We start from the raw sequence: 54,057 nt of genomic DNA, 5'->3' as shown, positions 1-54,057 counted from the left end.
GAGGCATAGCCAAGGATGTAGATGATTTAATCCATTGTTATGAAAGGGGTTTTACAGTGAGCAATTAAGATGCGGTTAAAGCATTAATCACTAATGAATCATTAACTCTGTCCACTATTGTACAGTTAACAAGCTGAGACCAAATTATTAGAGCCAATCCCCAATTAAGAGGAAGACACTGGCTACAAAACACACCGCGAGCCTCTGGCAGGGTGGTGCGCGTCCCTAGGCGCTGCGGGGCCTGGCCTTTCCCAGGCGGGTTAGAACGCACCTAGGGCTTGTACGGAGGAAACAGGAATCGCGACTTTTGATGATTATCTCACCTGAAAATCTTTCCCAGTCCACCTCCTTGAGGTCTGGATTCCATTCCTGTAGTAAGAATCTGCTGGTGAAAAGGAGCGCTTGGAATGGAGCCAGATAAACGGGCGGGGCCAGGGTGCAGGAGGGGAGGCGCAGGGGTGGGTTGCACCGGGAAAGCTTGACATCAAAAGCTAAGCCCCGGGGGCTCTGGGGTTCGTACTCTGGGCGTCCTTACTGTACACCGCCTGTTGGAGGGACGCGGGCTCTCGGGAGGCTGAGTCAGGAAACGCGTGCTGTCCCGCTTAGTTCTAGTGGGCTCCGGCAGTTTCCCCAGAAATTGTCAATTCACCGATTCATTTGAGCAAGCGAGGGAGGGACTGGCATTCCCTCCTTCCGCCAGAGGGGTTGGGGACCGGCGGAGATTATCTCTCCAGCTGGACATTTCCCATCTCCCTAAACATTAAATACATGTTCAAAATAAATAGAGCGGAGCTGTCCCAGTTCGGTTGCTGATCTCCAACCGACGCCTGCCCCACCGGTTTCTCGGTGCAGACGCCCCGTCCCTCCCACCCAGCCCAGCCGGGATCGGATCGCCCCGCGCCTCCCCGTTCCCAGGTGGCTCAGGTGGGAGCTCAGACATACCGAGCAGAGCTGGGAGAGGTGGAAACCGACGAGTGACCAGCAACCCGGTCCCGCAGCACAGAACCCTAGGACACCGCGCTAGGGGGCCTTCGTAGTTCGGCGACTGCTCTCCGGACCCCACGGAGCCCAAAATCAACTACCGTGTGAGACGGTGCCCTCGGTCCCCGGCGTTTTGACAGGTGAGAAATGGGATGGCGAGCTTCTCCAACCGAAGTCGACAGCCACTGAACGCTGTGTGGACACATCGCCCTACTGTGCAGGAAGAGGCTTCTTCAGAAAGGGAAAAACCCCAAAGCTGGAATGCTCCCACCGGCAAGGGTGGCTGAGGGCCGCGGGGGCTTGAGTGGCCCATTCCACGCGGGCTCGGGCTCTGCGAGTCAGCCCAGCAAGCCCCGCAGCTCCAGCCGCTGCGGCACCCCGCCTGACTCCGCCCTCCTCAGGGTGCGGTCTAATCCGACGTGTAGTAGCCCCGCCCCCCTGCTCCGAGAGCCCCGCCCTGGGCCCCACCCAACCTTGCTTCCCCGCAGTTCTGAAGATCCACCTGTTTCTCCTGATTGCCAGCCAAAGTGGACTTTGGCTGGGCGGCGGCGAGGTGGGGGGAAGGGCGTGTCTCCAAGGCTCTTGGAGCGAGATGGTCCAAATTAAGGCCTCTCTCAATCTCGTCTCTTGTGCTTGAAACAGCACTGTAGCTTTCCTCCCTTGCACCATTAAACGACCATTCCCAACTGATTCACGCTTCCCTTTGGTGGATACTAATGGCATAATCTGAGCCAAACCTGCAGTATCTTTATGGAAGATTCAAGAACTAGTGGATGTGAATTTTGGAAAAGTGAATGTAGGCTTGCAGAACAGTGAGGGGGTGGGAGAGGTCTTACCCTTGGGATTCCTGAAAGACTTATATCCGTCCCAAGCCGGAGCTAGCAGTCGGGTTTTGGAAGCCTTGCCGCACGTTGGCCAGAACCTCTGCGAAGTGTATTCAGTGGTCATGATGCTCAGCAGCGGGACCGTGAGCTTCAGGGTCACCCAGAGCTTTAATGCTTTTTAGCAAGCGGCTCTCACCTCCAGTCTAAGTAATGGATTCCAGCCCCACTACTGGGCCTGACAGTGAATCTCCCACCTTAGAACTGCTTGGCCAGACAAGGGAAGAAGGTTATCTAAATCTCCCCAGAAAAGCACTTAACAGCTAGCGCCCACTCCTCAGGATCTCAGTTCCCAATATAGCCTAATGAGTTCTTCTTAGGAATCGAAATAAGGAGAACCCAGGGCCTCGCATTGTTTTTCTATTCATCTTTCCATATGCAGTTTTTCTATTACTTCCCTTCCCTCTTCTATAATTTAGTTACATCTGAGAATGGATGCTCTTCTAAATCATCGCTCTAGGTATTAACAGTGAGCCACATTCGGATTGCAGAGCCAAATCCTTGGGAAATAATCATAAAAACACTAATAGCTAAGACCATTGAAGCCTTGCTATGTTCTAGCGCTTTTCCAAGAAGTTTACATCTACTCAGATAAGCCCACAACAACCTCATCTGGAAGACACAATTGACCTCAGAGGCACAGAGAGATTGCCTGGAATAACAGGAAGTGCCAGCCAGTTCATGATCATACTGTGTGTTCAGGAGACACTGCTGAATAAACTCTTCTTATTTCAGAGGGAGTGCAAAAGGATAGAAAAAAAAAAAGGAGGAGAAGACGAGGGGAGGAGCAATGGAGAGGAGACAAAATGGATAATCACATAAATGATCTAAAGAAAGTGATGCTGGGGAGCTGGGGTTGTGGCTCAGTGACAGAGCACTTGCCTTGAATATGTGAGGCACTGGGTTTGATCCTCAGCACCACATAAAAATAAACAAAATAAAGATATTGTGCCCATGTACAACTAAAATTAAAATCTTTTTTTTTTTAAAAAAAGTGATGTTGATGGGATGGGCAAAGTCACAGTCACAGGTACCCAGGACTGTGGAAAGGAGGAGGACAGAGCAAATATATTCACCTGGGACCAGTGAAGTTGGGAGTTCTCAGAATAAATCATCAGATCACCCCTATTAAAAGCGGGACATTAAAGGATGAAGAAGAAGGTAGGCCAAACTGAAAGAACTTTACATACACATGCATAGTGTTTGTGCTTTTCTTTTTCCTTGCTAAGAACTAATGTCACTTGGTCCACCCCATCCATTTCCCCCACACAGATCCTTGTAAAGGAAAACTGCAGGTATTACTTCCTGCCTCTTGGGGGAATTATTGTATTCAAATTCTTACTGACAAGCCTACTATATGCAAGGCAATAGATGAAGGTCCAGGTTACCCATTCCTGGCTATGTAATAGCCTCTCATAACCCGCCAGAACAGGGACTGGGTCCTGCTGTGACACTCCCATAATACCCAGCCCCAGGATACTCATCCATCTCCTAACTCGTTTCAGGAACTGGTGAGCAGTACAGAAATATTGTGAAGCCCTGAGAACCGCTATCACCCCATGTATTATTGCCTTATGTCGGGCACTTGGTTGAAGTCTTCACGGGGGATACTTATTCCATCTTTTTCACACACACCCCCCCCCGCGAGTTAGTGCCCATATAAATGGGAAAAAGGGGGCTGTGGCGCTTCACTAATATGCTGAGGACCTACAGGTAGTAGTTGGTTTGCAGCTAAGGCTCTGGCCACATTGTCCTGGGTGCTCAAACCAGGCGGGGGCAGAAGGACTCCTGCAGCAGGAATCCAGGTTACCGCAGGCAGTAGCCCTGCTTCCGAGGTTAACCGCTTGGGTCAGAGTCCTGGCCACTGTTCGCCCTGAACTTCACGAGACTGCAGGAACTTCTCAAGACCGCGGGGACTCCGAGATTTCTTCCCTGCCCCTGAGTCTGGTGCCAAAGAATTAAGATTACTGCTCCCTACGCTCTCTGAGGTAGAGCCCACCGAGCAGCGGCACAGAGCGCTCCAGGAAACTCTCCACTCTCGGAGCGCAGCAATTAATCCCACTCGCGGTTAACAACTCTGGGTTGGTTGGTGTTTGGGCAGACAAGAGAGGCGTGGAGCTCAAAAAGAGAATTAATTCAATCCTCGGAGAATTAATTTCATTAACTCTTGGTGGCAAGGATGGCACCAGCCCTGAGATCGGCACAGTGATCTGAGAGCGGCCTTCCCCGCAACGCAGACGGGAAAGGGGGCGGGGAAGGGCAGGGACCTCTGGAGCTTCGGGGACGCTCAGATTTCGCCCCGGAAGGTGTGGTAGGCGCTGCTTATTGGGATGGAAGTAGCACCCCGCGATCAGCTATTGGACTATGGAGGAACTGGGGACACGTAGCATCAGAGTCTTAGGCCCCTACACCTGCAACCCACCGCACGAACGCACCGGGGAAGAGCGTCTCTGGTCGAGAGCCGCTGCACACCGGATGGCGACGATTCTGCGTTGTAGTAAAGTATGCCCAAATTAGCACCGAAGGAACCCCGAGCTCCAGCGCACTCCTCTGCGTTCTCTGATCCACCTAGTTCATCACCGTTCACTCCTCAGGTACCCCCAAATTCACTCCCCCTTTCTCAGCGCGTTCAATCAGAATCAAATCCAAACAAGCAAATCTTTAATTCTCTTTCCAAACACCTTGAAACTACGCATACAGTTTCTCAAACTATATTTTTCTGACTTATTCCTTCCCCTTCCGGAAACCAAGGTTAGGAGCAGTGGACCCTTGAATATCGAGGATCCGGCGCTGGCAGGGAAAAGAGCAGGGTGCCCAGCGGAGCCACCCTCCAGCATCAGAACCTGGGGACGGAGGTTGTCAATGGAAGTGCCCAGAGGGCCACCTCCGGCCTGACGGCTGGTCCTTCCCTATGAGTCGGGAGCAGGCGCGCGACCCTAACCCAAGCCCGGCAGGCGGCTTGCAGGAGGGACGGGGAAAGAGTGGCCCAATGAGGGGTCCAGGAGAGAAAGGGTTCTGGACCGTGCACTCGGTTCGCAGTCAACACGCAGCAGGCTCCTCAGTCCCCCTTAGAGGGTCTGCCACGGCTTCCCGATGGCCTGGATGTGCTCCTTGGCTTTCAGACGCAGCGCAGCGATGCTGCTGTTGCGCGGGTCCGCCTCGTCCAGCGGAAACTTGTCCCCGAAGCCGGGCCCGCATGGGTAGGCGGGCGGCGGCGGCCCGAGAGGCTGCAGGCCGGGACCCAGCGGCGGGGAGTTCAGGAAGGGCGGCGGCGGCGGCGGAGTGTAGCTGGCGGGCAAGCTCTGGGCCGGCGGCCCGAAGCCGGGCAAGCTCTGCAGCGCTGTGGCGCCCCCTCCGGGCAGCGGCGGCCCGAGCCACGACTCCAGTGGCAGGGCGCCCCCTGGTGGCCCGCCGCCGCTGCCGGGGCCGGCCCCGAGGGGAGCCAGACCCGCCGAGGGCGGGGAGCGGCTGAAAGAGAGGAGGGGAGAGTCCTGCAGCTTCATGGACGACACTTCCAGCTTCTCCTGCCGTCGCCACTTGGCCCGTCGGTTCTGGAACCACACCTGCAAGACAAAGCACAGCGGACGTCGAGGTCGTAGGCTATGACTCCTGCCCGACTCCTGCGCCAAAGGCCGACTGGCTAGTTTGACCCCCCCCCCCCCAGCTCCAAATAAAATTAGTACTGACTATTTTGCACCTGCGGAGAGGGGCTTGGGCCTTGGTTTCTTTCATCCCCTACGACTCCCTTCATCCCCACCTTTCCTTCCATCCGATTTCTTTATTTTCTTTTTCATTGTTTTTTTTTTCTTTTTGTCTTTTCCCTCCGGTGAATCTCTTTGTCCCATCTTAGTCCTCTGAGGCATCCACACCCTTTCCCCTGTTGACCGCACCCATAGCTCTCATTGTGCTTGCATCTGATTCTAATTCCTGACATGGAGCAGATGCTCAGAAAGAAAAAATAAATAAATAAAAGTGAGTGTCACTTTGCTCTGGACCATAGGCCCTTGAAACCAGATCTCTGTGACCTGCTGGATGGCAGCCTGTCTTGATACTTGAGTTAAGATTTTGCTTTTTCCCAGTATGGTATAATTCTCAATTACTATGTGTTTGTCTCATACCTTGTTATATTTGCCTTTTCGTCTCTATTATAAACGTGGGTATAAATAAATACTGGCAACATCAGAGTTGAATACAGCTATTTCCATGGATTATTAGTTATCATATAGATAGAAGCAAATGGGCTTATTTTACCATATGCACATTTCAATTATTGCTTTAATAAGGTTTTCATTTTATTTCATTGATAGTTGTTTAGTGTTTCTGAAGTTTCTTATGGATTACTTTCACAGGTTACAATGTTCAAGTTTATTGTACCTACTTTTACTTTCTGGTTGACATTATCCTAAGATATTAGCTCAGTAAGTATTCAAGGTTTTTTCCCTTCTTGCTATTCATATAGTCCTGGCCAAGCTTTCATTGGTTTCTTGAAGTGAATCCTCCACTACTGACAAAAGCACCAGAATGGAATGTAATTAACATTTCACCACCAAGTTCCACTCTTGCAAACAGAACAGAGAGAATTGGTTTAGTTTAGGGGAGAATACGGAAGAACTTTGGCCAAACAGATGGCTTCAGTATTGTGCTTATGAAGGGAAGGGAGCAAATAGTTGCAACCTTAAAAGGGAGAAAGCAGATTTATGTTGGACAGGAAGGTGAGGGCAACCTAGGAGAGCTAAGAAAACAATAGTCCAGCACTGAGTAGGGCATGGTAAATGTGTGCAAGGTTGGAATTTGGGAAAAAAGAGGAAAGAAGAAAAATGTAAGCATCCCTGTCCCCTTCCCATAAAGATTTATCTGCATACCCAAGGCCCTGAACCACCAGGAAATATTAGATGTTTGACTACATTAGAGAAAAGAGAAACAGGTTGGGGTGAGGGTTCCCTTCCCACTACCACTGGGGCTTCCACTTATTGCCAGAAACTGCGCTCTAGCTCTCTGATACAGTATCCAAGTTCATATAGCTGAAGCCTGGGAGAGTTCGCTATCATACTGTTCTCCTGATGCCTCCAATGCTAGAGGAGATGCTGGCTAGTTCTCCTACACCATCTGAATACACCCCACGCAGATGTTAAGAACGGCTATATGCTGAGCACTCTGCTGGCCCTGTAGTCACAGAGAAGTCACGCTGTTTTCAAGATTCTCACAACTCAGAGAAGCCAAAACCCCTGAACAAGTAAAGTGGGACAACCGAAAAAAGGTGGGGTCAGGTGCAAAGAGTAGTGCAAAGGTGGGCTTCAAGCTGCCTTACCTGCATGATGTAGGGCACTGAAAGCCTTGGCCTCTCCTCTTTCTTCATCTTTGGCTTGTATTCTCCCCCTCTCTACCAAACCCTCCCTCTAATGGAAAGCAGGTGCTAAAATTTCCACCCCTTCAATGAAATGATTGCCGCTTTACTGCCCCAAATTAAGAGAAATTGAACTGTCCTTGCTAGTTAATCCTGAGTCACATTAGTGAACTTTTTAAAAACCACGACTTTTACTCATTACTTTAAACCCCTAACCTAAGCAAAAGAGACAAAAGGCAAGAGCTTGTTCCCTTTTACTTTAAAGACACAGCTAAAAGCACCAGACACCTGAGTATCCTTACTTCCTGGAAATCTAATTTCATAGACACACTCAGGAATCCCATCTCAGTTCCACTGCCTTTCAGATGCACTGAAATTTGTTCCCAGTGTCTCTCTTTCAGGCCTCTCTAAACTCTCCCAATTTGGAAATCCTCCCAGATTTTTCACAGATGACTAGCAAATATTTAAGGCTTTCAAATATTTTAATGATCAGGGATTAAAGATAATTCAGCTTTAATTAAAGCGAAAACCCCTTTACAATAAAAAGAAAAGGCCTCTGCAGCGCTAAATTTCGGTTGGACGTGCACCAGAGAAGGAAAAGTCACTTTCTTAAATCCACTTTCTTAAGTTTCAACTGCGGTCTGGCGCAAGGAGACAGTGTTTTCCTTTTCAACACGATGTGCGCGGCAAGGGTGGTATTTGGGATCTCAATCCAGCGACCCTATGGTCTCTGCCTACATTCCCTTTCCGCGCAGCACCGTCCCCCCAACCCCATCCCGGCTTTTATCTCAAAAGTCTTTCTCAATTCCTCCTTTTAGTTTAGAAGAGGGAGATCCACCCCAAAAGGGGGATCGTCCTATAAACTCGGACATTCTGCCAGAAGACGGGTGCGTGGGAGAACCTCTGGGCTTGCCAAGCCGAAGAAACACGATAATAAATGCGTGGATGCCCGGGAATCCAGAGAAGCACTGGCTGCAGTTTAGGCCTGGGCCCTCCCGGATCCCAATCCCTTAACTCGGGCGTTTTACCTGGACGCGGACCTCGGGTAGGTTGACCTTGCCCGCCAGCTCCTCCCGGCTGTACACGTCAGGGTAGTGGGACTTTTCGAACGCTCGCTCCAGCTCGTGCAGCTGGTACGTGGTGAAAGTCGTGCGGTTCCGCCGGTGCTTCTTCTTGGGCTGCTCCTCCTCCGACAGCTTCGCGTCGCCAGCGGCTGGCCCGACAGGCAACCCTGGACTCGGCCGTGCCTCCCCCGGCTCCTTGGGACAGTAGGGGCGAGAGGCTGGGGCGACGAGGCCCCTGAGGGTCAGAGACACTCCCGGGAGCATCCCTGGGCCTACCATGCCTCCTCGTAGTGTCTGGCCAGCCCAGCTATCGCAAAGAGTTGGCCCTCGAGAGGTCGTGGGTGGGTGGTCGTGCAAGGGGTTCCTAAGCATCCTCTGGACGCAAGTTGGAAGCTCCCGTCGTGGACAGTACCCCCACCCCCGCGCCCAGTCGCCTCAAAAGTTAAGGAAGGGACGCTCTCCTCTTGCAGAGTGCCTCGAGGGCCCCGCAGCAGCCTGTAGTTGACACTCACCTTCGTACTCCGGGACCGGCGCGGGTGCTGGTGGCGGGGAGGGCTCCGCGCCTCCCCCAGGCGCCTTGGGACAGGCGGGCCGCGCGCCCAGCCTTCGCTCCCGCTCCTTCGCTACCCGGGCGCCCCGTTCCGCCGGAAAGGTACCGAGGATCCCGTCATCCTTGGTAAAGCCCAGGATGGCCTCGATGCTGTGCAACCGCGAGGTGCTCCCGCCTGGACTGCGGAGCAGGTGACCCGCGAGCGAAAAGCTCCCGTTGGCCATGGCGGGCGCGCAGCCCGGCAGGTGCATGGGGAGCGCCTGGAGGAAGGCTGGCGCTTTGGAGATAGAAGAGGTTCCAAGCGGACTCTTTCCAACTGTACAGGTCAGGGTAGTGGGACTTCTGGAACGCGCGCAACCGCACGGGTTCTACCCACGGTCAAGCTCGGCTTGCAACCCCGCCCAGGCCGCCTGCGCTAGAGATGGGCGAGCGCTCGACCGTCCGCCGCCTGAGTCGCTGCAGAAGTTGGAAGTTCGGCGGCGGAGCAACTGGGGCTCCGGAAGCTAAAGCTGGGAGCGGGCTAGTCCGGGGCTCCTCCTCTCACGCCCGGACCGGGCCCCTTCTCTCAGCCCCTCCCCCCTCAGAGGGGCGGGTCCTTCTCCTGCCCAGCCTCGGGGTCCTAGCCCTGCCACTCCAAGGCCAGCACTAGGAAGGTCCCCCCCGCCGACTCCCCTGCACCTCGTGGTCATCCTTTTTCAAATACCACCAACACTCTCTGGGGTGTAGAGGTGGGATGTTTGACGGGCTTGGGGGCTCCCGTCGGCTAGCCTGATTTCCCCTGCTTCCCTGCCCCAGTCCTGCCTCAAAGGCCCTGACCTCCTTGGGTTCCCCTCTTCCGCTCGCTACTTTCACCTCCCCACTGCGGTTCACCTCCCCTGTAGGGCTGCACACCCAGGCTTGGCGACCGGGCACCCCTTGAAAGAGCCAAGATCCGGGCCCAAGGCTTTGCAGCTCTGAGGGGTAGGGAGGTCAGTGCACACTCCCAGTTTGAATCATCTCTCGTCCTGTTTTGTAACCCCACCCGCCCAGTGGTCCGAAGTCCCAGACATCGGGTTTCTTTAGTCTTTGTCTGTTTTAACTACCCCCTAAGACGTGCAGGAGGGCAGCCTCTCTCACTCTCTTGCCCGCTAAAGCAGCGGGTGGGGCCATCTGCAGGTCCGGTGACCTCAAGAGCTAGGAGGCCGAGAGAGCCACAAGCTGCTGAGCTGATACCGGGCAGCACACCCGCAAGGGTTCCTCGCTATCTCTGCCCTGGGGGAAGGACAGGGCCCTTTACTGACAGGCACCTTTCTTCTAGCTCCCGACACTTCTCCATGCCAAGGAGAAGACCCAAAGCTGATGGGGAAGAATCTTCGCCCACGAGACAGCCCGCGCTTCCCTGAGGTTTACCGGCATAATCCGCTTGCGTTTCTTCCCCCTATGGGGCCCCTTGACCCAGAGCTACTCAAAGGCTAAGCAGAAGGATGATTTGTGAGGGCGAGTGTGTTTTCACGTCCCGCGGTGCTGATGGACAATGGCACTGGGAACATTGCAACCTTCCAAGTGGAGCAGGAGCCCAGCCTTCCTGGACTATTAACTGGGAGCATGAATTAAAATACTCCCCCCAAAGTTAAAGATCTAGGGAACCACATTCCTCAATTATTTTGGTAGGTCCTCTGATCTCCATCTCAGCGGTCACTTCTCTACGCTCCTTTCCTTTCTTCCTGCTTGCATCCAGACACTCCTTTGCTGCATCGGTTCTGCTGGCCCAGTTCTGCCCTTGGCGAGGTTGTGGGCCTCGTAGGTCGTGGGCAGTACCCCTGGCCTTGAGGAGTTTATAGCGTCCAGTCTGAGACAAGGCAAAGGAGAAAACACCCGCCCTCGGAGATTGGTGTTAGAAGACCATTTGCGAAGGAAAACTGAATACCTTAAGGATTGTTAAATGATTACTTCTCCCTGATAGGCATATGGGGAGGGGGTCATTAATAGCTGTATTTTAAATAAAACTACAAAAAGTAATTTAAAATAGCAAGCACGGTTGCATTTGCAGTGGATTGAAATTATTTTCTGTTTTAAGAAAAAAGCTAAATGAAAATTAATAGCACTTCATGTTTTATAGTTTTAGTATTAAGAAGACTTTACATTTTTCATATCATCTGATCCTCACAATGCTGTAAAATGGTCCCCACTTTACAGATAAGGAAACTGAGGATCATAGTGAGACAGCTATGCAGTGGAGGGGGTCAGGACCAGAGTTCAGGCCAACTGACTCCTTGTCCTGGATTTTCTGGCTGCAGCACCTTGGTAATTATTGTTTAGAGGGTTTTTAATTTTTTTATTTTTATTTTATTTATTTATTTTAAGAAAGCACATCTTTGCTGCAATCTGCAATTCTTCCCTGAAGAGTCCCTGAATTATGGCTGAAGTGGACACATCGCCAGCATTTGGAAGAAATAAAGTCAGAATCCATTGAGAATGGCCATGGGCATCAATGTCCAGAGAGACTTACAAACCCACAGCAGGTTCCACTGTAGACCAGGTGAAACATATCCCCAGCCCCTCATCAGCCATCTAGGCAGTTCAAGTTGCTGCCCAAGACATTGCCCCTTCTTAGGTGCCAGTTACATAGACCAAGTGGTCCAGGGATGAAGTGACCGGAGGGCAGATGTAGATATCATTAATCGGTGTTTGTTGCTTCCCTTCTGAGAATGCTTTTTATATAAACTTCCTCAATATTAAATTGATCTTTATAATCACCACCAAATGAAGATTGGCAGCCATTTCTTAAGCTCCTGCCCACACAGTGCTAAGGGGTTTATGGCCTTGTTTTCCAAAGTTAATACCTTCTAGAACTGCCCAGCTCTTCCTAATAGGTCCAGGTGAGGTGAGCTTTTATTTACTATTTATTTCGAAGTCTCAGGAGAAAAGCAGAAAGACTTCAACAGCCGCTGGTGAGGGCCTGCAGGGCTGGGCTGAGCTGGACAGGGGAACTCGCTGCCTTTGTGTGGGACATAAAGAGCCAGTCAATACCATTGTGGGCGCGGTGGAGGGTACTCCAAGCAATCAGCCGGGGGTCATTGTTAGGGGCTAATCTACATGTGTATTTCCCAAGAACTCGATTAGGGAAGATGAATGGACTCCGCCATGTCCCTAATTCTTCTAGCTCAAAGCTGCATTTTTCCAGCAGTTATGCTAGTTCATAATCAGCCCTGCTTCAGGGAAAGTAGGGAGCCTGGCTTCTGAACTCCACCTCTGTTTAATTCATTAATTCATTAGATGGATCAAAGGAAGCTCCCTCCTCCCAGCCCCCACCTGCAGCTGACCTTAGACACAGATAGAGCCCCATTAAACTTGGCATGGTTCAGGCACACATTTTCAGAAGTGTAGAAGTTCTAGTATAAAATGGCTCTGTTTTCTTGGCTGTGTGCAGGGATGCTATTTTCTGCATGTACAGTAGATGCACTGTTTTACCTGCCACATTCTTTAAGAGAGATGGACCTCTACAGAGCAGAGTCCCCAGACTTGGAGCAGGAAGAGGGGATGTCTATGAATCAATGCCACTTGGCTACATGATGTAGTTTTGCTTCTCAGTGCTTTTTGATGTTTGGGTGAAAAATGTCTATTTCAGGGTCTATGGGACATCCCTTCACAGAGTGCACAAAACCAACTTGATCATCTCCATGGGGATTATCCCTTGAGTAGTCTTTTAACCCTGGAACATCCCTACCTGTGGCATTCCACACTTGGGGACCACCTCCTCCCACTGCTGATACGTGTTCAGGGAAGGCAACTTAAGTTTAGTTTTAGAAAAACCCAACCTATATATCATTAAGTGCACACACAAATCCATGCACTGAAGTTCCACAAAATTCAATTAAAGAGTTAAATATATACATAGTTTATTTACTGAACTCTTAACTATCTATGCTAGCAAGTATATGCCATACTCTTTTGAGTACTTTACATGGATTATCTAATTTAGTCTTTACAATATCCCTATGGGGTAGACACTACTGTTACCCACCTTACAGTTAAAGAAACATCGTTACCCACTTTACAGTTAAGGAAACAGGCAAGTCACACAGCTGACTTCACCTGGAGGCAGGATTTGAACCCACGTGTTTTGTTCAGTTATACAACTTTCTAGCCACTATGTGTACCACCTTGCAATGTGGTATGTGTGTGTGTGTGTGTGTGCGTGTACCTGTTAATTCTCCTGTGGTTATCAGAGAACCAGTAAATAAAATAAGAAATTTGGGGAGTTCAAGGAAATAGGAAAAATATAGTTCAAAGTCAAGTGGGAATGAGGAAGGTAGGAAGTGTCGTCTATAATTTATTTTCAGTTGAAATGATGGCAGATTTGCTAAAAAACAAGTTACCATTCAACTTTCCAAGGCTGTCTCATGAGGTTTGGGGAACTCTCTCTGTTCCCAGAGTTCCAAATTACTCTCAGTGATTTCTGGTAATATAGTTTTAAGCATTTGAAGTATATTTTGAAGTATTTGCCTTTGAGGTTGTGATTTCTCCTCCACATAGGGTGAATGTCCCTTATCCAAAAAATGCTTGAAACAAGAAATGTTTTAGATTTGGGTGTTTTCTCAATTTTAGAATACTTGCATATGCATACTGAGTTATCATCAGGATGGGTCCCCAAATCTAAACACGAAATTAAATTATACTTCATATACACTTTATACACAGTCCTAGATAACTTTATACAATTCTTTTAGGACTCCTGTCTTTTGACTGCAACTTGTCATGTGAGGTCAGGTGTGGAACTTTCTGCTTGGGGGCATCACATTGACATGCAAAAAGTTTCAGGGTTTGGAGCATTTCAGATTTTTAAATTAGGGATGCTTAACCTGAATTATATGTTGGACATCGTGGGCATAATATGCAAGTTGCTGGCAAAAGTTGGAAAAAACTCTGAAGCTAAGCTATCTCTTTAATATTGACAAATTGAATCCAGAGATGAAGACAGGATGCGTGTTCATCTCTCACTGCCAGGTCCTCCTGATTGATGAACTATTTTCCTACTTGAAGCACCAGAGAAGGTATATCAGAAAAACATTCTGAGCGGTGTTTATCAGAAACTTCATTTTTAATCTGTGGGTAACTAATAATGAATACTCTTGGCCACTTTTGTGAGAATAGGACTTTGGCACAGATGATAAACATCACACACCTCATATACACCAGTTTACTACTCAACATGACAAGCTGAATATTCTCTAAAATTTTCAGATTGACTTAAATTAAATGTTAATTATTTATATATTGTTATTGTTAGGAGTAAGATATTGTTAGGAGTAAGAACCCCATCACATAGTTGTGGCACATATACCATCAAAGAATGAAAAGAGGCATTTGTGGCTGAGTGCGGTGCCCTCCCTGGTCTTATGGCAGCAAACATTTCATCTGGTCAGAGGTGGAAACGGGGCAGTTGGGAGCTGATGTGTTTCCCAGAGGTAACTGTCCTTGTACATCAGAATGGAGACCACAGCTCTTTACAGAACATCCAGCAAAGAGCAGAAGCCCATCCTCCTTTGCCATGCCCATGGCTTCCCAGTTAGGCTATTTTCAGAAACAGGATCCCTTAAAACTAGTTCCCTGCTGAGCGTGGTGGTGGCTTATGCTTTATAATCCATCCACTCAGGAGGCTGAGGCAGGGTGATCACAAGTTCAAGGCCCGCCTCAGCAATTCAGTGAGACCTTGTCTCAAAATGAAAAATAAAAACAAAGGCCAGAGATGTAGCTTAGTGGCCCAGTGCTTGCCTAGCACGTGCAAAGACCTGGTTCCATCCCCAGCACCACAAACAAAACAAAAAGACAAACACAAAAAACTAGGGCTGGGGAGGCTGGGGTTGTGGCTCAGACGAAAAGCGCTCACCTAGCATGTGTGAGGCACTGAGTTCGATCCCCAGCACCACATAAAAATGAAATAAAGGTATTGTGTCCACCTATAACTAAAGAATATTAAAAAAAAAAAAAAACCCACTAGGGCTGGGTTTGTGGCTCAGTGGTAGAGTGCTCGCCTGACACACGTGAGGCACTGGGTTCCATCCTCAGTACCACATAAAAACAAAATAAAAATATTGTGTATCCATCTACAACTAAAAAAATAAAATATTAAAAAAAATCACAAAAAACTAGTTTCCCATTAAGTTCCCTGTTGTCTCAGAGCCTCCTATGTGGTAGACCAATAAGGGGATCTTTGATGATTATCTTGTTCTATCCTCTCATGTCTACCTCCTACCTTTCCTTCTTACTCCCTCCTACCATTCCTTCTTACTCGTGGGTCCAGGGAAATTAAGTGATTTGCCAACATGAGAACATCTGTGGTTGAGCTTGGACTAGAGCCCTGTGTCAGCCCTCCCTGTCTCTCCAGGAGGCCACTGGGCCTACCACCTGCTTGCTGAGCTCTTAGGTTCTCCCACTCAGGTCCCATGCTTGTGTAGGCCAGTCTGTGTGCAAGCACAATGAAGTTATTCTTCACCCCACACCCCCGTCATTTACCAACCCAACTGTTTGGGGTCCCCAGATTGCTTTTATAACTGATGCAAGTCCAAGTAACCTCTATGCAATTTTTAAAAAGCCCCCTGACAATATATTTACTCCTTCTTGTCCATTGGTGTGTTTAAACCAGCTCCCTGGTTTGTGAGAGCAGATGGGTAGCATCTTGTCCCAGATCTAAATTCAGTGATTCACCTTAGGAGCTTGACACTAGCCATAGTAGGAGTGTTTGTATCACAGAAATTGGCAAACACTAAAAACCAGTAGGCCTCCCAGTTAATGCTTTTAAAACAGGTTGATATCATATCACTGCTCCTATCTCCCCAAAGAGTGAAGGAATCAGGAAGTGTTTATTAATAATATTATTAAAACAAAACAAAACATGATCTATTGAGCCAAAGAATGTTCATCTTTTTGTTTAAAAATGACAATTTGCATCACCATCTCAGAGTACATAAATAAAAGAGGGCAATTGGATTTCGCTCCCCCCCCCCCAAAATGGACTTTTTTAACTTGTTAGGAGCAAAGCTATATTAAGATAATGCCTCTTTACTTGTTTTCTAATTAAACTAATTGAATTCAGAGTGTCTAGGGAGAAGCACTAGAGACATTTATCTCAAGGGGATGATAGTCTTGAAGCTCATCAATCCTCTTAGAGTGCTAAGAAGGTAAATCAGAGGACGCCATTTGCAGCAGCCTCGACAAGCCCCCACCCCTGGGGCTGGGGCTGCAGCTCCTGGGGCCTCTTCTTTCTGCAAGAAGAGTTCCTGGGAGCCAGTTCACAAGCACTTACTGATCATGGACACGCAAAGTTAACACTCACATTCTTTATCCCCTCCTCCCGATGGCGGTGGGCTTCTAAAAATAGGAGTTTAACGGATTCGACTTTATAAGTTTTCATTTGGAGAGCGAGAGTTTCTGCTTTCAATTCTTTTCAATGTATACCAGAAGTGAGATTGCTAGATCATGTGGTCTTTCTCTTCAATTTTTTGAGGAACTGCCCTATAATTTTCCACAGGAGCTGCACCAGTTTACATTCCTATCAGCAAATATGTGCAAGGGTTCCAATTTCTCCCCCTCCTTGATAATGCTTTTTCTTTTCTTAAAAAAAAAAAAAGTCTTCCTAATAGGTGTAAAATGGTGATCTTATTAGGATTTTGCTTTGCATTTTTCTAATGATTAGTGACATTGAACACTTTTCATATATCCATTGGCTATTTGTATGCCTTCTTAGGAAAAAATATCTCTTTGGGTTCTTGGTTTATTTTTCAAAAATCAGGTTATAAGTTTGTTTGTTTGTTTGTTTTAACTGTTGACCTATATGCATCCTGGTACATTTTGGTTGTTGATACCTTATCTGATATATGATTTGCAAATATTTTCTTCCACTCGGTAGGTTGCCTTTTAATTTTGTTAAATGTTTCCTTTGCTATGAAGAAGACTTTTAGTTTGATATAGGCCCAGTGTTTATTTTTGCTTTCATCACCTGTGCTTTTTGGTGTTGTGCCCAGAAATTCATATCTAAGAAAAACATCAAGAAGCTTTTCCCTACGTTTTCTTCTCAGAGTTTTAGTTCCAGGTCTTAAATCTTTAGTCCATTTCTAATTGATTTTTTTGTATGTGGTGTAAGATAATGGTCCAATTTCATCCTTTTGCATGTGGATATCCAGTTCCCCATCACCATTTATTAAAGAAGCTATCCTTTCCCTGTTGTGCAGTCATGATATCCTTAGAGAGAGAGAGAGAGGTAGTTGGCCATACATGTGTGGGTACATTTCAGGGCTCTCTATTTTGCTCCATGGCTTTTCTCTTTGTGCCAGTACTATAGTGTTTTGATAAGTATAACTTTGTAGTATAGTTTGAAATTAGGAAGTGTGATTTCTCCAGCTTTGTTCTTTCTGAAGATTGCTTTGACTATTTTGTTCCAGACAAATTTTAGGATTGTTTGTCCACTTTCTGTTAAAAAAAATTGATAGGGATTACATTGTATCTGTACATCACTTTGAGTGGTGTGAACGTTTAAATAATATTAATCCTTCTGATCCAAGAACTCAGGATATCTTTCCATTTATTTGTGTCTTCTTCAGTTTCTTTCACCAGTGTCTTACAGTTTTCAGTGTACAGCTTTTTCACCTCCTCAGTGAGATTTACTTTCACAATCACTTTTTTATTCTAATGCCATTGTACACAGGGTTGTTTTCTTAACTTTTTTCAAATAGTTCATTGTTTCTGTACAGAAATGCACCTAATATTTATGTTGACATCCTGAAATTTCTCTGAACTCATGTTTTAAGTTTCTTTGAAGGAGTTTTCAGGAATTTTTATCTATAAAAACATCTGTCATTTGCAAACAGAGACAGTTTAACTTCTTCCTTTCCAGTGTGAATATTTTTAAATTCTTTTTCTTGCTTAATTGCTCAGGGGAGGACTTGCAGTATTATGTTGAATAGATGTGGGGAACTGGGCACCTTGTCTTGTTCCTAACCTTAAGGGGAAAGCTCTCATCTTTTCATTATTGGATATGATATTAGCTATGGGTTTATCATATATGGTCTTTTTAATGTTAAGGTAAATTCTTTTATAGCCAAGTTGTTGAGAGTTTTTATTGTAAATATTAGAGCATAAATGAGTGAAATGTATCCTAGAAATACAATAGAAAAGAGAAATAAAATTGAGTTGATTTTTTTAAAAGATAAACAAAAATCAACAAACTATTATCTAGCTTAGCCAAGAAAAAAAGAAAGATAACTCAAATAAATAAAATTATAAATGAAAGAGGAGATATTCTAGTTGGAATTCAAAGGATGCTAAGAGACTACTATAAACAATTACATGCCAACAAATTGGATAACCTAGAAGAAATGGATAAATTTATAGAAACATCCAACCTACCAAGACAGAGTCCTAAAGAAATTGAAAATCTGAGCAGACCAACAATGAGTAAGGAGATGAATAAGTAATAATAATGATTTCAAAACCCTTCTCAACAAAGAAAAGCCCAAGAGATGGCTTCACACACTAGTGATTTCTAGGAAGTGTTTAAAGAAGAATTACTATCAATGCATTAATTTCCAAAAAAAAAATTGAAGAGGAAGAAACATTTCAAACTGATTTTATGAGGCCATCATTACTCTCACATCAAAGCCAGATAAGAACACTATAAGACAAGATGATCATAGGACAACAGCCCGGATAACTTGGGTGAAAAATCTTAAACAAAATCTTAGCAAACAGAATTTAATAGCACACTAAAAAGCTCATTACCAGGATTTGAGTGGGATTTATCTCTGGAATGCAAGGATGGCTCAACATGCACAATTATGATGAGCTGCATTAATAGAGTGAAGGGGTAAAAGCATACGATCAGATCCGTAAATGCAGAAAAAGTAGTTAACAAACTCCAACATTCCATTATTCTTCATTATCTAATTTACTGTAGAGGTTGCCTGTTTTCTGGAATTTTGTCTAACTCCTGACATTCTGAAGGCAAGCCAAGTGGTCCACGGTTTTGCCCTTTGTTCTACAGGAAAGTGCAAGCTACAATGTCTTCCTTCTGCTCTTTGCTTTAGTCATTGTTGATATTGTGGTGATAAGTCTATGGAGGCAGGCGGCACGTGTTGTGGTGAGCCGTTCCTATTAGACCGTGGCCGCCATTAGAAGATGGCGCCGGCTTCCACTGTGGCCTGTGATAAACAACTCCTTTTATGGAGAATTGGCGCGCAATCCCTTACCACCCTATGAGAAAGATCCACGTGGCAGCTTGGGATTGGTATGCGGGAGGCTTTATTAGGCTATGCTTGGGCGCTCGGCGGGGGGTCGCTAGAAGATGATACTTGAATCAAGGCCTGAATAAACTGCTGAAAGAAGAATCCTGTGTCGTGTTTTCCCTTGCCGGCGAGGGGTTGCAACAATGTGTTACCTTTACATATGCTTATTTCACTTTCATAGCTCCCCATCAGGTCAGTAGTATTATAATCATTTCTCTACCTGCACCCCAGATTCAGTCTCTCCTGTAGCCCATTTCTCTCTAGTTCACCATAGTATAGGTACCAACATCCCTACTTGGATGGAGTACAGAATTAGCCTCTCTCTGGTCTCCCTTCTGCTCTTAGCTCTCTCCACTTTCCACTCAGCAATCAGACAACCTTTCAAAAATGTGAATCAAACCATCATGCTCCCTCCATAAACGCAACCAAACTCACTGCTGTGCTTATGATAAAATCGAAACTACTCTATATCATGTACCCTTCTACACATCTGAAACATCCTCATTTAACACATAGGACCTCTCTTCTGTCCTCCCCACCTTGCTTAACGAGCGATAGTCACATTGACCCTTTTTCCTTGTTGAAACCCTCTAAACTCTTTCCTGCTTCAGGACCTTTCTCTCACTCGTCTCTTTCCCAGAAATCCTCTCCCACAAATTGTCACAAGCTCTTGATTGTCATTTTATTTTTCCCATAGCACCTACCACTCTCTAAACCTATATTCTTTACTACTTACTACCTGTCTCTCCTCATTAGAATTCAAGCTACCTGGAAACAAGGACCTTGTCTGCTGGATCCCCAGCTCTCAGAACCTGTGTTCCCAATAGCAGTGGTTGATTTAATGAATAACTACAAAGGACTCTTATTTCACACATGAGGAAACAGTTAAGTAACTTGTCTGATTTCACATGGCCATTAATTGGTGCAAATATACATTTTTTCACATTCTTATACTCGAGTCATCCATCTGGGGTTTTCTAAGATATTAATTATTTCCCATGTGTTTGGAAACTGTCAAACGGCTTTGCTTTCCTTCTCAAATAGCCCACAGAAATCATTTGATCACTTTCAAAAGGCATTTCAGTCCACTCCACTCTTGTTAGCATCAGCATTGGCCGGGGTTTCCTCCACCGCCTTTGATGTGAGCGTTCATTAAAAGAGGAGACAGGCTTTCCCAGGCAGGGCCACTGCCATCTTGCTCAGAGCCCACAGTATCTGAGGGACTGTCATTCTTGTTCCAGAGTCGCTCCTGCAGCTGTGCTGCAGACTATTAGCTTTGGTTTACTTTTATATTTTATTGTCATTTTAGGGACAATTTTTTTGGTTCATTTTTACTGTGCTTTCTCCTTTGACCCGTTAAGCCCTACATATGCTGATCCTATATGTCCTGATGAATCTAATTAACCCCATATGCTTTCAGTAGGGGTTTCAGATGCTCCCAGAAATGTCTTCCTTCATTCAACTGTCAGGAGCTTAGTGCTTACAGCAAGACATGTGCATTGTTAAATGAATCATTCTCAATAAGAAACAACTTGAAATCTTCAAGGGATTCTGAAACAACTCAAGAAAACAAGCAAATATCACTTTGTATATGTATGCTATCTTTTTATAGCTCAGAAATTTGACACCAAGAGTGATGTCTTCAGTTTGCAGATGGAGTTATAAAAATATGTTGTTTTCCAAGGAGAGCAGCACTTAGAGCTGGGCAAAGGAGTCAAACTCTGGTACTTGTGTTTGTTATGCTAGTCTTTCTGCTTTTGTTTAGAAGAGAATTTTTCCATAAAAAGTTTTTGTTTGTTTGTATGTTTTGTTTATGGTACTGGAGATTGAACTTAGGGGCACTTGGCCACTGAGCCACATCCCAAGCCCTATTTTGTATTTTATTTAGAGACAGGGTTTCACTGAGTTGCTTAGTGCCTCGCTGTTGCTGAGGCTGGCTTTGAATTCATGATCCTCCTGTCTCAGCCTTCCAAGCCATTGGGATTACAGGCGTGTGGCACCAAACCTGGCAGAAAGGTTTAAAAAAAATACAAGATTTCTGAATCTGAGTTTAGTCTGTATGTTTCTAAATCTTATATTCTCAATCATAATTCTGTGGCTCTCAAAACTGCTATTTCTAATGTAGATAAAAATCAAGGAATGATCCAGCAGTTCTATTTGGATATATATGAAAAGAATTGAAAGCAAGGATTCAAACAGGCACTTGTACACCCATGTTCTTAGCAACATTATTCACAACTACCAAACCGTGGAAAGTAAGTCAGTTACAAAAAGACAAATAATGTGTGATGGCACTCACACAAGGATCCTAAAGTAATCGGATTCCCAGAGACAGAAAGTGGAATGGTGGTTGCCAGGGGCTGGGTGGGATCTTGAACTTGTGATCCTCCTGCCTCAGCCTTCCAAGTCACTGGAATTGTAGGCATGTGCCACTATGCTGGGGTCAGCCTCTCTTCTAATTAGACTTTTTTCGTTAGAGTTGATAACAAGTAGTGAAGTTCATTCATTTTACACTCACTACTTAACTAAATAGAAAATATTTATTAAGAAAAAAATATTGGCTGGGGCTGGGGCTCAGTGGTAGAGTACTCACCTCGCACGTGCGAGACCCTGGGTTCGATCCTCAACACCACATAAAAAATAAATAATAAGTGAAATAAAGGTATTGTGTCCAACTGCAACTAATATATATATATATATATATATATATATATATATATATATATATATATTATATAAGAAAAAATATTTAATATATGAAGTTGAAAGAATTATAAACATCACAGGCCTGCAACTTGGATTCTAAAATTAATATTTTATATACTGTTCTATTACATGTTTACTCATCTATTTCTGTATCTCTCCATCAATATATTGTAACTTTTATGCTTTTGAAAGTAAGTACAGTTCACTCCCAGATATGTCAGGATACGTATCATTATCTAGAGTTCAATATTTTTGAAGGATGCTAGCTTAGTATATTAGTTTTACATTAACTTGCCAGAACTTTTTCCAACTAGTTGTATCATTCTATGTCCTCTCCAGAAATATACAATAATTTTGATTGCCTTCCATCTTCACAAACACTTGGTGTTTTAACCATTTGAGTGGGTCATTGGTGATATTCTGCTTTGTGATAGATTTCAACTTTGATTTCCTTTATGTTTAATTGAGCACTTTTTCATATTTGATCATTAGTATATATTTCTTTGTTAAGTGTTTGCTTAGTTTCTTGGCCTGTTTAATTTTTTTAATTAAATTTTAAAAAATTTGTGAAGTTTTAAGTGTTTCTAATATATATATATATATATATATATATATATATATATATATATATATATGTAATTTCAAAATTTAAGATTTCTGCTCATCAAAAGACACTATATGTGTGTATGTATGTATGTATATAAATATATATACACACATATATATGTAAAAAGATTTTCTGTGCTCCAAGAAGGCTTTGCTTATGCCAAGATTATAAATATTTTCTCCTAGGTTTGTTCTAAAACTTTTATAGTCTTATGATACACACTGAATTAACTTTTTTGGTTTGGTGTGAGGTAAGGGTCTAGGTTTGATGTATTTCAGCATATTATATTAAAAAAAAAGGACTTTGCATTCCTTCATGCATTCCTTTATTCAAAACCATCTGGCCAGGGGATAAAGAAGTTAATATTGCCCAAGGTTAAGAATGGGAAGAGGAGGATGGATATGAGGGTGTAAACACCAAGAAGATTTTGTGATTGGAATAATCCTGAATCTTGATTATGATGGTGGTCACACAAATATACAACTGTAATAAAATAGCACAAAATTAAATGACACATTGTACCAATGTTAATTTTCTGGTTTGAATATCGTACTGTAATTATACAACATGCAACCATTCAGGGGGAGTAGAGAAAGGTCTGTGAAGCCTCTTGGTACTACTTTTGCAATTTCCCATGATCCAATAACTATTTCCAAATACAAAGTTTAGAAAATCAGTTGACACATCAGTGTGTGTCTGTTTCTGGGCTCCCTGTTCTGTCTACACGCTCTGTCTCTGAGAGTCGGTTCTCCATCCTTGCTTTCCAAGATTTGTTCTATATATCCTACTATGTTTGCCTTTCTACTTAATTCTAGAAGCAGCTCATTGCTTTCTATAGGTGGGCTTACAATTGGGATCCACTCGAGTTTACAGATCATTTTAGAGGGTATTGATGTCACAACATTAAGCCTTCTGATCCACAGACATTCATTTGAGTGCTCTTAAATTTTCCATCAGGAATGTGTTCCACCTTTCAGTGTACAGGACTTTCACATCTTTTATTTCATTTATTACTAAGAATTTTAGTTTCTTAATGTTATTGCAAATAAAATTGTTTCGCATTTCATTTTTGAATTGTTTGTAGATAATATTATAAAATATAATTGGTTATTATATCTCAACCTTGCTCCCTACAACCTTGCTAAATTAACTGACCAGTTTTGGTGGCTATTTTATAAATTCCTTAGAATAATTATGTCTTTTCATTTTTTTGGGGGGGGTATCAGGTATTAAACCCAGGAGCTTTTTACATCTGAGTTATGTTCCCAGACAATTTTATTTTCTATTTTTGAAACAGGGTCTCACTAAGTTGCTTGGAACTTCTCTGAGTTGCCAAGGCTGGCCTCAAACTTGTGATCCTCCTGCCTCAGCCTCCTGAGTTGCAGGAATTATAGGTGTGTGCCACTGTACCCAGTTGAGGCTGTGGGTTTTCTCTATGAATTTTAGTTGCCATCAACTGGGGCCAGCACTCAAATGAAAACTGTAAACAAATGAAAACTCACCAGTGTGTCCTTCTTCCAGGTGTAGATTTGATTCCCCTCCAGTGGAGGCCTAATTTTTACTGCTCACAGTGCCTTCGGGCAGCCATTTCTTTATATTTTGTCCAGCGTATAGTTGTTACCTGCAGGGTGGTTCATCTAATAGGAGCTAATCCTATCTCATTACCAGAAGCTGGAAGCCCAGGTTTGTTCATTATTTATATCACTCCTCTCCCTGTCTCTGATGGTTCTGTTTGCAAGTGGTGATTTGGCCAAATTTCTCATGCCAGGAGCAAAACCAAAGGGCTTATATAACCCACAAACTGGATTAGTGGGCCTCTAAATAACTATGAGCTTACTGTGTCAATATGCTTTCAGAAGTAGAACTCCTGATTCATTGTGCTGCCCGAGTCCACATAATTGGGACTAGACCAACTCTAGGCAAAATTGGATAGCCCATTTAATTTGCCTTCCCGGGGCCTGTTCTTCAGCCCTCTGCCCAGCGTCTTTATGGTTCTTCCTGCCTGGGTAGAAATGATCCCTGGATTCCCAAGTTTTCTTTTTCCGGACAATCCTCCAGGACCCCTCTCTCCTCTAGTACCTATCAAAACTCTCTCTCCTGGGGCCTGCTGTCTCTTTGCTCAGCTGGTGTTGGTAAAGGACTGGAGTCTAGTTCTGTGACAGTGACAATAGCTAATGTGTTCTCTTTCACACGCTAAATCTGTCTTGAGATTGGCCATCCTGAAACCATAGAATGAAGCAGAATGTAAAGGAAAGCCACTCCTTCATTTTTCCTGTTCAGAAAACCCATTGCCAGAGAGGGTAAAGGTCTTGTCTGGGGTCATGGCCGGGTGCAATAAGCGCCAAGTCCTAATTCCAGACTGAGTGGACCCAGCAATGGCCTCAAGCACCAAGTCCAGTGGCAGTGTGTGGAAGGCGATAGCACTTCAGTTTTCTTTCTGATTGGCATCCCTCCTAGATGGTGACAGAGTGGACAATGACAGTCTGCGTGGTCACCTAGTGAGTTCACGGTATTAGTAGTGTAGGATGGGAATGGAGTAAAAGAAGTTAGGATGTCTTACCCGAAAGAGAGAAAACTGAGTGGGAACATCAAAGACCCGAGTGGGAATGTAGGCCTATTCTATGGAGCCGCATACAACAGAACTGTGATAAATGGGTCAAGCATACAGTCAACTTCAGTTTGGGACAAGAAAGATTTCCTAACAATTAGAGATATCTACAGTTAGAAGGGCTGGATTCCCTCACCTGCACTTCATCTCAACAACCAAAATACCCCAGGTGGTGAATTCTGTACCTCTGGAAGCTTGTGGAAAGGCTCAACTGAGACATCTTAGAAGGGGTTCCTTTAATATATGGGAGTTTGGAATAGATTTCCTCCTGGTCCATATCCAACTGTTGATGATGGGAGACCTTTTGGGCTCATTAAGATCAAAAGGCATAGACACCTATCTACCCTGTAGAGGGAAGGGGGCCTCTGAGTACCCTAACACACACACTCTCCCTGCCCCAACCTAATACCCATGGGGATTGCTATGGGTTGGAGTGGTGTGGTCAGGTGTGATGCACTGTGGTGTAGTGAGGGGTGGATTGGTGTGGGGTGTGTGTTGTGGTGTGACGTGATGTGGTAGGATGTGGCATGGTGTCATGTGAAATGGTGTACTGTTGTATGGGGTGGCATGTTTGATGCACTACATATGTGGCTGTGTGGTGTGGTGTTGTTATGGTGTGCAGCTCCACTGGATAGTGACCAAGTGGAACTGGAGTCTTTGGGTTGTTGAGATGAAGTGCCAATCTAGTGATTTCCTTGGCAGTGTTGGCTGCATCTTTTATAAGAAAGCAAGTCTCCTGTGTCATCCTGCACTGGTCTGTGGAATAGTCTGGCAGCCACAGTATGACATGTCACAACAGAATGTGTGCCATAGAGTCCCACAAGGGCCTCTCACCCACCTCTCCTGCCCATCAGCTGGAGGGCAGAGTCAGCATCAAACTGAAAATAAATCTTATGTATTATTTTGTAGTTGGATAAACTATGTTTTAAAAAATTTCATCCATAAAACCAAAGACAATTCACATGTCAGTTCTGACAGAGGACAATGTGGTTTTATAATGTGCCCATGGTATCTGGGGTTCGTGAACTACGAGGCTCAATAACCTCAACACCGCTCCAGGGTTCTCCCAGGGCCTTTCAGGAGAGGCTAACTTTTGCCAAGGACCATAGATTCTGGAACTCTCTTTATTTGCATATTTTTAAACATGAAACTGCTTCTTAAGCAATGCATCTAGGATCTATGGATATAGATATAAGGTAGACTCTGCTTTTTGGTCTTAACCTCCTTTTCTTCTAATACAGCAATTCTTCTTAATAAAATTTGTCATTGGGTATTTCTAATTCTATCAATAAAATGTTCACTGGAAAACCAGTAGTTAGTTTTGATTTGGTTGGTGTTGGTTTAACAGCTCTAAATGTTTCAGAGGCAAATCTATTTGAATGATTACGAGAGAGAGAGAGAGAGAGAGAGAGAGAGAGAGAATGAGAATGAATGAATATGAATCCAGATATAGCCAAAGACATCAATGTCTACCCTGGAACACTGAGGCACATAATGCCAGTGTGATTTCTTGTAAGGTGGCAGGATGGTGATGGGTGAGAGAGGGAGGAGGAGGAGAAGTAAGGGGAGGAGCAAGATGGGGACAGGAGAATGAGAAAGAAGCAGGGAAGGGCCAGAGAGAGGCCAAGACCGAGAGCTTGACTTAACTGCTTGATACTGTATTTGTCTGCCCGCTTTGTTCCTTCCTGTCACCAAGGGTAGACAGGAGGAGTTATGCTCGATCAGCAGTAGCAGTCAGCTTTCTGTTGTCTTTCTGCCTCTAATTCTGCACCCCTCAAGCCCCATCTTCACGTAGCCCTTAAGTAATGATCTCCAGTGCAAACGGCCGGCAAATCCTATTCTCTGCCTCCATTTCTCATCTTTGACCACAACCCTGCTTCCGCCACTTGGCTGAGAAGGGTTAAAGTACCAAGCTTGATGTAAAGTCACACTGGTGTCCTGGAGCCTCTGTGGCTCCCAGTGAGCACCCTGACCCTAGGCGTCTTTCTCTGAAGGACCTGACCTCATGCTAATGGTTGGAGGGGTGAGGCCATGCCCTCTAAGGAAGAGAGTTAGAGAGGAAATGCCATTTGCTTGTGCTTGTTTCTTCCTGGTTGTCCTAAAGACCTTTAATGATGAGGTGTTTGGCCCCATCATTCACAGCCGAAATTTCACACTCACATTTATAACTCACAGGGAAGTGTGTCTCCTTCTGCAAGGGCTCTCTAGGTACTCTGCCAGGCACAATGAGCACAGCCAAATCATTGTCTATATGCTTGTAGACAGATTTATTTCATGGGTTTCTTAACTGTGTTCAATATTAAAATTCATGCTGTTGGAAAGGCCCACAGGCGAGTGCCCTTCCTGCTGATGGCCTCTCGATGTCCCCTCCCCACTTCTTTCTCATTCTCCTGTCCCCTCACATCATAGAACACTTCTGTTCAGCCGACTGCTTGATTTCCATAAAGGTGGCCTGGGCCTTTTCTTTTATGGTGTCCAAGTCCATGTTCTGGAGATTCTGCAACTGCCCAAGAACAGAATCCTTATCTTCTTCCTCTTCTTGATCCTCATTTACCATCTTCCGGAGATCTTCAGGCAAATCCACATCCTCTCCGGCCATCTGGATTTGATTCTCATCCATTTCACTCTAGGTGAAAAATAAACACAGAAAGAAATATTCTAAAATTAACCACCTTGATAAATAATAACTAAATAAAATGTAAGAGCAGTAAGAGCATAAAGGTCTGCAAGGAGAAACGGTCTACCTGGCTGTCTCACAGCACAGGATGGTCCCAGTGGTAGCCATTCTGCGGCAGGCCAGGGCTCCAGGTTGGAAGGTCCCACCCTCACTGTACCTTGGCTTGACCAGAAACTTTTAGCCTGGTGGTTCTCAGACTGTGCTCTCTGGACAAGCAGCATTTGCATTATTTAGGAGCCTGTGAGAAACACAGTCCTCGGGCCACCACAGACCTGCTAGATCAGAAGTTCCTGCAGTTGGGCCCCGCAATCTGGGTGGTAAGAAGCCCTCTCCTCAATGCTGATACCCACCAAAGCCTGAATACTCGCTCTGACTCCTCCACTGGGTAGTTTTGCAAGTTCTGCTGAGAATAATCTAAAGTAAAATGTCCTCTGAGAAAGGGTCACACAGCCAATGTTCCCAGATGGTGGCTCTCAGACAATTTTTGGAAGTCAGGTTGTAAGAGGAGGCAAGCCGGGTTTCAGGGGAACAGAAAATTAAAAAGTATCAGAAGAGCTAATGATAGAAAAGATTTATGTTAGGGTCCACCCCCATAGCTTGTGACCAGCCTTGCATCTGTTACCAAAGTTCATGTGGTCACATAAAGATGAAATGATCATCTTGATCCTAATCAGACCAAAGTGATTTAAGAACGATTTCAGCACTGTGTTAGTCAGCTTTTCGTCACTGTGACCAAAATACCCAAAAAGAACAACTTAAAAGAGGAAAAGCTTATTTTGGCTCATGGTTCCAGAGGTTTAGTCCAGATTGGCCCAAGGTGAGGCAGAACATCATGGCAGAAGGGCATCGTGGAGAAAAGCAGCTCTGTTCATGGCAGCCAGGAAGCAGAGAGAGAAAGGGAAGAGGCCACAGGGAAGATGCACCCTGTCAGGGCACAGTCCAGTGACCCACCTCCTTTGGCCACACTGCACCTGCCTATAGTTACCACCTCATCAGTCCATTCAAACTAGGATGGACTGATTAGGTTCCAGCTTTCACAATCTAATCATTCGCCTCCATTCATTTCTGCATGAACACAGGAGCTTTGTGGGAACATCACATATCCAAGCCATAATAAGCACCTGCTAAATGCCTGGGAAAAGTTCAAGCCAACTCCTAAGAGATGGGAACACCCCTTGTCTGGGTGCTGAGGAGAAATGATCAGAAAGATCATTTCTTTGTCTCTAGGTCCAAGTGGCATTCTTCATCAGTAAAGTGAGCTGAGATTGTTTCCTTATCTGACACTCTATGGCTCTGAACTTCTCCTTGGAGAAGTGGAGTCCAGCAGCCTTTCCCCAGAACTTCTTTTATTTGGTTCCCCAGCAGAATGACAGCCATGCCTGACTCCAAAATGAGCTTGGAAGACAGATTCTTGATACAGAGGAGAAGAGTACCCTTGGAGAGATGGTCCTCACACAGGTCCTCCCTGAAGACCTCAGAAGAGAGCCACACCTTGCCTCAGCCTCTTGAACTTGGCTGGGGCCTCAGTCCCTCCAGCATTTAGAGGATTAATTAGTTTCTCATCAAACTGCTGTGGGATTAATTAGTTAATCCCCAGGGGCTCTCAGCCAATCTTGCATTTCTATTTACTTCTTATTTACCCACTCTTGTGGCTGCTTTCCTCATTGATCATCCTCTGGGCATTTCTGCAGGAGGAGTTAAACATGCACATTTTACCCAGCCCTGAGTTAGATCATGCAGATGCAGGACATCTGCCCTGCACCCAAATCAAATGTAAATGATTTGAAAAGAATTCTCAGGAATTTTGACTCCACTCCTCAGGTTGGAAGCAAGATCCATGCATTTGTCACCAGGCTCCACCCTGGCTGACTAATAGCTGTAGACCTGAAGGTTCAGGCAGCTAGAGGCCAGGGGGAAGGAAGACCCAGCCCGCTCTGCTCACAGGGGATGGGGCTCTCCTGCTCCCACTCCCAGAGTGATCCTGCAGCCTCCAGAGAAGCCTCAGGATGGTTTCTTCCTCCACGGGGGACTTTGAAGTTTATTTTATCCTCGCGCCCAGGGAAGGTTGAGCTTTGGGATCCTGCTTTATTTCATAACTCAGAGAAGGGTTCTTGATCACCCCAACTTCTACCAAATGGTTCTCAGAGTAGGGTCTGGACCAGCAGCAGCAGCACTGCCCGAGACCTTGCTAGAAATGCCGGTTCTTAAGCCCTACCCAGACTTGCTGATTCAGAGACCAGGTGGGTGGAGCCTGACCCAGCAAGCCCTCCTGTGGTTCTGGTGCTGCTCTAGGGTTACATCTACTGCTCTACAGTCCTTGAGGATGGGCTGCAGCAGATGCACCTTTCTGTCTCAGAGCCCAGCAGAGATTTTGGCCTGGAGACACTGGCAGTACCTGTATATGGAATGAGTTAGTGACAGTCTCAATAACCACACAAAGTCATAGGTGTGCTTTGCCGTAAAGAGCTCCGTCTTCATAGCCATGAGTTCTTCTTTATCCTCCCATTGAGGTGGTGCTCTCCAGAGTTAAGGACATTGGCTTGACCGATGCCTGAGTGACAATGATAACTCCACTACTTCCTAGGCTACATGGCCTGGGCACCTTACCCAACCTCTCTGAGCTTTATTTCCTTATCTATAAATTGGGGACTGTATTATATGCAGTAGAGTTGTGAAGGATCAATTAGATGATAATTGTGTTATTTAGAATCTTCATTGAATCCTCAACTAGTGGTGGCTATTCATAAAAATGATAAACCTCAGAGATGGGTGGATTTTGCTCTGGGTTGTCCTGCATGGGAAGGTTAGACCCACATGAAGACCTCGCTCTCTGCATCCTACCAATGACTCCCACCTTGGATCCCAAGCTTAATTCTCCTAGTAAGCTAGAAATCCATTCCCCTTCCAGCACTCTGTCTCCAACTTTAGGAGGCAGGTAGTACCTGGCCCAAGCTCTGTTTCCTGTGGTCAGGCCCACCCTGATATCTGAGTACTGACAGAAGTCCCTTCTGGCAGATGACCTTTCCTCACTTTGCGAGGTCCCCAGCTCCATTCTTTACTGAGAAGGACCTTAGGACACTGGTCCACAGCCTCTGCCTCACTCTGGTCAGCCTCTCAGTGCACACAGAAGCATGGGCCCCCAAGGAGGTCCGGGGTGCACTTAGGCAGGGAACATGGGGTTCTGAGCAGCCAGAATAGGCATGCCCCTTTGGCTTTGCAGATTCCCCACTTTTGTGTGAAGGAGTATGGCCAATGTGGGAGAGAGGGAGCCTATAAAGTGCGCCCCCAGATGTCCAGGTCTGAAGGCAGTGCTGGGTGCCTTCAGAGTTCTACGCTCTCTGTTGTTCTAGAAGCACCATCTCCTGGCCCTCCATCTGCAGCATGGTTGTTCTAGGTGGTGATTCTAATTCACCTGGTCCTGCTTAGGTCATAGCCTTTGCCATGGACACCTTTGGCTAAGAGTGAGACAACCAGATTGGGCCAGTGAGCGGCTAGAGAACCAAATGAAGGCTCCTGGCACCAAACCCAGGCTTCTGGCCTTATTAGCACTGGGTTCTAACTAACGGAGCTGGCCGGGGATCTAGGACTGACCAAGAATGTCTCATTTGTAAGAGTGGCATCCTCCTCAGACTCTTTCCCTGAAGGTGGCCTACAACAGGGGAAAGATGGTGAGATTTGACACCAGAAAACCTGGGTTCCAGTACAAATCACTCACTCACTGTGTGACCTTGGGCAAGCCACCTTACATGCCTGATGTATAGTGGGAGGGCCACTTGGCACTTTGTTGAGCAGATTGAATAAGGCATGCTGTGAAACGGCCCACAAGCCTCCAACCCTGTTTAAACAGTAGCTGTGCTTATTAATATTTCAGAGGAAAGGGAGCAGCTCCATGTCCAGGTCCCTGCAGAAAAGATGTCTGGGATAGAGGAGGCCCGGACAGTGAACCAGAGAGTAAGAGAGCGTGGGCCTTTTCCAGAGAGCTGGGACAGAGCAAGCAATTAAGGAGCACAAACAGGGTTTATCGAGTGGGCACTGTGCAGCCTCGCTTCCGCCTTTCTTAATGAACCGCCCTGCTGGCAGGACCCTGTCTACCACTCACACAATGAATGCCTTGTCTAGACTTTCTGCTGCCCATTGACAAACCTTAGGTGGGGGAGACCAGGAATATTTCAACACAGTCCACACTTCAAACACAAGCGCAGCTACAGCCAATGTCAATCAGCATCACTGGAAGCAGCTCCAGGGAGGGGCCCCAAGGCTGAGGACCTCAGGGAGGGAGTAAGCAGGCCTGTGAGTGACAGCCACATGGTTAGGGCACCGTGGATGATAGGCCAAATTATTTTCTTAGAGGTTCCTAGAGGGTCTCTTTGGAAGTCTTCTCACTTCTACAAATCCTACCAACTTGGGATACTGTTTAATACAGTTCAGAGCTAATTATTTTTATGCCAACTGCCAGAATCCATCTCAATCTCTCTCTTTCTCTCTTTTCTGGTACTGGGATTGAACTCAGACATGCTCTACCACTGAGTTACATCCCAAGTCCTTTTTACAAATTTTTTGAGACAGGGTCTTGCTAAGTTGCCCAGACTGGCCTCAAACTTTTGATCCTTCTGCCTCAGCCTCTTGAGTCACTGGGATTATAGGTGTGTACCATTATACCTGGCTTTATTCTCTCATTTTAACCAGACATCATCTTTTGTTTGTTTGTACCAGGGATGGAACCCAGGGGTGCTTAACCACTGAGCCATATCCCCAGCTCTTTTAAAATATTTTATCTAGAGATAGGGTCTCACTGAGTTGCTTAGAGCCTCACTATATTGCTGAAGCTTGGCTTTGAACTTGGGATCCTCCTGTCTCAACCTCCTGAGCTGCTGGGATTACAGGCATGTGCCATTGAGCCTAACCAGACTTATTATTTTGATTGCCAGGGCTGAATACCCCATGATTTAAATAGCCGGTATTCTACTGTCCTTCCCCATGGCTGATCCTTGAACTTTAACCTTAGGGTAAGCTTGACCCTGGTTTTCAGAATTATTATTCCCTAGGTCTTGCTAAACTGACCTTCATCTTTTATCAGATATGAGATGTGGTGATAAATTAATTATCTTAGATAGTTATATCTTCAAAAATTTCCATGTTCACTGCTTGATAGTCTAGTCAACTGGTATATAAGCAAATACCAGTGTGATATTTGGTATTTGTGGTTAGATTTTGCTTTCCGTTTGCTCATTTATTTTTGGTGCATGGCACAGCAGGCAGCCGAGTGGGAGTGGAGCTGATGTTCCATGCTTCTGGATTTGTGAGCTCAGTGCCTTCAGCAGTCACTTGTCATCACAAGTCACTTCTCCGTGTCTGGTGCTGCCCAGGTGACTGCACTGTGTGCTTGGCCCAGGGCTGGAGCTTGCCGGCTGCTCCTTCTGCTACCCCCCCCCCCCACTGCTGTTCTTTCTTCTAGCTATTTAGAGAGCCCTGGGCACACCAGAGTAGGACAGATGTGGGTTTGTCTTTTCAAATAGTGGGTGTCATTTTTTCATGTTGATTTCAAGATGCATGTACAAGGCCCTACATAGAATGACAATTTCTAGATACCAGCTCTGTACTCCTTGCAAGAGCTTCTTTCACTATCAGGACTCAAGAAGTTCCTAGAGGTCACTTTTTACAGCAACTCTCATTTATAGGCCTCTCATTTACAGATGAGATACTTATAAAAAAGTCATTCCCCTTGCTAGAAATGTCATTTCCCTTGTTAATCCAGCATGGCTGCCAGGATGTCCTTGCAGAAAAATGTGGCCTGTGGGGGCAGGCTGACTTGGGGTGAATCCTGCTCTGCCCCTTAGAGGCTGTGTAATCTTGAGAAAATGCATTCTCATTTGTGAAGGGGAAGTGATCTCTAGTACCTTACAGGGTGGCCAGGGAACATGCATCGAAACCTGCTTTACTAGTGTCACATGACGCCTTTATCTGTCCCCATGTCCCTCTGCTCTTTCAAGGGTCTGAGTAGGAGGAGCAAACAGATCTGGGGCAGGGTGAGGAGGGGAAGGAAGAGAAGGGGGACCTCTGATGGCCTCCCTGCCATCAGAAACAGCTGTGGGAAGCAGGAGGGCTCAGAGTCTCAGAACCTGCTGGGCAGGGCCAAGAGCGTCTAATCCGAAGGAGTCAGGCAAAGATGGTCCAAGAGTCATCTTTACTAATTTTTTAAGAGGCAAATTTTAAATTCAATTCTAATGGAGATTTCAATGTGACACTTTTAAACACAGCTCTACTGAGAGAGTTCCTTGTGCATTCATCTTGGTAATGAACGGATGCTCTTGATACAGCAGACAAACACCAGGTGTAACAAATCATATGGCTCCGCAGGGGCACAACATTGTTCTTCAGGGACTGACCTAGATTGACAATTCTGTTAATAGGATTAGGGTTCATTGTGGAAATGTTTTCTCTTATTAATTTGGCTTGACTTACATATACATTTTGAATTGGCTGGGGACAGGGCCCATTTGCTTTTAGAGAGAATCTTGTGGCTTTGTTTAAAACATATAACTTTCTGCTTTTGAAGAAATATGACATTTTAATTATGATATAAACTTAGTGTTTTATACAAAATTGTAATGTCCAATCTAGACTTGTTCTTTAACTCTTAAGGCAGATTAATTCTTTCTGCTGTTTTTGATATGTCATTCTTTGGTTATGTTTTCTGTTTTCCTTTCCTTTCCCAAAATAACATTCATTCATTCAGCAAACTCTGTGTGTGCATGTGTATGTGTGTATGTGTGTGTGTGTGTGTGTATGTGTGCACGTGCACGCCTAAGCTTCTATACACCAGGTCCCATGATAGGCACTGAGGACAAGTGTGTCAAGGAGCACATAGTAGATGACTATTCAGGGTCATAAGATAAAGGAGGCATGCCCCAAAGGTGTTATGGGGATTCAGGGAAGGGTGACCCAGTCCAGTGTTAGTTGGGGGAAGGGAGGCCATGGAAGGTTCTGGAAGAAGTGGCACTAAATCAAAATCTTATAAAAAGAAAAGGACCCCGAGGAGCAGAGTAGAGGGACAGGCAGGGAGGGGCTTGAGGTGAGGCTGGGGAGATCAGAGCTGCATCATGGTGTGTAGGTCAGAGTGTGGGTTTAAAAAGCCACAGCAAACCTTCCCCACCCCGTAAAAAATACACAAACAAACAAGCAAAAACCAGGGAGGGAACAGGATCAGATCTGCATTTTGGAACATTCATGCAGCAGTTCTGCAGTTCTGAGGCTCAAAGTAGAAATTCTACACAGAATTGCTGCTGTCACAGAGGTGAGAAATGATAAGGCTCACAACTTGGGGGTGAACCAAGAGCTGTCTAGGAGGTCACTGAGGGTGACTTGATGATTTCCTGGGTGTGAGGCTGGAGCAGAGTGGGAAGAGCTGAGGTGACTTCCAGTTACCAGCTTGAGGCTGGGTGACTGAGAAACCATCAATGGAGGTGGAACCTACAGTAGGTGCCATTGGAGGGAGATGATGAACCACTGTTTTGGATGAAGTGTCCAGGTAAGGCTAGATGCAGCAATGACAGGGAGAAGATGTGGCTAGAGATACAAATTTGAGAGCCATCAACATGCAGGTGGTAGCAGATGACAGAAGCCAGATGCAGGTATCCAGGGAGAATGTGCAGACCTGAGTGAGCTCACCAAGGGAGCACCCTGGGACATTCCAAAATTTGGGGGTATACTGGGTAACCCACAAAGAAGGCAAAGAAGGAAGAGTTGAGGGAGTATGAGAAGCAGAAGAACAAGCCCAGAACAGGGGGCTTCAAGGAGGAAGGGACCATGGATGCTAGACAAAGCAAAGAGACTAAGAGAAAATGAGAGAACATCAACTATGTTTAGACAAAAGGAAGAAAGCTCCTGCAGAGGGGGAACGGGGCTTCAAGGAAAGATACTGAGAAAGGCAAGTTCACTGAGAAAGTGCTGCCTGTTTGCTTCAGCTGGGAGAGGTGTGCCCTCCTTTATGAAGCAGAGGCCAGTAGAGAAGAAGCTGGAGGTGGGCTGGGATCTCAAACTAACTAATGGGGGAATCTTGGGTTACCTTAGTCCTCTTAAGTCCTCCAATGGCCTAACATTAAAAACTAGAGGAAACTGATATGGGCTGGGTGTGTGTATATGAACATCATAATAGCTGATACAGATGTGTAAATATACATACATACTGAAGATTACTGCAGCTTGATTACAGTGCCTATTTAGTTACTTATCTGATTACTGCAATTAACAGAGGCCATCAACAGACATGGTACAGTCATCAACAATTAACAAAAAGCCCGGGACTACAGACCTTTCACTGTCTAGGCCCCCATTGCTCCTTTTTGAAGAGTTCAAGTTTGCTTTCCCCAGTTAGCAGTAGAGTGAAACTCTCTTACATAGGAAACACCAGCCAAATAATTTCTTTAGAAAATACTGTTCTAATTCCAAAATGTGACACAGTTATCCTCATTAGACCTGACAGCTCCTGGGAAGACAGATTCTCAAATCTGCTCCCCGTTGGGCCTTGGTAAAGGGAAGGGTCCAGAACTGACTCCTGTTGTTATGTAACCACTGTGGAGGTGACCCTGGGGAATTGTAAATGAGGTGCCCAGGGTCATCCCTCATTAGCTGACGACCTGTTGAATTTATCCAGTTCACTGTGAACTGTTACTAGTACTGCTATCACTGCTTACCCAGTATGGATATTGAAACATGCCACAGGGCTGTGGATTCTGCAAACCTCTCATGGAGGGGAAAGTTATTAGGTGCCTGCTGGAATCCTGGTGACCATTACACCATTTTCTTTATTAAACTGTATTCAGTTCTAAGGTCTGCCACCAGGTGTGAGACACTGCAGAGGGGCTGTGAGAACAGAGACAAAAAAAAAAAAAAAAAAATGCTGGACAAGGATTAAGGAGGCTTGAGTCCCTGTTGTCCCTGTAAGTCTTGTGACCTTCAGCAAGGGTCTGAATTTACATGATATTTTTATGCATTGAGTATGCTCCTGTGGCATGTGCTTTCCTGAATGTAAGAAACATATCTAATAAAAAAGAGAGATAATCAGACATTGGTGTCAAGGAGTCAAATACTGTGGATATCCAGGAACCCAAATCTGTTCTAGGAAAAGGATTTAGAGAGCCAGGGAGAAGTAATGGATGGCATGTCCCTGAGATGACCCCTGAGGGGATCCATGTAATGGCTCAGGATTCTGTTGTCCTGTTTTCAACCTAATAGTTTCTTCCTGGTCACCCTCCCTGGGCTGCAGCAGACCTTCTTCCCATCCTCCCTCTAATTCCTTAGGTTTGGAGGAGCCTGAACTTGCTCCCTCACAGCCACAGTGAGCAGACAGACACTTCGCAGTCCAGGGCCTGTGGCTCCTGTATGGACCATCTACAGAACTCCGATTCTGATTCTCACTACCATTTTCTGGGGACATCCCAAAGGTCCCCCTGGAAGGGGCCTTTGCAGTGCAATACCCAGCATGGCCTTCCAGGCCTGGGAGGTGACTGTGTCCTCAGAGTCTTCACTTCCCCAGCTTTCTCCACTCAAAGCTAAATATCCCAATACAATTCATTTCAAAACCTCACCATCCTAGTTTCTGGGGAGACAGTTAGTTACACCCTGTTTTTTTTCTAGGGCTCTCTCCCGGTATACCATGGGAGGATCCAAAAGTCAGGGTATAGTCCTTAATAACGAAAAAAATAGAAACTGAAAAGAAGAAAACTCGCCTCCAGAGATTCGATTCTGCTCCTCCCTGGTCCTGTTGTGACCCCCGCAGTCCGGGTTCTGCCCGAGAGGCCAGCGCGTCCTCCTGCTGACTTGGTGTCCGCAGCGCCGGGGACCACCAGGGGGCGCCGGGCGCCAGGAACTGGTCCCCACGCAGGCGACCTGGGTAGCGTCCTCCACGCTCACGCCAGGATGCAGCTGACCCCGGCGCTGTTCTGTGCAGACAGGGAGCCGCGGCCCTGGCCAGAGAAACGCTGACCCCACAGCCTCTTCCTCCCGAGATGGGCTACTGAAGGCCCGCGGTGCCCAGAGACTCCTCAGTGGGTGGGGATGCGAGCGTGTGGGAAGGGAGCACGTGACAGGCGACAGCGGGAGAGGCAGAGAAGGATCTCAAGGATGGGGCGGAACTGCATGCGCAGGGTGGTGCGTGGAGGAAGCTAGCCAGATACGGTGATGACTGAGAGGAATATGATCTGTTTTTTTTTTTTTTTTTTTAATTGTTTAGTTTCTATGAAGTATTGTTTTTACAGATAACTAGGTTGGATTAGAATTCCCACGTACTTTATGAAAAGCAGGCCACTGTAATATTAGAATTTTTCTGAACGTTTCACACCATAGGTGAATTCTTGAAACATTGTGTATAGAATGGAGTTTACAAAATGCAACATGATATCAGGATGCCTAAGGGGGCCCCCAACTGAAAGGAAACTTGGTAGTGAAGAATGAGGTGTAGATGCTAGTGAGTAAAATTCTGATTGGAATTTAGGCAGCCACATTGTGGGTCTCTGGGAAGGGCATCAGACAAGGAGCAGAAGGAAAAGGCTGCTTCCCTGGCTGCTAGGGGTAGGACTCGGTGATATTTCCCTGAAGCAGGGGTTACAGGTGGCCCCTGGTGGTCCCCGGCCAAAGACAAGTATCTTAGGCTATTTTACACCAAATAGACTGCAAAACTGCCCCAATATGTTGGGGACAACTCAAAATTTAAGAGCAGGTCACCTTGGGAGCCGTTTCCCTAAAACATACTGATAATGGTAATAAAATTTATGCTGGCAAGAATTGTGCAATTTGCTATGAGATAGATAAGATATGGAATTTTTAATAGCAATTTTACTTTTAATACAGTTCAAATGCAGGAGGCAGATTTTCTTTCATGACTGAAATAAGGCTTCATGATTCCCAACACGTGTGCTGTACTTCTCACATGGAAACCAGGCTGAGTCAGATATATGAAAAGGAATGACAATTTAGGGCCAAACCATGGTCTCATATTGAAACAGAGTCTCCATTATTAGCTTCGTCTCTTGAGACACCAAGTAGAGCAGGGATTTACTAAATCTGGAAAGGAGAGAGAAACAACTCCTACTATGAACAGGATTTCACCTTATGAATTACCTCTCTGGCAAATAACTGTGGCAAGAAAAGACACAGTCAGTTAAATGAAAGGTAAATAAATGAAATCCATCGGGTGGAAATGATGCTTCCTAAGGTCCTATCACCCAACAGGGTACAGAAGAGACATATGTCCTCTTGCATATATAGTGTGCAACTACTACCATTATCCACTGGGTTCAATCTTCCTGTCTCAGTGCCAGGGTTCTAAAAGCAAAGATTCCACGGCCTGGAACTTGTGACCCTCTTGCCTCAGCCTCCTGAGCATCTGGGATCACAGGTGTGTGTCATAGTGCCCAAAGACGTGGATTCTTGAGGTTTGGGGGTCTCAAATTATTGCATCAATTATACACAAAAGTGTGCTTACCTCAGCTCCTCAAGACCCCTGACTGTTACCATCAAGAAAAGAGAACTTTTTGTGCACAGAGATCATAACAGCAATAGTAGAGCTGTCTTCTCCTTGGTATTTATCCAAAAGACCTAAAATCAGCATACTATATAGGGCTACAGGAACAACAGTGTTGATAGCAGCACAATCCACAATAACCAAGTTATGGAATCAACCCAGGTGCCCATAACAGATGAATGGATAAAGAAAATGTGGTGTGTGAATATATATGCCAATGGAGTTTTATTCGGTCATAAAGAAGAATAGAATTATGGCATTTGCTGGATGATGGTACTGAAGAACATCATGCTTAGTGAAATGAACCAGACTCAGAAATTCAAAGGTTAATGTTTTCTCTCACATGTGAAAGCTAGTGCAAAATAAAGGGGGGGAAAAGTGGATGGGGGGGCATGTCCCATGAAAATAGAAGGGAGATGAAGGGGGTAGAGGGGAAGAGAGGAGAGATGGGAAAAGGGAGGAACTAAATAATGAAATTGACCAAATTATGCTATGCACATATATGAATATACCACAGTGAATCCCACCCTCATGTATATCTATAAAGCACCAGTTTAAAAAGAATACACTATGGAGAAGAAAGACAGAGTAGAAAAGGGGAACAGGAGAGTGGGGAGGGGAGTAAAAGAGAAAGTGCTGGGGAGTGAAATGGAGCAAATTATATTCCATGCATCTATGATTATGTTGAAGTGGACCCCAACACTATGTACAACTATAATTCACTAATAAAAACCTTAAGAAAAAGAGACCTTGTTGGATGCAGTGGCATACACTTGTAATTTCAGATACTTGGAAGACTGTGGAGGAGGATCACAAGTTCAAAGACAGCTTCAGCAACATAGCAAGGCCCTGTCTCAAAATAAGAGCCAGGTGTGGTGCACACACCTGTAATCCTAGCAGCTCAGGAGCCTGAGGCAGGAGGATTTTGAGTTCAAAGCCAGCATCAGGAACTTAGTAGGATCCTATCTCTAAGTAAAATATAAAAAAGGGCTGAGGATGTGGTTCAGTGGTTAAGCACCCTGGGGTTCAATACCTTGTACCAAAAAAATAAATAAAATTAAAAATTTAAAAAGCAAAAAAAGGAGGCTAGGAACCTCTGAGTCCGATCCCTGACAATAAATAAATTAATTAATTAATAAGAGCCCTTTATATTATCTCAAAGAAATCTTTACCTATGAGGTTAGGTATTATTGCCCTCACTCTACAGATGAGAAAACTGAATAAAATTATGGCATTTGCTGGATGATTATGTCATTTGATGGCTTTTTTAAAAAGCTGTCTTCAGTTTCACCATGTCCCAGTGGCAGAGCCAGAGTTGAAACTCATTTTCCTTAGATCTACACAGAAGGGTCACAGGACATTTGTCACAGTTGTCAAAAACAAAGTCTCAAAAAGCTTGATCTTGGTGAAAGATGCATGCCTGGCTGATCTAGTGAGCGTGTGTTTTGTGTGTGTGTGTGTGTGTGTGTGTGTGTGTGTGTGTGTGAGAGAGAGAGAGAGAGAGAGAGACACACACACACACACACACACACACACACACACACACAGATTTTCATTGATTCCTGCTTTATCCTAAACAAGATGTGTGCTTTAAACAGAAGGAGCCAAGTGGGAGGGTCCTTGATTCAGCAGCATGAATCTGACTCAGTCTTCTTCTTAGGGCAGGTCACACTGCCAGCCAGTGATATCACAGGGATTTCAGGAAATGCACTGGGCAATGAGAATGGAAAGAGCACTGTTGAGCAGTACTTCCTTCTTCCAAAATGCACGCACAGTGGGAAAAGTAGCAAAGCTGTATGGAGGAAGGGAGGGAAAAGCAAGCCTTCTTCCCAAATTATTGGTGCATGTAGAAATGAGTTTAAATTGGAAGTGAGTTACCCTGGTCCCACCAAGAGCACAAGCTGGGTTCCTTAGGGTCTTAGGGACCAACCTATCTCCCAGGAGGAGATCTATCTGAGCCATATCCCATCCATGTCAGTGCAACTTCTTCCCACCAGTATTCCACCTGCACACTCCACCAGAGCTTCCAGACAGTCATCCTTCCAGCCAGCACTGAGATGGAGAAGATGGTGCTAGGTGACAATTGTCACTACTGTGCCATCTCCACCAATAAGCAATTGATTGTCTCTCTAAAGTAGAGGCAGAGTATTATGGAAGTAAGACCCTGGGCCCTGGACTCTGCCTTTCCCTGCTGGCTGACATATGGCAGGCGACACTTCCTTGCTTTGTGCCTGTTACAGTAAGATGGAGATGCTAATGGGACCTAAATGAATTACTTAGTGCCTGGCACCTAGAAAGAGATCAACAATGTCAGCTATGGCTGCTCTCCCCATGTGTATTTCTGTTTACAATTTCTGTATTCTTCAGATACATTCACATAAAAATGTCATCCACAGGTATTGACTTCATTTTTCTTTAGTGGAAATGAAATTTTATAGAGGTTAAATAACTGGAGTCCTGTTTTGATGAACTCGTAGCTTAATGCTGCTTTTACTATATCAAGCTTGTAAATTAAGAGATATATATATTTTCATGAATTCATGCTGATATTCACACCTTTGTTGATAATCAGTGATTCCTAATTAAGAGATGTTGAGGTGTCTCTGTGCTGAGTGTCTTACCTTTGGGAGCCTGTACTTTTCCCTGAGGTGGACTCTCAGGCACGCCCTCTCTGCCTTTTTTTGTGTAAACGCCGCATCTCTTTCCATCCTAAAAGTTAAAGAATAGGATAAAGGATCATAAGGACACAAGAGCCCAGGACATTTTAGCCTTTGCTCAGAGGAGCTGGACTCTGAGACCCCAGAGTCCCCACTGCTGGCAGACTCCAGGAAACGTGGGATTTTCTCCCCTGCACCCCCTAATGTCTACCCCTCTTACTCCACTGACATCACTTAGTACAGCCCCCTAAGTCCCCAAGACAGCTTGGGTCTGGGAATCTCTGTGTGATGTAAACCCAGAGAGGGGCAGGTGACAACTTTTAATGTGTGATTGCTCAGGGCCTTCATGGCCCAGACCCAGGAGCCTCAGACTGGCCTGTCAAGAAGGTAGCTATTTGGGTCTGATCCTAGTCCTGTGTGTGTGTTTGTGTGTGAGACTCTCTGGGGTGGGGGAGTGGAAGCTACATTTCTAATAAGCCCCCTGAGTGATTCTAAGGTAAGCCAAAACAGAGGTGTCCTATCTAGGATGAGGACATTCTTTAGAGGCCCATGGCCTTTGGAGATGTAATATAAAACTATTTCCCATCACTAATACCCACTCTAGGCCCCAACTGTTAGAAAGAGATATCCCCAAATAAAATAGGTTAGATTTCTGTAATGTCAGACTGGTATACTGCCCTACAGATGACCTAATTGGACCCTTTCTTATGGTTAGAAATGGACTCCCTTGCTTATGATGAGCCAGTCAAAAAGCAGAGACCTTTGGGGACATGTGCAAAGCTTGCAAGAACCCTGCCTTCCTGGTGGCTCACAGAAGTGCATTTTTGGTGGCCAATTTATACATCTGACGCTGCTCTCTGGCTGCATTGGGTTGGACCAAGTTGGGTAAATGAAATCTTTTTGAGAATTTGGGTTTGGGACTGAGAAAGACAGAGACTTGAAGAGTGGCTAGAACTGTAACAGGTGAACTTAAAGGCCATTAGCTGCCATTTTCCTTGTGGTGTGGGTGCTAGAGGGAGCACTGGAAAGGGAGATGACTGCTGAGAAAAAAAAATGGCAATGTCGTGGTAGAAGCAAAAGCAAGAGATGGAAAGAGTGGCCCTGGCTTCTCAGCAGCCTCTGGCTCCTGGTTGAGGTCAAGTGAGGCCTGGATGGATTTCTGTTCCTGGGCTTGGTGAAGGACATCAGTAACTGCTGAGAGCCACGGCTGAGTCTGTATGGCCCCTGGCATTTTGCCAACAGTATTGATTGACAGGCGCCTCTGCCTGTCCGCCTCTGCCACAGTCCGGCTGCAGCAAAATAACCGGGGGGTGACGAACGACTTGTGTATGTTGATACAGCAGGAGTAGGAGCCGTTTATTGCAGGACAGGAGCAGTATTTATACATTCCACACAGCTTATCTAATTAGCATAAACTAGATACATCAGTCAACCAATAAGGAATCTCCACACTTAATGGCTCGCTTTTGTTACTTCTCAAACCACTCCCTCTGGCATTTTGCCAGGCACCATCCAGACTTGTTTACGAACTTTAACATTCCCCTGGCAAAATGCCAGGTGTTATTTTGACTTGTTTACAGACCCTAACAAGTAACTAAAATTACATATTTATTTACAGTTTCTTTTTCTTTATTTTGAAGTGAAATTTGCATACAATTCCATGCACAAATCTTAAGCATACCATGGAATGATGCTACTACACCTGTGCATCCTCAGGCCCTACCAAGATCTAAAACGTTACTCCTGCCAGAGAAAATCTCATTTTTTTCTCTTCTAGAACTTCATATAAACAGAACCACATACTTCATGTCCTTCTGTGTAGTGTTTCCATCCCTCAGCATAAAGAGCTTCCAGATTCATCCATGTCTATTTATTAGTAGCGTGTTCCCTTTTATTGCTGAGTAGTATTCTGTGTACAAATACCATGGTTTATTCATTTCTCCTGTTGTATATACTAGACTTATTTCCCATTTTAGTGAATGAAACTGCTATGAACATGTTTGAACAAATATTTTTGTGGACATGTATTTTCATTTCTCCTAGGCATGGAATTGTTGGGTTGATAGGTAAGTTTAGTTGAAGATGTTTAATCTTATAAAAAATAAACCTTTTTCCAAAGTGGCAATACTGTTTTATATCTTTTTAAGCAGAATAAAAGTTCTGGTGGTTTCACATTTTGGCCAATATTTTATATTTCGGGTCTTTTTAATTTTAGTCATTATGGTGTATATGTTCTGGTGATCTCCTGTGATTTTAATTTTTTGAATTTCCATGATGACTAATGATATTAAGGAGCTTATTCCCCATTACTAATTGGTGATGTGTATATATATTTGTAAAGAACTGTTCTTTTAGGCATTTTTTTTTATTATTAAGTTGTTAAGAGTTCTTCATACATCCTAGATCCTAGTTCTTTGTTAGGCATATGTTTTGTAAATATTTTCTCTTAGTCTGTGATTTGGCTATTTTTTTTCCTTTCTTTTCTTTTTTCTGGGTACCAGGGATTGAACTCAAGGGTGCTTAACCACAGAGCCACATCCCCAGCCCTTTTTATGTTTTATTTTGAGACAGGGTATCACTAAGTTGCTTAGAGCCTCACTAAATTGCTGAGGCTGACTTTGAACTTGTGATCCTCCTGCCTCAGCCTTCCCAGCCACAGGGATTACAAGTATGTGCCACCATGCCCAGCCCTATTTATTTTTCCTAATGTCTTCTCATGTGCAAAAACTTAATTTTAAGAGGGCCTAATGTATCATTTAAGAATTGTGTGGTTATTGCTTTCTGGGTCATGAGAAAGAAACCTTCGCCTACTTCCAAGTCTCAAAAATATTCACATTTGTTTTCTCTAAAAGCTTTATAATTTCAGCTTCTATGTTTAGGTGATAATGCAAATCAGACTAATTTGTGTACAGTGTGAAGTAAGGGTCCAAGCTAAATGTTTTTTAGTTGTTTCAGCACCATTTATTGAAATGGCTTTCCTTTCTTCTTTATTATTTTGGCATCTTTGTTGAAAATCAAATAACTATATAAGTTTACTGTCTATCTGAATACCCTAAGACTGGGATTCCAGTCTCTGAGTCACTGAGAAAAGCTGCATTCTGTTTATAGTCTCATGGAGCTCATCTTCCCAAACAGAGTATAAATTTCTGCAGAAGAAAACCCACATCTTCCATTTTGGTATCCTTCTCACAGTGCCCAGTCCGGAGTGGAGGCTCCAAATGATAACTAAAGAAACCTAAGTTCAGGGTCAAGTTGCAAATGGTACCAGAGCAAGTATTGAACCATTGCTAAGTAAAGGAACACTCCTGCCTACCTGAGAAAAGTGGAGGGATAAACAGACTCTCGTTTTCCTTTTCAAGGATTTCTTTTCTAAATCTTCTCTTTAAGTATTGACTGCTTTTGGGACCAATGCTACCAGTTGTTGGGGAAGACACACAGGAAAAGAAAACCGAAGGTGCTGTATTGTTAAGTTTTTTTGTTTACAATTAATAGAAGTCGACCCCACCTTTCTAAAACAATGAGGACAGGTTAGGAGGCTTCATTTCCTAACTTTCATTAGGCTTATGATAGACCACACTGTCTATAAGTCTCTCCCCATTTAACTTGTGGCTAGTAGGCATTTTGGAAGGCTACTTCTTTCTATCATATTCTAGTTGGTGAAGCTCTTAAATGCTCAGGCCAGTGGTGGGCGGGAGGTCCTCCCTCTTGCCATAGGGAAGCAGCTGCCCTGCTGTCTTACCACCATTCCTTAAATTGGGTGACTACATAAATGTTTAATATTCTCATGCACACACAAAAATCTAAGCCGTTGACAAATAAGCAGGTCTACTGACTGCTGCCCATACCATTTGGCAACTTTGAGCTTTGATCTATTCATATGTCAAGTTAAGGAAAACTAGGGCATTCGTTAATCAAATGGATGCCATCTCTGTGGCCAGATGTATTGCTGGGGCATATTAAATGATACTTTGTGTAATCAGATAGACAGTCTAAATTACTGACCATTTTCATTAGCCCATTTGAACTGAGACTGAATGATTTTATTATTCAATTTCTTCATTATACTTGATTTTCTTTTACACATTTTATACACAAAGCTGGCCATTACTCAAAGAACATTGCTTTTTTTGCCCAACTGGTGCCACCAACACCAGTTTTGCTGTTGCAACTACTTTTTCTTTTTTAACTGATTTTAATTTATTGCAGAGCAATGATGCATTCTAGGGAACCTTTATAAGCTTTCAGAATAAACAATAGATGAGGTTTCCATTAGCTGTAGGCTTTGTACTTTCTTAGTTTTCTCCAGGTCGTTAACCTTTTCACCTATAATCATCTTAGCAATAGGACTTAGGCAACTATTATGTAATTGGTCATCCTCCTCCTACCAAGTAAAAAGTTTTCAAATTGTGAGAATTCAGACTTTATCCCTAGAAGAGGACCTTAAAGATTGCTAGCAAAATAGCCACGGTAGCAAAAAAAGAAATGCTTTTCTTCTGTAACATATGATGAACATTTAACCTCCAGATTGATACTTTGATTTTTAGCTGATTATTAAAAGACTCTTAAATTAATTCCATTTTAAACAAATCACACATAGATTATACTTATTTAAGGATGTTTTCATCCTTAAACTATAGGTGACATTCCCAATCCATAATACCCAACCAAAATGTTACTGATATTTTATATTTTAATCTCATTGCATTTATATAGCCAGGAGAATGCTCTCATTGTTAGAGGTATAGGGCTAAAATACTTGGTGACAAAGTTATCATGATATCCGTAATTTACTTTAGAATATTTATTTAATCTATAAGCAAACATGGCAAAATGTTAACTATTGCCTTATGTGAGTATTCATCATACTATTCTACTTTTCTGTACATTCAGAATCTTCCTAATAATATAATAATATAATCCACAAATATATTCATAGTCTTTGATAAGTCACATCTTATGATGTAATCATCATGTTGTGCTTTCTGGGCCTTTTAATGCAAGATCAAGAAAGCTGCTCTGGATGTTCTTTAAGGGATAAAGTCTGAATTCTCACTATTTGAAAACTTTGTACTTGGTAGGAGGATGAATTTCAGAAAGATCACAAAGATAGACTCATCAACGTATATTTGAAGAATTAAACTAAGGCCAATAAAACATGCCTGGACCATACAGTGTTAAGATGCATTAGGAATGGCATATTGGTCATTTCATATTTTTCACTGCACAGTAGTGGCTGCACACAGTAGTTGCTGATGCTAAGGACTAAGGAATGGTCCATTTTGTGGATCAAACATTCCCCAGGTTAGAGGTCAATGGTCAAAGGAGAAGCATCGTAAAAAGCATAGAGCAATGCATGGGGGGACCAGGATGTATCTGCTGGCTTTGTAGGGAAAATGGAGCTGGGTACTCACTTCTCCTCAATCACTTGCTTCTGATATTCCTCATACTCCTCTCTGGTCATCCCGTGAGCTGCTGCTGGGTCCGATGCACCTCCTTCTTCTTTCTGTTCTTCAGACCCACCACCAAATCCTAAATTCTTTACCTGGCTACTTATCATACTTTTCACCATGAAAGCCATTGTCTCTGTCCTAGAAAAAGAAAGCTAAACCTCAGACAAAGCTCAAAAAAACAAACCGACGAAATGAACCCAAACCCAAACCTAGATATCCTCAGCGACAGCGACACGTTTAGGAGCACAGGATTTTGCACAGCCTCCTCTGCTCAAGGGCATCAGGCGGGGAAGAGTGGTTTGCCAGACGTAAGCTGGATTAGAGTGGGGACCGCCTTAGTGTACAGGCAGATGGCTCCGATTACTAAAGCCACAGTTAGGGTCAGATGCGACCGACTCCCTTCTGATTGATACACTCAGCTCATTTCATGAGGAAGAAACCTGCACTTCTAAGCCTCTCTCTCCCTGTTTTAAAATTTTACATTATTATTATTATTACCATTATTATTTTTGCAGTCCTGAGATTGAACCTAGGTTCTTGCTTATGCTAGGCAAGTGCTCTACCACTCAGCTATATCCTGGCCCTGGAACTTTAAATCATAAATGTAGCAGGGTTCCATTGAGAGTCCTGTCTTGATTACATTAATCAGAGCTGATTACATAGCTGTTGTGGGATTTCCAAATTCTAGCCCTTAAACACAACATTGCCATTGAAACCTGAGTCCATTGAGGCTCAAATCCTGAATACTTCATTAAGCAAAATAATTGTTTTGGTCCATATTTTATCTTGCTGAACTCTGTGCAAAGGTTTGCTTTTTGGTTTCCTTGAGTTTTGCATTGTTTCAGTGGTGACTGTGTCCCACACAAAAATACACTACTGAGGCAAATGATCTAAAGGACCAACCGTGGTCCTTAGTCTACAATGGATGATTGTTTAGTCTCCTGCACGGGAGCTACTCCCACCTGGAAAGGACATGTTGGATACCTCCAAGACTCTAATCTGGAGGGAAGAACACGTGTGAGCTGAGTCATCAATATGCTCAGGGTCACTTTCCCCCCTAGTGTAGAGTCCACCTCCTGGGAGCTCTAGCCAAGCTCACCAATGTACCTCGGTACAAACTTAACATGTCCCAGATTCTCTCTGGCTGTGGTTTTCTTCAGGTCAAGGTAAGAATTGAGGATGGCTAAGTCTTTAGTCACGTTTCTAGTTAAAGCATTCCAGGAGGGACAGTGGAGGGAGGGAAGAACTACAACCTATTTGTAAGCTCTACTCATTATTTCTCAGAAGCCACAGCCCTTCTGAAGAGATGAACATCCCTCAGGTTGTATGGTATCATTTAATTTGGATTTTTGCCTAAAATGTTTGCTTTGTATTTTTAAGGTCTGCTTTCTCTTTGACTCATCTTTTACTAATCTGTTTTGAAATGCTGCTAAAATGCCTCAATATGAAAAATGAGCAAGAATAATCTATGGTGAAATAAAGACTTCTCATTTTCATTGATTTCATTGCTTGCTCTCCACCCATTCCATTAGAATGAAAGCTCCATGAGATGCAGATAGTTTTGTTCACTTTTATGTACCCATCCCTGAGAATCATGCTCTGCATATAATAAAGTGGTTGATATGAATCTTGGGGGGGAATTAATGAATAATGTGATTAGGTCTAATGACTTATTTTTAAGCAATTCACTTTTTTTTTGCACGGGCGGGTGGGGGGTACTGGGGATTGAACTCAGGGCACTCAACCACTGTGCCACATCCTCAGCCCTATTTTGTATTTTATTTAGAGACAGGGTCTCACTGTTCTGAGTTACTTAGCTCCTTGCCTTTGCTGAGGTTGGCTTTGAACTCGAGGTCTTCCTGCCTCAGCCTCCAGAGCTGCTGGGATTACAGGCATGCACCACAGTGCCCAACAGCAATTCGCTTTTAACGGCAGTACTCAAGATACTACCTGGCAGAGTAGGGGGCACCTGGAGTGTTACCTTTAGTAGGTATATACCCTTGGTGCTTTACAAGTCAAGCCACAGGGGTCACTGCCTTCTTTGCTGGCTGCCAGAATAAGACTGCTAGCTACAGTTTAAAAAAATCATTTCTCATCCTGATTTAATGGATCACCTTTGTAAACAGTGATTAGTTGTGACTTAATGCATCTGGGAAAATGTGATAGCATCTGACCCAGAGAATTTACTAGAGAAGCAATAATCCCATTAGTGGAACAGAATTTTAGAAAGATATCACATTCAAACATCACAAATCCACTTAGGTCCTTCTGTTATGATTTTTCTTTTCACATTTAAGCTTAATTCTGTTTCTGTAATTAAGGTTGGTTTGTGGTCTCATTTCGTTTTTGATCTTCTCTGAGGAAATCATGGCCAGTAGATTGTCCTGGCTCAGTTGCCACACCCTCTCAGTGGATGGCACAAGAGCATCTCAGGTGAAACCATGCAGCTAACCTTCATAAAAAGTCAGCAGAACTGGCAGAGAAAAAAGGTCACCAAGTGCTGAATGTAGAGGTGAATTAAAGATGCAACCACTGAGATAGATTCTTGATCTCTGTTCTAACTGGGACAAGAGGTAATATTAGGAATTACAAGAACCATGATGAAAACCAAGAGCAAATTAAACATGTAGTCCTAATGAGAATGACTGCCAACTGGAGAAATGTTAGTTGTTCTTGTTTTATATTATAGATACTTTATACATAATTAGTGAGCTATATTGAAATGACAGGCCAAATAGCATGAGTCTTTTCATTTCTATAGAACTAGTCAATACTTTTGTAGACACAAACCCACAGTTATACACCAGCTATGCAAAGAGATTTCTCAATCACTACAGGAAATTTTTTAAATTGAATTACAGAACTTAAAGATCCTTTTATGAACCATCCTGAACAGCTGTAATCAGATAGGTTGTAAGACCATTTGGAATGGTGCCCAGCACATCTTAACTATCTCTCTCAAAATGACCATTTTTAGGAAATGCATCTCAAGTTGATCCTTCCAATCTTCTAGTAATATTCATTAATATTATATTGACATTGTTTTGAGATCCCTAAAGCATTTATCTGGTCGATACTTTTGTGACTAGTCTATTTCAGCTCATACTATCACTTCTTGTTGGGGTAATAATTGTATTCTATTCTGTATCCTGTCACAGAACTTCCATGCAGGTAGAGAGTGGTAAGCTGGTATAAAGTTGGTGGTTGTTATTCTCAGCAGGACAGGCTGGTCTCCAGGATCTGGTTAAACTTCCATGTTGGTACCACATGGAAGGGAAGATGAGCTGGGAACCAAAGACTAATTTCCTAACTTATTGTTGACATAGTGGGTCGACCAGTTTGACCTGAGCTATGCCCATGCTTGGAGTGCAGGTATACTTGGCAAATTGTAGCAACTGTGGGGTGCCTTGCTTAGACTGTTTGCAAAGAAGCACTAAGGAGGCCCTTAGAAGCAGATATCAGAGCTTGTCTCACAAAGTGTTCCATCTCATAGGCATGACATTTTGAATATGTTCTCTTTTACTCAGGTTTATCCTGAACAAGGGCCATGAACTCCTTATAGCTATTCCTGTAAAGATGAACCTATAATTAAAAGTGAACAACTGTTCTGAGAACTCTGGCACGGGGCCCTCATATTACTGCTTTTGTACTTTCTTGGCAGAAAGTAACGTGCAGATGGAAGAAAGGCATTCTTTGTTTGTCCACAAACCATCTGTAGTAGTATTTTGTGCTAACAAACTACTGGTGATAGTCTTGTGCTAGCTTGTCCAGGTAATGGGCTGTCCAGATATCTGAATAAATGTTATTTCAGGCGTGCCTGTGAGGGTGTTTATGGAAGAGATTAGCATTTGAATTGGTGGACTAGGTAAAAACAGATGACCCTTCCTAATGTGGGTGGGCATTAATCTTTTTGGTGAAGGCCTAAACATGCCTGAGAAAGCTTGAATTTTCTCTCTGCTTGACTCCTTGAACTGGGACATTGATATTCAGCTGCCCACAGCCCTCTTGGTTCTCAGGCATTCAGACTTAGATAAAATCTATACCATTAGCTCTCTGGTTCTCAGGCCTTTGAACTACACCACTTGCTTCTTGAGTCTCCCAATTGCAGATGGCAGATCATGGGGCTTAGCCTCCATAATCACGAGACAATTTCTTAGTATGTGTGTATTTTTTATATATATAAAAAATGTTTTACAAAAGTTTAACACACAAACACACACAATTGGTCCTGCCTTTCTGGAGAACTCTAACACAGACCCATATGGCTGGCTCCTGGAAGCCTACATTACCTCTGTGGGCATGGCAGCCATGAGATGCCTGATTAGACTGCAGAGTGGCTGCAGTGCATGGGAGGAGGGTGTAATTATGCCCAAGAGCAGCAATGGGAGCTAGTATGATGGAACTTGGCAGAAATGGTGCTGCTGCTGAGCTGACATGGCAGCAATGGCAGAGCCCAGAAAAATGAGTAGTGATGGCCAGCAAAGGGGCACGCAGCCATCGGGGGCAGCAGGACCCAGTGGAAACAAAAGGGGTTCAGAGGAAAAGAGAGAAGAAAGAACAAAGGCATGTGGTAGCTAATCAGGCAGCTGGCTGGACATGCAAGGATCTGAGAAACTTAACAACTCTTAACACTGTTGAGGACTGTTCCCTTGTCAACAACTCACGAGCAGGCAGAGAAAGAGCCAAAGGCTTAGGGTGCAGTGCTCCGAGTTCAATCCCATAAAATAATAATAGCTGACATTTATTGGGCACAGGCATCCAGTTTGCAGGTTCTGTTTTGGTGCTGTTATAATTCTATCTTACAACTCAAAAAATTGAGGCATAGTTATTAGTAGAGTAGAGGAAAGGGGATGGGGGAGGGAGGAGAAGAGGGAAAGGCTAAGTACTGAGGACTGAATTAGAGCAAATTATATTCCATGCTTGTATAATTATGTCAAAATGAACTCTTAATATTGTGTAACTAAAATGAACTAATAAAAAATAAATTGAGATATGGAGCTGTCCTGACCCCAAGTTTCTTGGTTATTTTCACTTAGAAAGTTGCATCAAATTCCAGGCCCCAAATGGAGCTCAACTTCTTCCCTCACCTCAACTCCCACCCGTTTTCCTGGGCTCCTTATTTTAGGGCTTGGTACCATCCATCCAATTCCTTGAGCAAGAAACAAAATCCTACATTCTTCCTTCTCATTTGCTTCCCCTATCAATCATCATTAGATGCCTGCTATGGTCTGAATGTTTTGTGTTGCTCCAAAATCCATATTTTGAAATTCTAACCCCCAAGTAATGTATGGGGGTGGGCTTTGGAGGTGATTGGGCCATGGGGTGGAGCCCTCATGAACCAGACTAGTGCCCTTATTAAAGAGGCCCAAGCAAGGTCCCTTGCCCCTTCTGCCATCTGAGGACATAGCAAAAAGACAGCCATCTACAAAGCAAGTCATCAGGACACCAAAGTTGCCACTTTGATCTTGGACCTCCCCATCTTCTACAACTGTAGAAATACATTTCTGTTGCTCATGAGCTACTTAATTTATGATATCTTGTTATAGCATCCTGTATGGACTAAGACAATGTTATTATTATTATTTTTTCTTGTATTGGGGATTGAACTCAGAGGCACTTGACCACTGAGCCACATTCCCAGCCTTATTTTGTATTTTATTTAGAGACAGGGTCTCACTGAGTTGCTTAGTGCCTTGCTTTTGCTGAGGCTGGCTTTGAACTCGTGATCCTCCTGCTTCAGCCTCCTGAGCTGCTGGAATTAAAGGCATGCACCACCATGCCTGGCTTATTAGTTTTATCTCTACTATTGCCATAAGTTTTCTACTTTCCAGTTTTCACTGTCTTGGCCTCTTATCAGGCCACCATTTTCCACAGGGAGCAAGTTTCCCTCCAATCTATTCTCCACGAAGCAACCAACTGCAACGTTTGAAATGCAAACATCCTTTACTTAAAACTTTCGTGGCATCTCACTACCTTTTGGATGAAGTCTAATCTAACAGCCTACAGCTTTGAAATCCAATCATCAATTTCCCCTTTATTTTCTGGCGTAACAGGATTGATTATAGGTTCTCAAATAAACAACACTGCTTCTTAACTCCTGGCTTTAGTTCACGTCACTGTGTCTGCCTAGCATAGGTTCTCTTGCAGCCCTCCCTACTTGCATAGCCCCCATACTATCACTGTGGGAGTTAGAATTCCAAAATATGAATTTTAGAACAACACTAACATTCAGATCATACCAAGCATCTAATGATTTAGATAATGTCTGTGGGAAGCCCCCCGAAATCTGCCTTCTGATCTCTTGTAGACTCAGTTTTCTATGTGCATCAGTTCTGGAAAATTCTATTTGTGAGTAGTCATCCCACAGTTCTCCCTATTCCTTCTAGTACCTCTTGGGGATTTATATTATACCTCTCTATCAACTGCCAATTTCTCATATTTTGCATTTTAATCTCTGTGATGCATTCTCTGTAATTTTGTTCAGACTTCTTACATATAATGCAATCATTTTTTCAGCAGTGTCCAATTTCATCCTTCTGCCCATATTTAAGTTCTCTGGGTATTAAACTACCAGATAACTTCTTACTCTTACTTCTTTTCAGTGTTCCCTTCCTTCCTTATAATTTCTAGTCTAAATAAACTCAAGTCTTTTAAAGTCATTTACAGTGTACATATTGGTTTTCTTTGTCACTGTTACCCCAGATTCTTGGAGGTGCCAAGTTTTCTATTTACTATTTCTTTCACATTTTTCT

General features: G+C 44.2%; 2 protein-coding genes across 2 annotated transcripts; both read right to left on the bottom strand.

The window, feature by feature from the left end:
• Nucleotides 1-4,930: 4,930 nt before the first annotated feature.
• On the bottom strand, nt 4,931-9,071 carry Rax (retina and anterior neural fold homeobox). The gene is made up of 3 exons (XM_027948970.2): nt 8,783-9,071; nt 8,235-8,488; nt 4,931-5,425 (listed from the first exon to the last, which is right to left on the bottom strand). Exons 1-3 carry the CDS (start codon nt 9,069-9,071, stop codon nt 4,931-4,933), a joined length of 1,038 nt encoding a protein of 345 aa, XP_027804771.1.
• Nucleotides 9,072-27,283: 18,212 nt separating this feature from the next.
• On the bottom strand, nt 27,284-47,679 carry Cplx4 (complexin 4). Its single transcript, XM_027949083.1, has 3 exons — nt 47,267-47,679; nt 41,820-41,907; nt 27,284-27,626 (listed from the first exon to the last, which is right to left on the bottom strand). Exons 1-3 carry the CDS (start codon nt 47,431-47,433, stop codon nt 27,399-27,401), a joined length of 483 nt encoding a protein of 160 aa, XP_027804884.1. The 5' UTR covers nt 47,434-47,679; the 3' UTR covers nt 27,284-27,398.
• Nucleotides 47,680-54,057: the final 6,378 nt, after the last annotated feature.

This window comes from Marmota flaviventris, chromosome 16 (assembly GCF_047511675.1).
Source record: "Marmota flaviventris isolate mMarFla1 chromosome 16, mMarFla1.hap1, whole genome shotgun sequence".
Taxonomy (NCBI): Eukaryota; Metazoa; Chordata; class Mammalia; order Rodentia; family Sciuridae; genus Marmota; species Marmota flaviventris.
Note: the sequence above shows the minus strand (reverse complement) of the source record. Positions and strands in the feature narration are given on the sequence as shown.

Bases quoted from the DNA above. Each gene is read 5' to 3' on its own strand.
- Rax (XM_027948970.2), bottom strand. From the start codon at position 9,071: ATGCACCTGCCGGGCTGCGCGCCCGCCATGGCCAACGGGAGCTTTTCG. The intron at 8,489-8,782 runs GTGAGTGTCAAC...TCGTCGCCCCAG, and splicing joins GCCGGTCCCGGAGTACGAAG to CCTCTCGCCCCTACTGTCCC. The intron at 5,426-8,234 runs GTAAAACGCCCG...TTTGTCTTGCAG, and splicing joins TACCCGAGGTCCGCGTCCAG to GTGTGGTTCCAGAACCGACG.
- Cplx4 (XM_027949083.1), bottom strand. From the start codon at position 47,433: ATGGCTTTCATGGTGAAAAGTATGATAAGTAGCCAGGTAAAGAATTTA. The intron at 41,908-47,266 runs GTGAGTACCCAG...TTTAACTTTTAG, and splicing joins AAGCAAGTGATTGAGGAGAA to GATGGAAAGAGATGCGGCGT. The intron at 27,627-41,819 runs GTAAGACACTCA...TTTTTCACCTAG, and splicing joins AAAAGTACAGGCTCCCAAAG to AGTGAAATGGATGAGAATCA.